This window comes from Mytilus californianus, unplaced genomic scaffold, assembly GCF_021869535.1.
Source record: "Mytilus californianus isolate M0D057914Y unplaced genomic scaffold, xbMytCali1.0.p SCAF_9, whole genome shotgun sequence".
Taxonomy (NCBI): Eukaryota; Metazoa; Mollusca; class Bivalvia; order Mytilida; family Mytilidae; genus Mytilus; species Mytilus californianus.
This window is the reverse complement of record NW_026262745.1, coordinates 15,844,762-15,916,850: the sequence shown is the minus strand read 5'-3', so window position 1 is coordinate 15,916,850 and position 72,089 is coordinate 15,844,762. Positions and strand designations below refer to the sequence as shown.

Sequence of the window (72,089 nt, the reverse complement as noted above, 5' to 3'; positions counted from 1 at the left end):
CTAGGTCGTTAGTTTCCACATTAGTTTTTTTTTACAGTTTTCATTTCGGGGCCTTTTTTTAGCTTGCTATGCCGTATGGACGTTTCTCATTGTTGGATGCCATACGGTGTTCTATATTTGTTAACTTATACGTCATTTGGTCTCTGATGGAAAGTTGTCTCATTGTCATTTTTCACGGGCTAAATTGCCTATTAGGTTGTTCTACGAAGACGAAGACGAAGATATTGGACGTTATAATGTTGCAAACCAACTTTTATTTATAAAAAGAAATAATTCTTTCATGCCATGCTCAATGCTCATTTTAACATAGGAAGGCATTATATTTGTTAAAATTTTTAAACCAAGCGTTAGCCAGGTATGAAATATTGACAAATATAATGCTTACCTATGTTAAAATGAGCGTAGATCATGGCATGATAGAATTCTTTTGTTTCTAATGGGGAAGTTCAGAACTTGTGTATTTCGAAGCGGACATAAAATACACGTTCGAAAGGCAACCATTTTGATTGAGATATCCAAAACGTTCTAATAGATATAAGAAGATGTGGTATGAGTGCCAATGAGACAACTCTCCATCCAAGTCACAATTTGTAAAAGTAAACCATTATAGGTCAAAGTACGGCCTTCAAAACGGAGCTTTTTCTCTCACTGTCCGTCAATGGATGAACGAATGAGTAAATATTTTGTAAACATAGCGTATAGTGTAGTAAAGCATACTATCCTTACTCTTTTGATAAATTGATATGGTAACACAATCATTCCACATCTTCTTATTTTTACATCATTACAGTAGTATAGAAAACAAACAAACATTTTTGAGATGTATTTCTATTTGTATCCATCTGATGACTTAAGCCTTTTTCAACTGATTTTATTAGTTCGTTCTTATGTTGTACTGTTACACCAATTTCCTAGGCTAGGGGGAGGGTTGGGATCCCGCTAAGATGTTTAACCCCGCCCCATTCTGTATATATTTACCTGTTCCAAGCCAGGAGCCTGTATTTCAGTGGTTGTCGTTTGTTGCTGTGTTACATATTTGTTTTTCGTTCATTTTTTTGTACATAAATTAGGCCGTTAGTTTCCTCGTTTGAATTGTTTTACACTTGTCATTTGGGGGCCTTTATTGCTGACTATGTTGTATGAGCTTTGTTCATTGTTGAAGGCCTTACGGCGACCTATAGTTGTTAATTTCTGTGTCATTTGATCTCTTGTGACGAGCTGTCTCATTGGCAATCACACCACATCTTCTTTTTTCTATCATAAGGAATTAATGTAAGTAAATGATATAAAGTATTTATTTCCATTTAAACTTAGTTCGAAGATAAGATCAATAAGGTATACGTATAGCATTCAAAAATGTCTACTCCCTATTTCGAAAAGTTCCCGTTTGAAATATATTTTAACACATGTTTGTATTGCAATAACATCTTTATAACATCTTTTTGACTCAAATATTTAATTTCTTCCGATTGGCAATGTCCAGATCCGTGCTAACGTAGCTTTTCATAAATTTGTGGTTTCAAAACAAAGCAAAACCGGGTCCTATACTGAGACTAAACAGGGTCCTTGTGTAATAAACAACATTGACGAAACAGGGTCCTTCCATTTTAACATGACCCATTTATTTCGTTCCATGCACAGAAATGCAAATGTTGAGGTGCTCATAGTGACTAGCCATGCAATCTCTGTGTTAATATCTTTCTTTCCGTACTTTTGCACAATTTAAAGAGAAATTAAACAAATTCGTAGCAATGTTCACTCAATTCACCATTTTCGAGTGCCTTTTTACTTATTTCTCCATTAATCTAGAACGGTTGTAGAAAATATTACATCACACAATCGAAAATAGTTATATGTGTATGTTTATTCTTCAATGTCATTAAATAACAAATAAATAAACAGAAATTCTACCTTTTCTCTGTCTGTTGATTGTCCGTCACCGTACCAGACATTAGATACTATCGAGTCCAAACATTTTTTGCCGGGGTAGTTTAGACACAGTGGTATCATCCATGCAATTACTTTGTACACAGAAAAGTGTGTACTATGAAACCTTGTGAAGGAAAATTAAAGCAACTTGGTGATAATTTTTTAAACTTTCTTAAAGAAAGTGATCTATTTCGTCATGAATTGATTGATTTATTGATTATTGGTTGCTTAATGTCCAGTGGCAAATATTTCATGCATGTTCAGGACGATGTCATGAATTGAAAAACTGTGATTATGTCTGAAGATAATGTGCCACCTATATATATATATATATATATATATATATATATATATATAAACATATTCTGATAAATCTTTTAGTTTTTACTTTGAACTAATAAAAAAAAAAACACAAAACCTTTAATCTCTGATCTATTTGTAGTTGCTTTTTAATGCCTATCTGCTAGACTATATCTTTGGGGACAAACTATCTATATGTTTCAAATTTATTATAGCTTTACTTTTACTGTGAAATTGAAAAATGTTTTCAAAACATGTAAAGCTTCCACTGCAATTTAATTATTGCCTGCTTTTGGTCAATTTATTTTGTCATCTTACCTTGTAAGAAGAACATGTATAGTAAAACACCGCTTTATATCAGTATACATACTTACACCAGCAGCTACCATCTTTTCATTCTGGAGTGAAGGGCCTTTTGAAATCACATATTTTACAATGATATTAGTGAGTAGATTTACAAAATTCGTTAATGAGCTCCGTTTTACAAACACCTGTAATACAAGTAGTCAGCCAGAATAAACTATCAATAGACCAATTAAAAGATTACTCGAGTTGTAAATATGTGCTAAATTGGATAGTCTATGGAAAGGTATATACTATGAAATTAAGAGCTCGGAGCAAGCCCTTCGCTCTTAATTTCATAGTATATACCTTTCCATAGACTAACCAAGACTTACTTATACACACCCCAGGATACACGCTACTATCATTTGGAAAATTACTGCTTTACCTGTAATCAGCTATGCAACTAATCAGTTGACCGACCATGCCATTACAGTTTAAAAAGTTTTTCGTTAGATCAACATGACTATTTTGATTTAAAATTTTAGAACGATCAACATCGTAAACGTAACTACACACAACGGATTAAAACTAACTGACAGATGTTCATTGAATGAGAAGGAAACAACAAGTTGACATCATGAATGAAAAGTCGTCCTGTTTGTCATTAAATTCAGTAAAAAAGTTACGTAAGGCGTTACCATGTAAAGGTGTAGAAAGGACAACGATCACTAGATTAAGTTCAGGTGAATAAATTGCTTTGTTTTATCTACACAAATTAATAGACAATTAAAAACCAATTGTTCAGAGAACAATTGAAGGTCTTTCCACCCATAAAGATCTATTTTGATATAGAACTATTAATTTTCGGTTTAAAATATCATATCCAGCGTCAAATGATAGCTTATTGTACACTGATTCCAAAAATATATGGTTTCTATACATTTTTTCTAAATAAGGGAGATACATTGTTACTTCCGGTTTAAAAAATGTCACTTCCGGGTTTTTTTATAGTTTACATGATACTGATTCTAAAAATATATGGTTTGATATACTTTTACATTAAATAGGTGCAAAAAATAGCTACTTCCGGTTTACACATGGTCACTTCCGGTTGGCTTTTCCATGGTCAAGTGGCTTCAAACGTAATGCAAAAAGTCCCATGGCTTTATCATGTATACATATGAGGTAAAAGCAAAGGTCAATATCTAGAACGTCAAATTTACCTTTGACCTTCAGCTCAATTTCAAGGTCATAAACCAAGGGCTTCAAATCAAAAGACCATAGGTCTAAATTATATATGGTTAATAAGTTATATCACTATATGCCTAATTTTTAATATAAGAGGGGAGAAAACTCCATTAATGTTAGTGTACCCTTTCAACCAAAATTTATGTGTTAGGACATGTCGCAACTTACAATTTAGTAAAAATATGTTGTCAATATCTTATACGGTTTTTGAAAAGAATTGAAAATAAGCCAAAATCAAAATTTAAATATGACCTTGACCTCTGACCTTGACCTTATTTTCTTTTTTTTGGACCAAGGACCTCAAATCAAAAGATCCTAGGTCTCTATCACTTATGGTTTACAAGATAGAAATGCATATCACTTATATCAAATGCATAAGGGGAAATAACTCTCATATGGAGTGTTCGTATGGCTTCGGTCAAAATTGGACAAATCATGCGAAGGATATAACGAGCAATTTTATAAAATAAATTTGTCGCTTTCTTATACGGTTACAGAGGAGATGCAGTCACAAGGAAAACAGTGTTCGGGGAGATAACTCCTACAAAGAAAAGTATTCGGTTACGCAGGGTGAATTTCAAAGGCGCATAAACTGTTCGATATCATATACCAAACATCTAAGCGACATCTTGCGAAACAAAATTTATACGCAAGAAATAAAAGTGGCGGAAGAAGAAAAAAAAAAAAAAATTAAAAACCAATTGTTCAGAGAACAATTGAAGGTCTTTCCACTCATAAAGATCTATTTTGAAATAGAACTATTAAAATTTGGTTTAAAATATCATATCCAGCGTCTAATGATAGTTTATTGTACACTGATTCCAAAAATACATAGTTTCTATACATTTTTTTCAAAATAAGGAAGATAAATTGTTACTTCCAGTTTAAAAGATGTCACTTCCGGTTGTATTTGATAGTTTACTTGATACTGATTCCAAAAATATATGGTTTAATAAACTTTTACATTAAATAAGTACAAAAAATAGCTACTTCCGGTTTACACAAGGTCACTTCCGGTTGGCTTTTCCATGGTCAAGTGGCTTGCAACGTAATGCAAAAAGTCCTATGGCTTTATCACGTATACTAACGAGGAAAAAGCAAAGGTCAAAATCTAGAACGTCAAATTTACCTATGACCTTGAGCTCAATTTCAAGGTCATAAACCGAGGGCTTCAAATCAAAAGACCATAGGTCTTCATTATATATGGGTAATGAGTTATATCACTTTACGCCTAATTTTTAACATAAGAGGGGAGAAAACTCCAATTTAATGTTAGCGTACCATTTCAACCAAAATTTATGTGTTACGACATGTCGCAACTTACAATTTAGTAAAAAATATCTTGTCGATATCTTTGAAAAGAAGTGAAAATAAGCCAATATCAAAATTTAAAATATGACCTTGACCTTATTTTCTTTTTTTTTGGACCAAGGACCTCAAATCAAAAGATCGTAGGTCTCTGTCACTTATGGTTTACAAGATAGAAATGCATATCACTAATAACAAACGCATAAGGGGAAATAACTCTCATATTTAGTGTTCATATCGCTTCGATCAAAATTGGACAAATCTTGCGAAGGATATAACGAGCAATTTTATAAAATAAATTTGTCGCTTTCTTTTACGGTTACAGAGGAGATGCAGTCACAAGGAAAACAGTGTTCGGGGAGATAACTCCTACAAAGAAAAGTATTCGGTTACGCAGGGTGAATTTCAAAGGCGCATAAACTGTTCGATATCATATACCAAACATCTAAGCGACATCTTGCGAAACAAAATTTATACGCAAGAAAAAAAAGTGGCGGAAGAAGAAAAAAAAAAATATAAATCAATTGTTTTAAAAACAATTGTTAAACGGTCTTTCCCCTCTACAACATGATTAATTAGTTTTTTGGTTGGTTGGTTGGTTGGTTGGTTGGTTGGTTGGTTGGTCGATTATTTGATTGATTGATTGATTGATTGATTGATTGATTGCATGGCACTTTCTCTGTGCGACGCAGCTATATTAAAAAACGCCTATATTCTGACCGAACGTGACTGCGTACCTTTACATCCAGCACAGCCGAACGGACGTCTGAGATGTCCTCATAAAAATTGATCCTAGCATCATTCGTTTATAAATTTTCTCTAGTTTCTATGTTACCTCGGACTTCCATTTTTCATCTATTTGTTGTGTATGCATTTTGATTGAATTTGTAGGAAAACGGAGTAAATTTTATCTTGAAAGTTTTATTTTCCTTATTTGGATATGGAATGTTTTATTCTAAATTTAGGTCCGCGCGCGCGGTGGTGTTTGTGAAGTCACGCGATGCTCAAATATATATGTCTGGAATATTAATATCTTTTCAGGGGAGACCGTTGAACAGAGCACATGTGTATTGATCAGAGAAACACGATAACTATTGTCTTTATTTTGTACAGGTCATTGATGCCGGATCATGCATACATATTACGTACACCTGTTTACGGGAGCACATATTTGTATTTTAATGCATGTTTAGAAATTTGATTGTAGGATTTCAGTAATATTTACGAACTTGGAACATTGATTTTAATTTCGCAATCAAGCGGACCGCACGTGTCTCTTCGATTAATTTCAGAAAATACATGAATGTGAGCAGATTTTTGCAGGGATGGATTTCTATTTCAGAAAGAAATTTGTACATAAGAAGGATTAGCATTTTACAGTATAATGTACGGGACTAAAAGCGATTTTCTTTTCATAGAAATGGGATAACTTTAAAAAAAAAACAGTTGAAAAAAGGGGGGGAGTGTAGTGGTAGACTGTGGTTGATAATTGAGATAAGAACATTTAAAACATGATAGCTGCAAAGTTTGAAGTTTTGATAAGTAATTTGTTGATTCGACCATAACAAGGACATTGACCCTGCAATAAAATGACGCGTACCATTTCGACAAAAAATTTCTAGTAAACACGTGTCGCGACAAACTTTTTGGTTAAATTGTTTTTTGTCGATATCTATAACTCTTTCTAGGAAGAAGCGATATGAACTTAATGTAAAAAATCACAACATGACCTTGACCTTTGACCTTGACCTAGTTTTCTATTCTTTAGGACCAATGACCTCAAATCAACAGACCCTAGGTCTCTATCACTTATGGTTTACCAGTTACAAATGCATATCACTTATTTCAAATGCATTAGGTGAAATAACTCTCATATGGAGTCTTCGTATCAGGGATGGGGTAATCGTAATCTGTAATCGTAATCGATTGTAATTGATTACATTTTCCCCAGTAATCGACAGTAATCTGTAATCGAAGACATTTTCGATTACATGTAATCGTAATTTAATCGATTACAGCAAAATTTATGATGTAATCATCGATTATTTTTCGATTACATTTCGATTACTTTGAGATATAACCTATTTTAAATGAAAATATGTATGTACATGATGTATTCATCACTTTATAGTACAGATAAAATAGAATGTATTACATTGTAATATGACTTAAGAGTTTATCAACTGCCTTATTTCTATCTATTATCTCAAGCTGCATTATAATCAACCAGATCCCCTACCAAATTTTACTTGATATTTAGGTTTTGAAACAAATGAACTTATGTGCTTGTCAATAATTCAAGACCTTTTATATTAAAATATGAAAATAGATTTAAGTTAAGAAATGAGTCTTAAGTTAATTTCTGTTCTACATTAAAGTAGTAAGCTTATTTGTATTAAAATTGTTTTAAGCATAATTTTCAATAAGAGTTGGAATTTTAGCTTTGAATAGATAAACAGTAACTGTTGATCTTACGATGTTATGATAAAAAAGTTGAGAAAGTACACAAAATCCTTTTGACAATGAACCAATGGGTATACATCGAAATTCTCTTTTTAAGATATAGATACATGTATCCCTTTTTGACACAATAAATATATATTGTTTATAATTTGATTAGAGAATAAAAAAATTAACAAACTTCTTGTCTTTACTAATCAGAAGTTCAGACTTCTAATCAATAAGATGCAGACTTTGTTTTCATTTCAATTATGTCTAATTAAGAAGGAGATTTACATCATTTTTCCCCAGGTTATAAATTGTACTCCATTGACAGTTTTATAACCTGTAATTAGGGGGGTTATCCAAACATAAGGATTAATTCATGTATGTCATTATAATTATAATTTCAATCTTTAAAATTTGCTGAACTAATTAATTATTCTATGGTTTTAAATTTTTTTTCAAAGGAAACTTACAACATTTTAATCATCTATGTTAAAATATACCTGTTTTAACGAGTAAAAACAAAAAAAGCTAACTTAAGTAAGAATGAAAGCAAATTTTTGAAAAAACTTACAATAAATAACTGATTGATGCAATGCGATGTCATCTCTTATTTATCTTGAAAGCCAAAATTTCAAGAAATTTTGAATATTTCTGACCTTCAGTATGATATTCCATCTAGAAAACAACTGTGAACTTAAAATTTGGTAACAATGCTTTAAATGCTGATTTGTGTAAAGTTCTAAATTTCGACTATAAAAAACGTTGAGCAACATAATTGTGTATAACTTACTTTATTATTTTTTTTTGTAATTTTGTAGCATGTAATTGACAGTAATCGAAAAGTAATGTAATTACTTTTGATAAAGTAATCGATTGCAATCGATTACAAACAAAAATTAGAGTAATCGATTATTAATCGATTACACAAAAATCCTTCATGTAATCGATTATTAATCGATTACATTTGTCAGTAATCGTGCCCATCCCTGCTTCGTATCGCTTCCGTCAAAAATGGACAAATCATGCAAAGGATATAACGAGCAATTTTATAAAATAAATTTGTCGCTTTCTTTTAAGGTTACGGAGGAGATGCAGTCACAAGGAAAACAGTGTTCGGGGAGATAACTCCTACAAAGAAAATTGTTCGGCTTAGAATGGGTGAAAATAAAAGCGCATAAACTGTATGATACTATATAAGAAATATCTAAGCGACATCTTGCGAAACAAAAATTTTACGCGAGAACAAAATTTGGCGGAAGAAAATAATAATAATAATTAAAAACCAATTGTTCAAAGAACAATTGAAGGTCTTTCCACATCAATTTTCTAAATAATTGATGAGAAGGTAATTCTGGTTTACTCAAAGCTACTATTGGCGTCCAATCATAGGTTTCTTCATACTGATCCAATAAACATATGGTTTCTATAGACTTTTGCCTGAAATAAGGGAGATAATTGTCAACATCCGGTTTAGAAAATGTCACTTCCGGTCTCATATGATAGCTTTAGTTACACTGATTCCAAAAATATATGGTTAATATATACTTTTGCCTGTAAAAAGGGAGATAATTGGCTACTTCCGGTTTAGAAAATGTCAATTCCGGTCTCATATGATAGATTTATTTACACTGATTCCAAAAATATATGGTTTATATATACTTTTGCGTGTAAAAAGGGAGACAATTGGCTACTTCCGGTTTAGAAAATGTCACTTCTGGTCTCATATGATAGATTTATTTACACTGATTTCAAAAATATATGGTTTATATATACTTTTGCCTGTAAAAAGGGAGATAATTGGTTACTTCCGGTTTAGAAAATGTCACTTTCGGTCTCATATGATAGCTTTATTTACACTGATTCCAAAAATATATGGTTTATATATACTTTTGCGAGAAAAAAGGGATATTATATGCTACTTCCGGTTTAAAAAATATCACTTCCGGTCTCAAATGATAGATTAATGTATGGCCATTCAAAAAATATATGGTTTCTGTGTACTTCTACATGAAATAAGTGCAAAAATGACTACTTCCGGTTCACTCAAGGTCACTTCCGGTTGACATTTTTCAAGGTCATATGTCACCTAACATTTTGCAAAAGATCTTATGGCTTTATCATGTACCAATATGAAGTAATAATCAATTTACCTTGAAATAAAACATTTCAGGGGCAATAACTCCAATAAGATATCGCTGGATTGTCTCAGACCAAATGTATCATATCTTCATCACAATATAACAAACATTTTGCACTTGTTCTTTAATATATAAAATTAAAAATATCGGAGAAAATGCAAAAACAAGCATAAGACAAAATTCAGCACATGACCTTGACCTTTGACCTTGACCTCATTTTCGAAGTTAGGATCCAAGGACCTTAAATAAAAAGATTATAGGTTTATACGGCTTAGAGTTTATGAGTAACAAAAACATAACGACAAATTTATTTGATAAAGGTAGATAACTCTTATAAAATTTCATCGAATCGCTTCGATCCAAATTAGCCAAAAATTCCTGGGGATGTAACGAACAATTTGTTAAAAGAATTTTGTCGATATCTTTTTTTGTTACGAAGGAGATGCACACAGATGATAAACAGTGAATAGGGAGATAACTCTTACAAAGAAAATGGTTCGGCTTAGCAGGGTGAAATTTAAAAGCGCATAAACTATACGATAGAATATGAGAAATATCTAAGCGACATATTGCGAAACAAACATTTATCTCAAGAACAAAATTTGGCGGAAGAAAAAAAAAAAAAAAAAAATAATAATAATAATAATCAGAACAAATACAATAGGTCTTTCCACAGAAAAGTGGAAAGACCTAATTAAAAACCAATTGTTCAGAGAACAATTGAAGGTCTTTCCACATAAATTTTCAAAGTTATTGAAAAGAAGCTAGTTCTGGTTTACTCAAAGTTAAAATTGGTATCCAATCATAAGTTTCTTCAAACTGATGCGATAAATGAATTGTTTCTATATACTTTTGAGTGAAATAAGGGAGATAATGTGCTACTTCCGGTGAATTAAACGTCACTTCCGGTCTCATTTGATAGCTTCGTTTACACTGATTCCAAAAATATATAGTTTCTATATACTTTTGCATGTAAAACAGAAGATAATTGGCCACTTCCGGTTTATCGAAAGTCACTTCTGGTCTTTGGTGATAAGTTTATGTATTTATATTACAAAATATATGGATTCTGAGTACTTTTCCATGAAAAAAGTGCAAAAAAGGCTACTTCCAGTTTTCTCAAGGTCACTTCCGGTTGAGTCAACATTTTTCAAGGTCATATGTCATTAAACTTTTTGTAAAAGGTCATATGGCTTTATAATGAACCAAGATGAAGTAATAATCAATTAACCTTATAATTAGACATTCCAGGGGCACTAACTCCTATAAGATGCCATTAGATTGTTTCAAACCAAATGTAACATATCTTCATTACAATAAAGCAAACATTTTGCACTTGTTCTTTTATATATATCTTTAAAAGTGTTTGAGAAAATGCAAAAACAAGGAAAAGTCAAAATTTAGAACTTGACCTTGACCTTTGACCTTGACTTCATTTTCTAAGTTAGGACCTAGGGGCCTCAAATTAAAACATTCCAGGGTTATACGGTTAAAGGTTTATGAGTTAAAAAAACATACCGACAAATTTTTTTGGTAAAGGTAGATAACTCCTATAAAATTTCATCGAATCGCTTCGATTCATATTAGCCAAAAATTCCTGAGGATGTAACGAACAATTTAGAAAAAGAATTTTGTCAATATCTTCTTTTGTTACGAAGGAGATGCACACACTTGATAAACAGTGAATAGGGAGATAACTCTTACAAAGAAAATTGATCTTCTTAGCAGGGTGGAATTTAAAAAGCGCATAAACTATACGATACAATTTGAGAAATATCTAAGCGACATATTGCGAAACAAATATTTATCGCAAGAACAAAATTAGGCGGAAGAAGAAAAAAATAATTAAAAACCAATTGTTCAAAGAACAATTGAAGGTCTTTCCACATCAATTTTCTAAATAATTGATGAGAAGATAATTCTGGTTTACTCAAAGCTACTATTGGCGTCCAATCATAGGTTTCTTCATACTGATTCAATAAACATATGGTTTCTATAGACTTTTGCCTGAAATAAGGGAGATAATTGTCAACTTCCGGTTTAGAAAATGTCACTTCCCGTCTCATATGATAGCTTTATTTACACTGATTCCAAAAATATATGGTTTATATATACTTTTGCCTGTAAAATGGGAGATAATTGGCTACTTCCGGTTTAGAAAATGTCACTTCCGGTCTCATATGATAGATTTATTTACACTGATTCCAAAAATATATAGTTTATATATACTTTTGCCTGTAAAAAGGGAGATAATTGGCTACTTCCGGTTTAGAAAATGTCACTTTTGGTCTCATATGATAGCTTTATTTACACTGATTCCAAAAATATATGGTTTATATATACTTTTGCCTGTAAAAAGGGAGATAATATGCTACTTTCGGTTTATAAAATATCACTTCCGGTCTCAAATGATAGATTAATGTATGACCATTCAAAAAATATATGGTTTCTATGTACTTCTACATGAAATAAGTGCAAAAATGACTAATTCCGGTTCACTCAAGGTCACATCCGGTTGACATTTTTCAAGTTCATATGTTACCCAACATTTTGCAAAAGATCTTATGGCTTTATCATGTACCAATATGAAGTAATAATCAATTTACCTTAAAATAAAACATTTCAGGGGCAATAACTCCAATAAGATGTCGCTGGATTGTCTCAGACCAAATTTATCATATCTTCATCACAATATTACAAACATTTTGCACTTGTTCTTTAATATATAACATTAAAAATATCGGAGAAAATGCAAAAACAAGCAAAAGACAAAATTCAGAACATGACCTTGACCTTTGACCTTGACCTCATTTTCGAAGTTGGGAACCAAGGACCTTAAATAAAAAGACTATAGGTTTATACGGCTTACAGTTTATGAGTAACAAAAACATAACGACAAATTTATTTGATAAAGGTAGATAACTCCTATAAAATTTCATCGAATCGCTTCGATCCAAATTAGCCAAAAATTCCTGAGGATGTAACTAACAATTTGTAAAAAGAATTTTGTCGATACCTATTTTTTGTTACGAAGGAGATGCACACAGATGAAAAACAGTGAATAGGGAGATAACTCTTACAAAGAAAATGGTTCGGCTTAGCAGGTTGAAATTTATAAGCGCATAAACTATAGGATACAATATGAGAAATATCTAAGCGACATATTGCGAAACAAACATTTATCGCAAGAACAAAATTCGGCGGAAGAAAAAAAAAAAATAATAATAATAATAATGATCAGAACAAATACAATAGGTCTTTCCACAAAAAAGTGGAAAGACCTAATAATCAGAACAAATGCAATAGGTCTTTCCACAGAAAAGTGGAAAGACCTAATAATAATAATCAGAACAAATACAATAGGTCTTTCCACCGAAAAGTGGATAGACCTAATAATAATCAGAACAAATACAATAGGTCTTTCCACCGAAAAGTGGAAAGACCTAATAATATTGTACTGACTTGACATATTAACGATATAGGGATGAGGCGTAGAAACGGGGAAATGCGAGGCTGTGCCGAACTAGTTCCCCGTTTCGGGCCGAATCCTAGCGTATATCGTTGATATGTCAAGTCAGTACACTATTATTGTCTTTATACTGCAATCTAGAAAAAAAAACATTTTAAATTTTTGTTTATTGTGTTATTGTTATTTATTTGATTTAGATATTGGGGAAAAAATCCCCATTTAAAAAGGCCTCACAATTGGCGAAGAAATATACAACACAATGAAATGTACATTACCTGTTGAAACCAATCGATGGTGAACGAATTCGTTTGAGTATGGACTAAAATATCAACAATAAGCATAAAACATAATGATTTATAGATTATAAACAAAAAATATTAACAAGTGAAATATGTTTTTCCAACAATTGTTAAAGAAATAAGTTTGAGTCGTTCCACGCTACAAGTTGAAGCGGTCGTCACGAATATTCAAATATAGTTCCGGCTCTACTATTTAAATATTCACGAGGAAAAGTGTTATCGGGTCAGTGACTGTATATGACATAGAAATACAGTATAATATAATTTAAAGGTATTGTGTCTAGTTGTTGATGACTTAAACAGATGCAGGTGATGTTATTATAAAACTATTAAGTGGCTTTTTGTTTGATGTTAATGAAGTAATTGTGTATTTTAATCCTTATATAATGAATGCTTTTTAACAAAAGTTTTTGTTTTGTATTAAATATTCAACAGTATATTTGTGTTAATGCAGTAAAACTAATCAAAGAAAAAGTTTCTGCTTTTATTTTCGTTTGTCGTTCATTTTTTTAACATGAGTGTTATACAGTTTCATCAATAAAAGTTTTTTTTAACCCAATAAGATTTTCTGTATTGTTTTTTTGTTTTTTTGTTTTTTTTTGGTATGTTAAACGTATTCTTTAAATCACATTCTACTAAAACCTGAAAGAAAAAAAATGATATTTGAAAATTGAATGTACTTCCTTGCTTTACATAGGAACATAGGAAATTGGCTGTAACGCAATTTGATTACCTATTTGTTTTACGTTTTAAATGATCGTATTTCCAACGGTAGTTAAAAGTATATATAGCATATATTTACGATGCAATAGTTATACACTGAGGGATAGGTGTATCTGGATAAGAAACCCCGACGGCCGGAGGCTGGAGGTGTTTTTTATCCAGACACGCCGTATCCCGAAGTGTATAACTAACTTACACCCGATGCTAAACCCTATATTTGTTTAGATTGAATATTAAATGAAAAAGAACAGTAAGCATTTTTATTGACAATATCAAACCATGATTAATAAGAAAGAAAATATTTGTTTAGATGAAACCCCACTAGTAACCTTACTTTGACGCTCTTCATTAAAACTTTGACAATTGAGTAGATTTTTACAAATATTAAAGTTGCCGTTTTGCATATTCCCGTTAAATCCATGTGCTAATATGGATCAGCAGGTCAAGGTTGGCCGTATCGTGTATTCTTATTACCAAAAAATATACATCATGCTTTTGTATGCAGTTGTCAATATGGGTATACTGAGACGGACGACATTTTGAGTCAGGTGTTGGATTTGGTAGAAGAGACTAAAGATAAAGGCAATATATATAACCGAAAGATGTATTTTACATGTAACGGTTTTATAAAAAAACCCACCCCCCCCTTTTCTCAACATTAAACAATCATTCATATTCGAACATACTGATGGATATGTGTGTCTGGATTAGAAACCCGACGACGGACACGCTTAACAAAAATACAGATTGCATATGTAGGAACCCCCCTTTTTGGGGCCATCCAGGTTTGGGGGGGGGGGGGGGTCCGGGGGTTGCAACCCCCTTTTTTACGATCAGTGCTTTAGAACGGAGACATAAGACTGGAAACCCCTAATTTATCCTGGGTTGGGACCCCCTTTTAAAAATGGCAAATGGCTGGAACCGCCCCTGGGTGCCATCATTAATCTGCAAGAATCCAAACATTAATATTTATTTTATGATTAAGACTTAGTCCGAATGAAAACTATATGTTTTTAATGTATAATTCAAATAAAAATTCTTTACATAGATATAAGAAGATGTGGTATGAGTGCCAATGAGACAACTCTCCATCCAAGTCAAAATTTATAAAAGTAAACCATTATAGTTTACATGTATGTTCTTTAAGACATTGTCATATGGGATTAAAATTTTAGCTTCAAGCAAAGGAGTATTTAAATGATTTTTTAATTCAAAATAGATGCTAAATATTTTCGCTATTGGAATTTCCTGGAATATGTCTTGAAACAACTTGTAGTGAACACTATAAGTAATCTGTTATGTTCATGCTATTTAAAAAAAAAATTATATTGTTATGAATAACAATGGACTGTGTTTTCGGGATGTAGAAACAGGGGTTTCCAGAAACCCCGCTCGTCACACCCTGTGGTCAAAATCCATTGTTATTCGTAACAATAGATCTATTCAGTTTACACTTGTTTCAGAAATAGAAACTATGAAATATAGCAATAGAACTGGGGTGTAAAGATATTGTAAACATTTAATCATTATAATCAATAGAGTGATATGATGAATACTCAGCATAATAAATATTTCAGTAGACTAAAATGTTTTATTTATACCGATTATTGAACATAGTTGTCACAGATGTTGTCGACGGTTTCGAGGTTTTAAATGGCTTCCCAGTACTTCAGTTGCAGGTACAAAATGTATTAAAATTGCTGCAAGAAAACAAAATAAACAAGTTAATATGTAAGTACATACACTTGTTTTTCATTTGACAGTAACATGGAAAGATTTGTATTCTCTTTTTCACCCAACATAGGTTGCACTTCTGTAAATATAAACAATGAAATTTTCCATAGGAGCTCCATTTACGGCTAAAATTGTGCCTCCTTTAATACGAAGTTTCATAAAAAATCATATCCTGGAATGGAAAGTTCATATGCACTATTATTTTTTTTGCAAAGGTCAAAATATAGGGTTGTACGGCATATTTTTCCCAATTATATGCCTTGAACTTAAAGAGTTTAAACTTATGAAACATGGAGATAATTTCTGGGAACCTGTAGGTAAACAAAACAAAATATCTTTTAATTTCAAATATCTCTTCAAAAGAGACGTTGTTTGTGAATCAGCTATATTTACAAAGTACTACCTTTAGCTAGCTTAACCGTCAAATTGTACAACAGTTGTTTAAAAAAAAACCCAAATAAACAGGTTATTGTGAAGGTACATATTCTTTTGTCTTTAGAAAGTAACAAGGACATACTGTGTTATGAGACTAAAAACTTCCGCAACGTATTGTAATGCATACTTTAACATATTCTTGTTAAAGATAAAGGACACCAATAGAAAATTAAAAAATATTTTCCATAGCAAGGTAAGCAAAAACGAAACATTTTAGATGCATTCCATCAAACTAAGCGTACTATATAACACGAACAAATGTATATATTCAAATGAAAAAAAATATTTAAAACGCTTTTTTGTGTTTGAACGTATAGACTATTTTAACTTTTTCTTTAAATGATGAAAGCCATTTTCATCCCAACCAAATTAAAATATAGCCCATTATCAATATTATACATTACATTGTAAATTGATAAGAGTAATTAATATAATTAATATAATGGTGCTACTGATGGAGTAAGTCGTTTCCTTAAATATTGGCGTATGTCGTGTATTTCATAGCAAGTACAAATTTGGGGATTAGTCGCATTGAATGATGTCATAATCAAAAAAAAGATTGGGATTGTGGCTACAAGTTAAATGAATTCGTGATAATCTGCAACTTAGATATTTTATAATGTTTAACCAAAATGCCATCAATTTTTGAAGGGATGACTCAACTTCACCGTAACAAACTCTTAGTTCAAAAGCTGTCTTATAAGTAGCAACTATATGTCAAAAGACAGGATACAAAATGAATACAAGCCCTGGAATATTACATTAACGTGAAACTTTTCACAAATTATCAATTTTACAGGCGCTGTAGAAATGTTACTTCCCCGAAATGTCAAGTTCAAATAGAATCGAAGATTTTTTTATCGTAAAACTACTTCTCCATCGACCCTCATTGTCAAATTTTATATTTATACCAAGAAGCCGATGTAACTGTATCTGTGAAGTCGTTTTATCATGATACTGTTGAAACATTTAATCAGCATAATCATCATGAGAAAGATGATATTATGGTGTTGTGAACAAAAACTTAAGGTTTCCGAACTATGTAATATTCAAGATCGTCTTTAAGAGAATAAACTTGCTTTTCAAATGATAAAAGGAAATTTCAGTAGAATATACATGTATGATATTCCTCTAAGAAGCAGAATATCCCTCTAGCAAACATTATCAAGTAAGCACGCAATGTCGTGCTAAGATTACCCGAATTCGAAATTCAAAGTATCGTAAAACAGAGCGTATGGTGTCCAACACATTTAAATAGTCATAACAAATCACAAACAAGAAGCAGGTGTCTGACATATCTGAGATGTGCTAACAGATAACATTGAATCACTGCCAAGATGCTGACTAACAATAAAATCATTCTGTTCAATATAGTTCCTGAGAAAAATGTGACTGAAATATTTGTTGGACGAACAAACGAATAGACAGATGCACAATGTGAATACAATATAGTACCCACTCATAGAGTGGGGGATACTAGTTGTCCATATATTCGTGATCAAGAAAATTTAAAATATGAGAACGATAACAATTTGCTAGCAGTAATAGGATGCTATCTCTTAATATAAAAGTAATGAGAAACAACTATCCACCAGGACCAAAATGATGAAGATGTAGGCAACGTTTGGTCACTGTTTGGCCTTCAATAATAAACAAAATGAAAAAATGAAAAACTGTTCAAAGGGAAAAAAACAAACCTAGTTGATATACTTATAAAATAAACACACTACGAATATGACACACAGCAACTAATGACAAAAACATCAACGGGACAAATGAGGAAGTACATGTGATAAGAATCCTTATTTGGCCCCTGAAATTGCAAAACCATTGTAAATTTATTCAAGCCTTTCAACATAAGTTAATTTAATTGATTAATGAACAGTTTAATATACTCTGGACACTTTAATGCATTTAGGCTACGTGTGCTGTCTCTATGATGTGATAAACATGTCGAAATTGACGTAATCTTTTTGAATTGAAATGGATAGTTTTTGGTCAAAATATATACATGATATATGAGCAATAGCTTTACCCAAATGCAATCTTTGTAAAATTCATTTTGTAGCAAAACTTTTTTTTTTGTTAAAGCTGTTGCTCATATCTAAATGATAATGACAAAGTCTCAGACGGAGGTTATCTTTGAATTTTTTTTTTTTTGTATAAGACGATTGAAGCCCTAGTGCCAACATGTAAGACAAAATTAAAATGTAGTAGTACTTATATCCGATACACTTATGGCTTATGAATATCTGAGAGATGTAATTTGGTAGATTTATAATAATTTTTGTTTTTCTGAATTCAAAGGGCCTACAAACTGGCCTGATCATAAGTTGTTTTTTTTTAGCTCCAGATGCTCTCTTCGAGAATAAGTGATCTCGATGCCAGCATATTTACAGATTCAAAACTTTATATAAACATTGAAGAGTTTACCAAACTAAAAAGGAACAAAAGTCAAGTTCAACCTGGAAAAGGATTCACAGCTATGCGCGAGGGAGATGTTTTCCTTAATTTAAAATGATTTTCAAGACTTTTTAAAAGACCATTTCAATAAAAAGTAAAATAAAAAAAATACCGAACTCCAACGAAATTCAAAACGAAACGTCCTTTATCAAATGGCAAAATAGAAAACTCAAACACATCAAACAAATGGAAAAAACAAACTGGCAACAAACAACAATATCAATGTTTGCATGCCAGTACCGAAGCAATGGCTACTGGGCTTAAGCTTGTGGTACCATCAGAGACTATTTGTTCATCGGTTGAATAAACTAATCAAAGATACCAGGATAAAAATGTGTACGCTCGAAGAAACACATTGAATTTAGAATTATGAATTTGAATACAAATCTCGTCTTAACGAAGTAGATTATAGTGTAGACTTGAAAGTAAAGATAACATATCGTTTTTAACTTATTGACAGATGTACATTGTACATATTACTTTTAATAGAGATTAAGAAGAAATGACTACGGAAATTTTAGGTAAGTTAAGGCTTAGTATATTTCCTTTTGATATAATTATTAAGAAGTTAAAAATAAGTAGCAAATAGAGAAAATGACTTACAAACGAAAACATGATCACCTTGCATGACGAAAGTAATACAGACTTCACTGCCCAATAAATGAGTTGTATATAAACTAAAAGCAATATGACCTTAACAAAATGTTTAGTATAGGTTGACGATTTTGCAAAACAACAATACGACACCCATTTTTACATCAGACATTTAAGAATAAATATCGTCTATGAATCAACGATTCTGAAATAGATAATGAAACAATAACCTAATCACAACAAATGAACATCTACAGAGCAGCATACTGAAAACAAAACTCAGCAAAGATATCAGACTTATAATTTGTTACGCTAGATGTGCGATTAGTATACATTAGACTCATCCTAAATATTAAAGGACAAATGTACAAGAAATTCATCACTTAGCGATTATCTTAGATTATACCAATTAGAATAAGCAACTAATAATAAAATCCTGACTTTTGACAGCGACTAGTTTTGATTTATGTATGATCTTCCATTTATCATTTCTAACAAAGGTTTGCATGAAATAAAAAAAAGAAATGCATGAAAATAGACATAAACTAGATAGTAAGTTTATCAAAAATATCAAATATGTAGTAAAGAAATGTTCAACACATCTGCGAAAATAGTGTAAAATAATTTACCAAACGTGTTTGATCTGTTGATAATGAAACTATCTTTATACACTCTAAATTTCGGCCTTTGTCCTTTTGAATTGGTAGAGTTTAACAATTACACCAACGTTACAATTGAAGAAATTTTTATCTATTGCTAAGTATTGCTTGATGTTGTAAGATATAATTATAGAAAAGAAGTAATTTTATCATGCTTTAAACCGATAATCACGATAAATGTATAGCAACTTACATCCGATGCAAAAAAAGAGGGAGAAAATACCAAAAGGGATTATCAAAACCATATGAGGAAGAAACAATAACCCAGTCATTATCATTTCTACACAAAACAGAATATTAAAGATTGCACAATACAACCCAATATCGGGGTGAGCTCACGACGAAGGGTAAGCAGTTCTTATCATGTTGCTCAGTAAACATTCAGGGATAATTCGCATTCGTCGATGTCTCAATCGCAGAACGGGACTGCAACTACGACAAGTTGGTATTGGCATGATAATACGGATATTGTGATATAAAAATTTGTTGTTACATAAATTGGATAATTATTCTAAATTAAGGAATATATTTCCCTAATGAAAAGTTCCTTTTCTTTACTCGGCTTTAACGATACTTTTTGTCCTTTACGGTTTATAAGATTTTCTTTTCTTTTTATAAGTTTTTGATTTTCAAATATGTTGGCCTCGAGCATCATTGAAGAGACATATCGTGTTGAAATGCGAATCTGGTGTAGAACAATTGGTACCTTTAATGTTGTTATTAACTTATTATTAACCATTTAAAACCCATCAATCAAAATGTCAACAGTTTCTTGTTAGCAACCCTCTAGGAAAAGCATCTGGATTGGAAATCGGTTTATACAGACAAAGGAACTCGTTGTCAAGATTGTGCGTTACTTTGTTTTTGTGTTGAGGGTATTTTTAAATATTGTTTATGAATAAAGAACTCTTTTTTTTAGTCTATATATTATAGTTTTAAGACATAAGATGCAGACATTAAAATTTTAAAACAAAATCATCATTTAACGCTTGTAAGTAGTAAACTAACAATTTCGATAAATTGTACTTATTTGTGGATCTTATTTTACTGATCATTAGTTTTTGTTTATCTGCTATAGTTTTAGTAAAAAACAACAATGAGTAATCATTCAAGGACAGTAACCCCTAGATTTAAATGAACTGACGGTTTTGGACATGTTGACTTCTCTGTAGGTCGTATATTGTTGGTCACGTTTTGCATTTTACTGTTTCTCTACTACAGATTTTTCCCAAAAAAAGATATTTAAACTGTACTAATTTCACTGCACCAGATGAGCATTATGACAATTATTATTTTTCCAGTGATGCCCCAGAACGAAATATCTACATTTATATTTAAAAATCCAACACCTAATATAAACGGTATAGTGCCCGTTGGATTGGAAAATAGCAGAATGCAATCGGTCTAAATTTTTAATAATCATAGCAAATGTTAAGAAAAGAAAGTATTTTAATGGTAATACTTTTCATTTGAATAAAGACAATGATGTGATGTTATTTTATGGTAACGGTTTTTAACAATACAGTAGGTATTCCAAAATTGTACCATTTAGTGTTTTTCCTGTTCACGTAATAATTATTTTCCCTGTATAAGCCAGACATACGTCAATTTTTCTAAACCTGTAGATTGAAAACAATATCGGTGATCTAAAAGATTACTAGTATATTATATTTAAAAAACAAAACATGAAATAAACTACTTGTTTCTGTAATTTTCTTTATCTTAATGAAAGTGACTCCGATAACTGAGTAATTCGACACTTTTATCTTTTAAGATTTTCTCTTTCTACGTTATATGTCTTCAAGATAAAAGACAAGACTTGCATTATATCCCTTTGTTTTATTTTTACCATTGGCGAACATTTTATTTACAATGGAAAACTGAAATGCCGAATTTATAAAACTAAACAGAATGAATGTGCCTAATTTTTTGGAAAACGCAGAGCTCAAATTGAAATATATTATTAGTTACATGTTAGTTAGTGACCTAATACGATATATAAAGAGTCAGTAAATTCCATATGGGGTGAGAGCTCGAATCTCCATTTGGAAATTAATGACCCCATATATATCGTATTAGGTCACTAGCACACCGTGTAACGAATTTATCTTACCCTTTATCTTCCCATGTGGTATTTAGACTAGAAGCCTATCAAAGTGATTAAGTCTTCAGTACTTAGTATTAAGAACCTACTTTCATTTGTCTATACAAAAAACAAATGCCAATAATAACAACTTGTTAGCTTTGAATTTGTTTTATGAATTTATTTCAATCGTTCATTAACAATTTCTTCGTCTGTTGAAACCTTTCAGATTTCTTTTTTGTTTTGAAAGGGAAGTAACTCCTTACTAACCCCATATGGTAACTAACTCCATATGGTAACTAACCCCATATTTTTTAGGACACCCTATATAAAATATATGTAGTCACCACGTGTAGTCCTTTAACCAATCATATCACCAGAAATCTATAGGAGTATGATAAATAAATATATATATATAAATACCGTTTCGATTCCTAACATCACTGAAGAGACATTAATTGTCGAAATCCGGATATGGTGTACAAATTTTTGCACCTCGTGTTTGCGGTATACCATCTTTTCCGCAAATTTATTGTTTTCTGTTTGGTAATAAATCAATATTAAGATCCATTTTGTTACATCTGGTGATCCGTTTATTTGGCAATCGCCAATGGCAGTCAGCAGGGTTTAAGAACATCAGTTGTTCGACCTGCTAGTCAAATGCGTTTTGTTAAAATACACTTTTTCACTTTTTTGGTCTTTTGGAAAATGTTGTTTGTGCTGTATTTAGACCCCTCTACCAAGAAATTTGTTTTGCATGCACACCTATAAAAATTGCGGTTTTTATCCAACGCAATCATAGGTTTGAACGTTTTTTTCAATTTAGATTTGTACATTTATATATATATATATATATATATAATTTATCTATCTTATAAACAAGTATATATGTTTATATAATGTCACATCATTAAAGCTATCCTATACATAGTAATGCTGGAAAACGGACGGAGGTTTTATATGCACGCTCTAAATTTACATTGTTGATGAAAACAAAATCAGTATGTTTCATTTAATAAAACGCAACAGTATTGTCCTTCCCTGGTGAAACTATCTTGTAGGGTTTCAACAAAGGATATACAAGTCCGTAAGATTTAAATCAAAATGATAAATAATCCTAGATGCGGAAAATCAAAAAAGGTTAAAATCCACTGTATTTGCGAAATAGGGAAGAATTTCAACAAAAACAAAATGCAGGAAATTGATAGCAGTTGTTATATCTCCGATCATGTACCTATTTTAAAGGACAAAGTTTTATCTCTTTTCGAAATAATATTCGTGGATGTTATCATGAATGAGTTATTTTTAAAATTTTTCGTGTTGACTTGGTCTTAAGTCTTATCCATCCTTTGTCGTAAAAACATTCACATTAAGTATATTAATAAGGGTGGGATAATTAACATGCACTGTATGTATGTGTATATATATATATACATGTATATTATGTAAAAAAATATGTTCAGACAAGAGGAATTAAATAATCCGTGGTATCATACTTGTTACTTTGTACGACTTATCAACCGATTAATACAGTAGTCGCGATATGTTACTGGAATGGCATGTACAGTTGACCCTTTCGCAGCATCTGAGCTAACAATCATGTATTTTGGTGTTATATAACATTGTTCTAATTTCTAGGTAATCTTTTTGGTCCTTTTTTCTTTAAGTCAATATGTTGTGTATTTTTCTGAAATTATAGCATGTTATTGCCCCTGGATACTTTAATTAGGTTTGATTCCACTTTTCTATCTTTCTTTTTCATATTAGGAATAAACCTACATGAATATAATTTGAATCAAACAAGTAAGGACTTGAGCTGCACATAAAAACACTGATTTTTAATCATGGCTCTTCATGACATGCCACTTAGATGGCACAGTCGCTGATAAATGGCATTACATTTTCATTAATCAGCAGATGAATAGATTGTGTACTGTAGTATCACTTGCTCAGTATCCACTGCTTCAGTAAAACCATGAGTTGAAGAACCATATGATCGTTATTAGTAATCAGGCAACAGTACTAAACTTAGAATGATCTTAGTGATCTCCGCTTCGGCTTTTCTGTATATAAATTGATACAGACAAGTCTAAGCAAGCGACAACCATACAATATATATGCCCACTGGATCTCAGTGTGTTTGAGATACAGGATAATACAAATATTTATATAAGTCTGAAAATTAAACCCAACAGTGTTAGAATTAGATTTTTATGCTGACAAATTTTTGTTCCTCAACGGGATTTGAACTCACACCTTTGATACACTACAGGACCAATCGCTTAGCCACATGCCCAGCGCTCTAGACCACTCGATCACATCCGCTATACGTTACGCGTCACGTTAGGCGAATCTAGAGATAGCATAAGACATGTGTTTTAAGCGTGTGTAGCTGTTATATTATTTTTTATACACAATGTATTTTTATTTGTCAGCAATATAACTCAATAATTGCTTTATACCGTATGGGATAATGAATCATTTCATTATACAGTCACTAGAAATAAGTATATTATACAAACAAGTCTATATTATTAGTTACATGGTGTGTTAGTGACCTAATACGATATATATGGGGTCAGTAAATTCCATATGGGGTGAGAGCGAAGCTCGAATCCCCATATGGAATTTACTGACCCCATATATATCGTATAAGGTCACTAGCACACCGTGTAACGAATTTATCTTACCCACTATCTTCACATGTGGTATTTAGAATAGCGGCCTATCAAAGTGAGTAAGTCTTCAATACTTAGTATTAAGAACCTACTTCCATTTGTCTATACAAAAAATAAATTCCAACAATAATAAATTGTTAGCTTTAATTTGTTTTATGAATTTATTTCAATCGTTCATCATCACTTTCTTCGTCTGTTGAAACCTTTCAGATTTCTTTTTTGTTTTGAAAGGGGAGTAACTCCTTACTAACCCCATATGGTAACAAACCCCATATTTTTTAGGACACCCTATATCAAATATATGTAGTCACCACGTGTAGTCCTTTAACCAATCAGACCCTAAGAAATCTATAGGAGGTAAGATAAATAAATATATATAAACGAGGAGATGTGGTATCATTGCTATTGAAGCAACTATCCACCAGAGACCAAACGACGTGGTTAGTATCATATATGAGTCATCATACTGTCTTCAACAATCAGTAAAATCCATACCATAAAGCTATACAATCGAAATGACAATATGTGAACCATTTCAAACGTTTCACCTAAAGGCCTGATTTATGAGAAAGTAACAAGCGAAAACATATATGACAGACAACAAACAATCAACGATAATAACTGAATTACAAATTCCTGCCTTCGGGACAGTCACATACAGAATGTGTCGGGGTTAAATGTGTTTGCGAGCATCATGCCCTCTTCAATTCTGGATCAGTGGTGTAACCGTTCAATGTATGAACAAATTGTGAAATCCAGTTGGATAGGGCTTGACTCAGCAGATTTCAAGAACCACAAAAATCAAATAACAATAAAAAAAAAAAGACATAAAGTACCGACTCAAAATGAAATACCAATCAGAAGATATCTACCAGATTTTGTGTAAAGACATCATTAACAGTCTGAGAAAAGCAGTACATTGTGCAATGCCATCGTCTAAGTGAATATGTAATAAAAGAATTGAATTATTTTTAATGTATTTTGATGATTATATAAATATGTAAGTCGAGGCAGATTTTAGAACAATTATAACCGAATTTCCTGTCAAATTTATAAAGCAACAACCAAATGCATATAAATCAGATATTAGGTAGATCTAAAATAGATCTAAACGTATACATGGTATACACATAATGGGACAAATGGTATGTCTGGATATTGTTCACTCATGATTCGCATAGTTAAATTTGTATTAACTCAAAAATAAATCAATCAAGTAAACCTACACATTCTGACGGTACAAACAGGTATTAATCAAAATGGATACCAAGGTATGATGTGGTTATCGTTAAACCTAAAACAAGGTGCTTTCTTTAAAAAAAAGAAAAGCAATACGTGAACCCGAGACCACTGACTGGTCACCAAATGTTTTTTGCTGAATTTATTTTTGCTTTTGATTTGAAATAATTGACTGTTAATAGAATGAGGTAATAAGGGTATTAAAATACCTTTATTGAAAATATGTCATTATGTGTAGATTCTTGCACAAGTCAATTAAAATCAATTTTAGTTGTAAATAGAAAATTCGAAATTACCTTTTAAGGCTTGACTATTTTATTTATTACTTGGGAGTGTAAATCATTTTTCTCCGTGTTTATGTACAAAGATCTGATCCTATTGCAATTATAAATTTCTGCAAACTGGATGTCTAAAGCAAAGTGCACAGACCAATCAAGATATAAAGTTCAGAACTCGGTTTGCTTTATAATCTGGATACGTTTATTTTATCTTTCATATCTTCATATTTTGTTTCCTGGATGCTTTAAATTATTCTTATACTCATTGAATATGTATGTAATCATGGAAGAGGTGGTATAGAGAAATTGAAATTTCCATGTGAAGTGTAACTCTGTGGCATGCAACTTATAAGAAGATTTCGTATTTTGTTCTTGAGAGTAACACAACAGCTTCATTAGGACCTCTTATATACTGACAATTATATTGGTCAGATAAAACCGAGAGGAAAACTTAGTTTTTGAAAAATATCTTGTTTTCATAAGTCTTATGAATACCGGAACATGCACTCAAAAGAACCAATTTATATAAAAAGTTTATGTTTGGTAAAAATCAATAAACTCATCAAGGACACGTGGTCAGGATTAAAGTTTGTTTTGTACGCCAGACGCGTGTTTCGACTACAAAAGACTCATCAGTGACGCCGTGTCCTAGATTTAGATAAGAAATGCGAAAAATCACCTTCCACGAGTGAAATCAATGTTTACGCATGCACGTAGTTTTCTTGCGCAAGTTATATTAAATGGCAAACATACGCACTGATATTCTGGATAAGAATATGCATTTGCGTCATCACGTATATTTATTTATTTATTACATAGCTTTTATATAGCGCCTATCTAATAAACATATTTATTCTAGGTTCAAATCTTATGTTAGTTGAATTCGGATGTCAAACTGCCTACCTCAAGTGGTTTGGCTCATTCAATCTGGAATTTGTGTCAACGCAAACCGATATTGTTTAAAACTAGATTCTCAATCCGATTTTGTTGTGTCATGTGAGTAGGGTGTAATAATAATAGTAATATTATGTAAATAAACGGCAAGACGTTTGTAGGGTAGCTGGTCAACACAATGCATACAATTTTCAAAATCGCACAATCATAGCAAAAATTAAGATGCTATAAGGTTGAACTATTAAATTAAATAAAAAAGAATTAAAATTTAATTAACATACAGTCCTAGCTGTTAATAAATCTTTTCCAGAAATTTGAAATATACTATCAAAAAGTTAAATCACAAAAATACTGAACTCCGAGGAAAATCCAAAACGGAGAGTCCATAATCAAATGGCAAAATCAAAAGCACAAACACATCAAACGAATGGACAACAACTGTCATATTCCTGACTTGGTACAGACATTTTCTTACGTAGAAAATGGTGGATTGAACCTGGTTTTATGGCGCTAAACCTCTCACTTGTATGACAGTCGCATCAAATTCCATTATATTGACAACGATGCGCGGATAAAACAAACAGACATAACAGGTAAAAATATAAAATAGGGGTACAGCAGTCAACACCGTGTCACAATCTTAATCACAACAAAAACGAACAAATATTTAACAAAGAAGTACAAAAAAGCATATATTACATTTAACAACCTCGTTCATTGCTTACTTATTTTTGTATTTTATTTATGTATGCCAAATCAACCCATAAAGGATCGAGGGATTTTAAGCTCTGGGACCGAATCGTAATTTTAACATTAACTCTGGCGTAAAATAGCGTGTTTGATGTCAGAATGTAAACGTCACACATGTAGAGATATAAAATAATTTTGTCGTTCAAAGTATGCAAAAATTATAATAGAGCAATAACACAATGGTGGGATGTTTAAAGTACAGAAAAACGTCATATGTATCAAAGAAACATAAAAGACACACGGACAAAGCACACAAGTAAAAATGAAAAATAATACAAACAACACAATTACGGGATGCATAAGTATAGAGCCACGTCAAATGTATATCACCAAAAACAGACCAAACAGTAAAAGCAATATTAATAAAGACAAATAAAAGAACACTTTAACACGTTATTAAGATGATAAACAACGTCAGTACGCAGAATCTATACTTCAAGACCATCATGTATTATTTGTGAAGTTGATACGGAATATTTATCAACGAGTACAGGGACCATGTCAATACACACAAGCGTCAAGTATTTATCAATGGCAATTTTTTAATCAAATCAATCTCTTCTTCAAGTCTAACTTTTTATTTTATTGCTATACAAAATATAAGCAGAGACTTAAAAACCCATACCTGAACGGTATAAAATTAGTAACGTATACGTAGTTATTATGATTATTATAAGATATTAATTACGTTTTTTGTGAAAATTAATACAAGGATCCAAAATTCTTGTAAATTATAACCATGGAACTATTTTTTCCATTCCTTACAGTTTAAACATTAGATACTCATTTATTTGTGTTCATTTCTGATAATTGGTACTCATATGTTGCATATGGTTTTCATAAATGTATTCACTGTTAAAACCCGCGGGATGATAATAAAACATTACTAATTATATTCTATCAGGAATATATATATTGACTAGATATACTGTTCCCTGATTCTATTAATGATAAATTTAGTTTCAATTTAAACTTTAATAGTTCTAGTGAATATTCCCTTGTTTTGTAAGTATCTATTAATCAAAATAACTATTTTAGACGGAATATCGTTTTGTTTAATCATCTTTCTGTTTTCCGACCTAAGATAAATATTTTTAACAGTAATATTGTTTTGTTCATTTTCTTCTTGCTTTCCGAAAATTGCTCAGGCTATGATGGAATTACATATATAACAGTTAAACGTTCAGAAATAATCAGTAAATTCTGGGACATAATTTAATGTCAGTATATTATTCCCATATTAAATACTACACAAACAACGAGTATAGGGACCATCTCAAAACATAAATTATATAATTGCAATATCATTATACTTCATATTTAAGAGTTTCAAGTACTGTCAAAAGCAAATCGGTTGGGGTATATAAATGGCTTTCTAACTGCAATCTATTCTTTACTTTTTTACTTTCCGATCTACAAATGAACTTTAATGTTGATTGTCGAAAGAATGATACAATGTCACGTGGTAATATATCAATAGAGTGACCGTATTAAAAACATAGATAACTTCCTGTATAAATGATCGAAACATTTCGAGACGTTCCGAGAATCTTGTTTCCGAGGATATCGAATGGCCCATAGACGCTTCCAAAACTCACCAATAAATAAGCGTAAACCCCAAAAATAACCTCTCTGTGACGCCGCTGTAGCCACGAAGAATGTCGACACATAATACAAATGATAACCTTGCGGTAACCATGATATTGTTGTTGCTTTTTTAGTTGATGTAAACCAAAAGCTGTTCAAAGTTTAGACATATGTTAAAGTTCATAAAACTTAATAGAAAGATAGATATTCGAGATGAGCATTTCGCGGTAACCGTCATACTGCATTCATTATCTGTGTTTTGTAAACTACATCTCTTTCAGGTTGTTCCTTGGGTTTTCCTGTCAATCCCGCAAATTCGTTCCTTTAGTATTACAGAGTGTAGACGGACTTTGATTGATTTCTGTACTCAATCGATTTTATTGCAGCATCTTGATGACAATATGGATAAAAAATAAAGATAAACAATGAGTGGGAAGATAAGATATCAGTTTCTTTTTTTTATAGTACGTAGACAAATATATTTCATATTGATCCAACGTTTTCTCATTTCAAACCACCAGTTAATGAATTGGGAATTATTAAAATTAAATCCTGTTTATTGATATGTAATAATAAGAAAATAAAAATTAATCAAAATCATTGGAAATCTTCGATCATTTGATACGTTGATTGATTGTTGTTTGCATAACGGCCAGTGGAAAATATTTCATGCATATTTAGGACAGGAACAAAGTTAAAATTGATTCAATCGGTTGCTTTTGCACATTGGGTCGTTCAGAATGAAGAGCGAGAAATTGACACTGTAACAAGATTAGAGGGTATGTTCGATAAGGACAGAAATCAATTTTGATTTGACCAGTCCACTTTAGGCAGACAAGACCTGGCTGCAATTGTGTAAAAAAACAACTTCTCAAACAGTCGACGAGAAGCATGGATTTTACTATGGATTGGTGAAGTTTAGGTGACCACGGTGTCTCAAAATAAGTGCAGTAGTTTGAACCGGTTTCTTTATCAATTGTAGTTTTACAATGCAACATTGGATTCAACGTCATTATCATATTAAATGAAAATTTTATGTGAATTAGAATAATATTATCTATTTTATAAGCGAATTACTGATGAACTTAAAAAAGTAATGATATCCTACCATTCTGTCCTTAAACAAGAAAAGCAACATCTGATTTCTCTTGATATAGGGTTTTAAGTACACGAAGTACGACAAAAGATGTGAATTTGATTCATCCAAGAGAAAAAAGAAAGAAAGTGCATATAAATAAACTGATCAATTAATGAACATTAATATTTACAGATAAATACAACTCTTTATGGACTTGACAAAGCTTTTACTTTGCATTGCCCCTTTAATTCGCAGTGGAAATTAAAAGCAAGTGGAAAATGTAATATATCCGACACATATCAGTGTTTATACGATGTAAATAAATTGCAGAACATCGAAGCATGCAGGGACAGACCACAATTTGAAGCGCCTGGTATGTAATTCTCTTTCATTTACAGTTGTAGTGGGTTAAAAAAAATCACCAATATGTGATAGTGTGGTCTTTTTGTTGATCTGGGATTCATTTTGTCAAATTCATGTTAATGCATGTTCACTCAATACTTTCATTGAGCTTTTTGTTTTGGTTTTTGTTAGAAAATTGAGCTGCAAAAACCGGGACCAATTTCCGACACGTGGGAAGTTGAATGCCATAGAAGTAGACGGAAAGTGTCTGCATTAAAAAAATGTTCCAAACATTGACATATGAATACAAAATATAAGACAACTGTCTACCAACACCAATATCATTTGTCCTAGTAAAGTCCTTTTGAGAATATAAGAATACTTAATATGATGCACCATGATTTATGTTCTCTCCGATGTTAAAACTATGAAACCTTTGAACTGTATATGTATAACAGATATGCTTCTGATATTCAAGAAAGTAACACACTAGTTCTATATTCTAGCACATACATGATCTTTTAAATAAAATAACTGCTACTTTCAACGACTCTAAACTTTCTTGGATTATTGACATTATGTAGTTCTTTAAAAAGAAAAAGAGATAGAAAAAAGCTTCCATCATATCAAATTTCTGTAGTGTTTATATTTTACCTTAATCCGACAATAGGATAATTCAAATACCGTACGTAGTATATTGATTTGATTGTTTGCTTAGTTCATACATATTTTAACTTTGTTGAATTATGAATAATTATTGTAAGATAAGGAAATGTAGTATGATTGCCAATACGACAACTATCCATAAAGGCAACAGTAGTATACCGGTGTTCAAATGTCAGAGAAAACAAATCCGGGTTACAAACTAAAACCGAGAGAAACACATCTACTATAAGAGGAAAACAAAGGAACATCAGAGACCAAAGGACGTAGATGTTAGCAACTATAGGTCACCGTACGGACTACCACAATGAGTAAAATGCGCTAGTCATATCATCGCTTTTTTTAAGCATTGCAGTTGTTCTCCATATCTAAACAAAACATAAGATACCAAAGAGTGGGAGTGTTAGAGATTGGGCTACACAAAACTATATAAAAGCAAGGAGATGAAGTCAGACTCATCGGAAGATCAAATTGATTATGTAACTTCAGTAACTTTTGCCAAGTTTGACATTTGTTATACATGTATACTGGTTACTTTGCGAAATCGAAGTCACAAAGGAAGAAAAGAGGACTGCATTACGTCTACATTAAACGCCACACATCAACGACATAAGTAACAGACCGCTCTTGTAAACCACGATGCCATCCATAAAACTTTCTTTCAGATGACTAAAACTTTACAAATTGTTCTAAAACTTTACAAATTGTTCTAAAACATCCAACAACCCTATCCCGGTAAGCAGCAATCCCTTAGAAAAGATAAACTTGGAGACACATTGAACATACGGCTCTCTGTCGAAATTTGTGGTTTAAATTGAAAATTTACAATTTATAATGATAATCTCTGTCAATACCTAGATGTAAATAAAAACCCGAGTCAGACCTCAATGCACAAAATAGCGGCAATGGCCGCTTGTTTTGCTTTAGCCTGATTCTTTTTGAAGTTAGTATTATTAACAATAAATCGGCAAAAAGAAGAGAGCAGTAAGTGCGTGCGTTTCGAACATATATATAAAAAAGCCACCAACAGAACAAAAACAAATATGTCAATAAAAAGCAGAAGGGCCCGATGTTACCCAAAACAAGATTTGGCATTTATTTAGACAACCTGTCCTATTTAACACGGATGACCCATTTGTTTCAATCTGTCATCAAATTCAGAATAAGTAATACTTGTCTAAACGTTGGAAAATATCATGTCGCTATATATTCTATTGCATAACGATATGGACTGTAACAGAACTTTGGAATTTTTAAGCATTAATGTCGAAATGTGCATCTGGTTCGATAAAACTAGCACCATTCATGTTATTACAAAGTCTTTTATTTGGTTGCTATGTAAAATTCTATATTCTACGATACGGTTTTCAAATATAGTTTTATTTGGTTTTACTTTTGTTTTACTGTCGTATTTATAAAAGTTGTCAGTAAGGCATTATTTGAAAAAAAATAAGATTAAAGTTAACGAAGTACCTTCTTTTGAATTGATATTTCATAGGCAAAATGATAAGCATTAGTAATGGCACTCAATTTTGGTTCACATTTTCTGAAAGCTGATGCTCAGTTTAGTTTCTCAATCTCAAATACTGTTAAAAGTTTTATTTATTGTGTTGGTCTTGGTTTAACTTGGCTTTAGTTTGGTTTTTTTTTATCAGCTCTTTAATGTTTAGAATAGGTTATGGACTTTTTTTTTTCAAATATTTTGGCCTACAGTCTCACTGAAAAGATATAATTATTGAAATGAGCATCTGGTGCATTGAAATTGGTACTGTCAGGGTTATCTTAAATAAACTAGGAAGTTAAGTGGCTGTATTACACCAAGTGCCTCATATTATTCAAATGGATGTGTGTTGTTCTCATGTGGTAAACAAAAGTCAGTAGCCATATCCTTATCTAAATATGTATATTAAAATATAAGTCTATTTTAAAAAAATAATTTAAGACGGTTTTGGCCGGTCTGTTAAATCATTTAAGTTTCTGCATTCTAATATTTAGAATATTTTTGTTTTTCGAGTTTTGGTAGTGAAAAGTACCAGATCATGTCACTTATCGTGTGCACGGGAATCAGTATTATAATTTTAAAAAATCAGATAATTTTAAATTGTAATGCTAAAGAATACTATTTTTTAATCAGAGAATGTGGTTGGTTTTTTTTTTTGTCTTTAAAAATTAAATATCATTCCAAACTGTACTTTCACCGAGATACCTTGTTAATTTAAATCTTCACAAGTGGGTTTTAGAAAGATGTAGAAATACCTTGTTCGTTTTATTTTTACATGTGGGTTTAAGATAGCTATGGAGCAATGTTATTCGTTATAAATATGTCTTTTAGTTTAGTTTAAACATATTTTATTTGCAAAAAAAACTCACAAAACGATCGTCTTCTTCTAAGATATAATATTAGACAATAAAATTTCATAGCATGCAAATATCAAATTTATTTTTACACAATATATAATCAAACATCTGTAATTTAAATGACATATTAAGAACCAGCATAGAAAAGGGGAAAGATAGGAAGAAGGAAAAAAATATATATGCATGTTTGTGTGTGTGTGTGTGTGTGTGTGTGTGTGTGTGTGTGGATCACTACATTCAGCTTATACACATGATTAAACAAGGAACCTCTTGGTCTTTTTTTTATAATCAAAAACATTTCTAAATATTTTTTCATTGCTCTTTTGTCAGATTTATATACTACCAGATGTTAAAATCTCTAGATCCAACACAAGGTCATCAGATGATATCGGATATGTTCCTTGTGTCGTAACTAAAGTACCCTTCCCTTTTCGCGAGTGTGACCTGCCGAATTGGACTATTTACCGGATTTGTAATAACATAAGCAACACGACGGGTGCCTTATGTGGAGCAGGATCTGCTTGCCCTTCCGGAGCACCTGAGATCACCCCCAGTTTTTGGTGGGGTTCGTGTTGCTTAGTCTTTAGTTTTCTGTGTTGTGTCATCTGTACTATTATTTGTCTGTTTGTCTTTTTATTTTTGGCCATGGCGTTGTCATTTTGTTTTCGATCTAGGAGTTTGACTGTCCCTCTGGTATCTTTCGTCCCTCTCTTCTGGTAACCAACTAAGACTATTCCTAAGAATGTGACGTTAATTCGTATATAAAGGACATTTAAAGAAGAAAGGATTAGAATCTTTGCGGGGATTCCCACAGCGACAGGATGGCTCGCATACAATATTTATTTGAAAGCGATCATAATTAAGGAATGTAGCTGAACATCTAAATTGCGTTAAAATAATATTAAGGTTTCTTGGACCAAATGCAAAGTAACTAGGCACCGTTTTATTACCTACTGTAGAACTCTTTTTTTATTTATTTTAAAATTTTGATAAAGTTTCTGTTGTGTCCAATCTATTCCTTTGCCTAATAGTTGATTGGATAAACGAGTCACTCTTATCGAAAGTCTACAAAAAGGTATATGTAGTTGTACTTTGTATCGATGGCGGAATCAATTCACAAAGATAATTAGGGGCCTTTCCGTTATACGCGTTATAAAGCATTTGTAGTTTTCTTCTTCGGCGACGGTCTTGAAGAGATTCCCATCCAATTTCTTTATAAATATTATTTTTATTTGTAAAATTTAGTAAGCCAATTCTTGCAGCTTCAAGTTGCAATTTTTCTAGTTTGTTAGTATTACAAAATATATAAAAATATGTATACGTTACCCAAACAAATACTTCTTACGCAATTGTGAAATGTAATAAATAGGAAAACAAACCAAGGCAGCGTGTCATCATCGCAGCACGGAAATGTTTCGAAGAATTAATATACGTGTGCATTTTTGTAGGGTATAAAATACAAATAGTTGGAAATTTAGAAGGCGTACAATGTGCGATTGATCGTTATCAACCCTTTATTTTCTGGACAAATGGTAGTAGCAGTTGCAAATTTGAAAAATCAATTTGCGCTGATGAAGGACAAATACCGTTTTCATTAAGTACAACTAAAGCAGACAGTACTTGTAGATGTGACTACACACTAGGATATGATTTTGTATTTAGACCAAGAAATGCATGCTTCTGTATTCCCTCTGAAGAAGAATGTTCTTGTTTCATCAGGCAATGTCCTAGTGGATTTGTACTTTCTCCAGGTATAGCATATATACATATTAAGTAATGTTTAGTGTGGATTATAATCTAACCGTCATCGATGTGTTTTTGTTAAATGTTGTGAACGTTTGTAATTAAAAATGCACATCATACGCATTTTTTGTATCAATAAATAAACTCTTCTATTGATAATTGCAATGAATGTTTACTCTTTTGTGTAAGCATGTTTTCAACGGATTCTAGTATGTGGAGGAAAAATAATTAACCCTAATAAGGATATTTGTTTTGTTTTTAAAGGTAACAATAGTCATATAAAGAGCATAAGATTTAGACATTGTCCATCCAAATTTCAATAAATTCAATATGCTTATAATAGTTTAGATTACAGTTTCACATTTTGTTATGCCCTATTATTATTTTTAGTTTGTTCCAATATATTTAGAGAAGATTATCAAATATAGAAATTTTCTGATAAAGAGGTAGGCTCTTTGGTCAAAATCTGATAAAATATTCCAATGTCCTAAATAATACACCTGAAAAATTTAGCACCCAGTTTACAAATGTCAATAAATAAACATTTCAATCAACCCTAAATATTGTAGCTTTAGGTAGTGTTGGCACAATATCGGCAAATTTACATGTTTATGTGAAATTGTGCATGAAAGGACATGCTTACCGAACATAAATAATTTGTATCTATTTAAAAAAAACAAAACTTACATCTTTTGGTCTGTTGTGGATCGTTGTTTCATTGGCAATCGTACCACATCTCCTTATTTATATTGCATTCGTACAAAACAAATATTTTCTGAACTAACAAAATAACCAACATACAAGAAAGTGGGTTGTGTATTGTTACAAATATCGCATTATTTTATTATTAAAAAATCACATATATGTATCAATGTAAACGTTTTATTCAATCCCAAACACATAAGAATCAAATGTAAACAGCTACTACTAGAAAGAGGGTGAAGGGATGGTCAAATGAACACAAAAAGAATTGAATAGTGACAACACTTCTTTTTTTAACTTTGTAACACACACCGCATTAATCCAACGGACATATACAAATTTCTTATATACCTCATTGCGATACCACCTGCTCAAAAATATTATCCGGGAAAATACTACAATGTATGTAGGGGAAATGAAATAACGGAATGTAAAGAAATGGATTTATGTTCTACCCCTTTTCATTCGTACGAAAAACAAATATTTTCTGAACTATCCAAGTAAACAACAAACAAGAACGTGGGTTATGGTTTCGTTACTAAGATCGCATTGCAAAGATTTTTTTTTTCTAAAAGAATTACAAACCCAAATTGAAAATATCAAAGTTTCTGTTCAATGCTATCCTGGATATACCCGTCCTTTACTCTGTGTGTTGGTTACTACCCATACACTTAACAGAAACCTTGTTTTATATCAAAAATTTACCCGATTTCTCAATTAGAACCGTTGACGCAATGTGTGTCCTTAAGCAGAAAACAGGACAAAGCTCGTTCCGTGTTTTTTCAATAATAACTGAATTGCCTCTCCTGTATCAATTGGTTTTAATTTTAAGAATTTTAATCTCCAAAAAATTGAACTCAAATTCCAGATCAGACATCAGAATATTAGCTAGTTCACTATATCTTACAAACAAAACGGAAAATAACCCTGAATTAAGACACATGACAAAAGTGCACAAAAAAATAAATTCTGTTTTTTCTAAATTTTATAATGCTTGACTAATTTCTTTAGTAATTGGCTCCTTTTCGTTCAAAAGATTTGCTTAACATTATTTTCCGTCCTCCAGCATAAGTGTAAGAAAATCTTCTAAACAAGATTAATAGGGAAATCTCATGCTGCCAGTTTATATATGGAATACAAATAAGCTTCCAAACCGGAAACAGACTTTTTTGCTATATGAGTCCTCCCAAAAAAAGCAAATATAGACACGGATGACGGCAAAAAAGACAAATTGTTCTGAACATACCATTTTCGGAATTTTTTCAAAATACAAGTTATTTGTTGGTTGCAGACGATCTAGTGTAACATATAACAATGAGACATTACGCGTGTAGAGATCTAGATCTGAGACTTAAATTTGTCCAGTTCTTTGGATGACCAAGTGTGAAGCATCTGTAAAAAAAATATCAAACTAATGAATGAAACGGGTATATGAACGAGAAAAATAACCATACATGATTATAAATAAATATGTCCATGTATTTGTAAAAACATATAAAAGAACATTCAAGCAATTTAACAAAATTGCTCAAAACAAACGCTCTAATTATCATTAAGAAAGTGGAGTCCTACATAAACTTAATTTATACAGAATGCGGAATCTCTTAATTAGGAGTACAATACTTCTCTTCAAATAAACATTCCATATTCCAATTGTACAAAAATAGTATAGAGTCAGCACAGTTCTCTGCAAATAAACATTTCCATATTCCGTATCAGTGTACATACCTCTCTTATTATATATTAAAACTGAAATAGAGGCGCACAAGAAGTTCAAATTACAAGAGAAATACTAAAATAAGATAAGCATCAACACGTAACACATAGACGCTTGTTTGGAAAGTCTGAGTAAAATGCTAGATTATCTGAACCAAAAAGTTAATGGGATATTTCTATATGATTCTAATTAATCTACAATGCAAGGTTTAAATTGTTCACTCAAATCAACGATAGCCGACTAAAAGATGCCGATAACCATTTTGGCACACCTAGTACACGTTTAGATCTACAAAAAAAAAACAAATGTCTAACCGTTTTCAACTGTATATGACTATTCAGCTGTACTCGAATGCCCAATTGTGGGCGAAAGCGTAAACCCCACTAGTACCTGGCGTCTAGAATAAAGAATAACGTTTTTCCCAACTTTATAGTTGTTACTAATAGCAAATGTATCACGTGTAAAAGGGCCAAAATCAAAATATCTGAAAATACGCTAATGTAAACCCAAATCGTCAAAGTCGATTTCTTACTAATGAAATCACTGGTAGAATTTGTCTGGGCAACCAAGCAACTAATCAATCAATATTACATAGAAGACAAGTATGAAATACAGAGAACGCCAATCACTGAAGCGATGACTTCATATTGCCAACTTTAACAATTCTAATGACATTCTGATTAATATCTAAATATAGTTTTACAAATTTGTTCTTAAGGTTTGAACACCAGTGGCTTCAGTAATTAATCTACATCTTTTAGCTCTCTAAAGTATGAGACCTTTATCAATCTCATTCCACATACAGTGGAATTCTAGGTAGCCTCATCTAGTAAAATACCAGCTTACATACGTGTAAATAATACGCTCTGGTAGTCCGCATCAAGGGGAACTATCAATATTTTGACACCAAAAGTGAAGCGTATTATAAGCTTAAGGTTATGCACTAAAGTGCGGAGATTTTCAAATTGATGAACAGGTATATCAATGGCTCCCTCCAAAAGGTTCCAAGTAAAATCCAAACAATCCAAAACTTGAACCGGGTGCCATTGACTTTTTTCTTCATTCCCAAGAAAACCTGCGTGTTTAAGATAATTTTGCAAATGTACACTTGCCTACTCACAACTCTAGAAATCATCACATATCCACAGACCTCCAAAAGGAGACTAAAGAAACTAAGGGTCTCATTTCTTTGTAAATATATAAATAGCGCTGCTAGAACTGAAAATACGAAAAGTCGTATCTTAATACTAAATTTTTCAGAAAAACCTGAATATATGAAAATTAGATTGGATATTTATATGATATTATTCGCTGGTAAAATCAAATCTCAGGTCTCATCCTCTTCGTGCCTGTCAGCACATAAGGTCTCAATCAGTCCCCGCCACATTTGCCTTCTTCTCAATCTCCTTCCAGGTCTTCCAGGTCTTCCCAAGGTCTTTCATCTCAGTTTCTACTTTTCTACGCCAGGCAAAGCAATCTTGGTGATATCCTCATTTCCTTTCCTAAATACATGACCAATCCAAGATCAAATGTAAGCATGACCAATCCTAGAGCAAATGTAAGCATGACCAATCCTAGAGCAAATGTAAGCATATAATTGCCATTTTTGGCATACATAAATTCTTCTAAACCTTCTTCTTGCCTTAGATCTAGAATAAGTCTGATTTTTTTCTGTTGAACAGACACCGATAAAGGATTTACACAGTAGGCAGGTTCGAAAACCTAGCTGACAAGATCTTTTATCAGAATATCTTTAATGGCTGCGTAAGATATAAATAAGAAGATGTGGTATGAGTGCCAATGAGACAACTCTCCATCCAAGTCACAATGTATAAAAAGTAAAACATTATAGGTCAAAGAACGGCCTTCAACACGAAGCCATGGCTCACACCGAACAGCAAACTTTGAAAGGCCCCAAAATGACTAGTGTAATACAATTCAAACAAGAAAACCAATCGTCTAATCTATATAAAAAACGAGAAACGAGAAACGCTTATGAACAACACAAACAAACGACAACCACTAAACAACAGGCTCCTGACTTAAGACAGTTGCATACAAATGCAGCGGGTTAGCCTTTTTCTCTGAATCAATCTAGTCGAAAACTTCTTAAACACTTAAGCCTGACAAAAGTTCTAAATGCGGTCCAGATAACGGAGTCTCTCTGGATTTTAAAAGAAAAGCGGATTTTATCCCTTCTCTTTTGAAATCAGTTTTTGTCTGCAGAAACTATAGAGGCACGTTGTTTGTCTACAACAATGTCTATTTTGGTATTGAAAAACAATACTGCACTGAATTGGTTAGTGTTTTTGAGATTCTGCACATTTGTATGGTTTGAACAGTTATTTTTTCCTCCAGAGTTGGATATTTCATGAAAAGGTGTTAGAAAAGGTAAAATTAAAAAAAAAAATTTCCACTTCCCGAATATCTACGAGCTTAAAAAACTACATTTCAAACATAAATTCAACTGCCACAAATCGAAATTGACCTCTAAATTTAGCATTTTTCATAAACGTGTTTAATAATGCAACTAGATTATGCAACAAATGTAGATAAGGATATCCACAATTATTCCCGACCAATGCCAGAAAATGACATTACTTGAAAAATCCACAGCCTAAACTTTCTTGTAACATGAATTAACCGAAATGTGGTATACAAAATGTAGGACAAACAGGACGTGAATTTTTCATATAACCACAAGAACATCCATATCTATATTTATTGTGCAAGCTGGGTCATATACCAATTAGTAAATTACTCAATATTGTTATTCAACACAAGATTTGAGTGTACACGCATCATTACAGCTTGTTGTCACCATACACAGCTGTTCCCTCGTATTACAAACATGAAGACCATAAAAGGCATATTCTAAATTTGCCTAGTATTTTGAATGACTATACCGTTCAAAACTTTAAACATCTGTATTTTGATAATTTAGAGCCCCTATAATTTCATACACGTATAAAAAGCCAGAAGAAGTTTCATTTGTGATTATACGTCAGTTACAACAGACGTCAGTATAGAATACAATGATTTTTCATGAATCATCGAATTTTGAATATGATCCATATGGTCATTTAATAACAGGGCACCTCAAAATCGACCAAGAGGTTATAACCTTTCCGAAAAAGGACTAAAATATCGTCCTTTGTCGAACACTACTTGCTCCTTCGTCCTATTATAAAAACTGATGTAAACGGGAGAAATCTGACAAAAAATCACTTGATTCCTATTTGAATGAATGTTTGAATATTGGGGAGATATCACATTTCGAAAATAATTTAAAAATACATAAAAGGGTTAGTAATGCGCTCAATTTCAAGATAAAAACAAAATGCAAGTACTAGCAAAGCGGTTTGTGTTCGTACCAGCCTACAAAGCAGCCAACAATGTGGTGGTGGTGGTATGACGTAAATACTAAACGAAAGTTCTTAAGAGTGAAATATAAATGTTTCCTCATTCAAGGCCGTGCGCTCTACAGAGAGTCAAATAATAAATAATCATGTCACTAACACATTTCAGCTTTAGACCTCCTCTGAACATTTGAAGGTTCCTACTATGTATTGGCTGCCCAAACTACAGAAAAATTCTTCAAATTACGTTTCATGTCATTTTATAGTTAGTGTTCTACGACTAATCTGTCTGTCCCATGTGTCCTGTTAACTAGTTCCCTTTCTTCTATTAAATTACGTACTATTCAAGAAAGTCTGCGTCTGTCGTCGCGTAGTCGAGCATTAGATTTCAATGGAGGTAATTTATGTATACAAGGGAAATTATTAAATCAGGGATTTCGTTACCACAAATTAATTAGAAATTTTATCAAATTCTTTCATAGATTCAAATATTTAGTTATAAAGTTTGGCTGCACCTGCAGAATTCATTTTCAAACGGGATATCACATCTTAATTTTTACGGTCATGTTGTTTATAGAGACCGTAAATTTAGCTACAAAATCCAATTTATCTCATTGATTCTATGATTAAATTTATTCTTTAAAGGTTATAATTTTAACACAGTAGTAAAATCTATAGATGTTGATTTTATTTGATCTAAGATTTATTTTTTTGGTTTTTATACGTAAACTTATTATATTGTAATTAAAAGGATTTTCTTCTTCAGATTATAAATGTGCATCAGTGGAGGAGTTGCTTGCAAACTCACAGTGTCCAATACCAGCTATAAGTGTGTAAGATAACATATTTATAAATGAATTATCTTTATTGTCATTCCTTAAAACTAGAAAGGAAGATTGTAAAAAATCTACTTAAACATTAGACAAATGCTGATGGGAAGTCCTTTTGGGATGTGCAGCATGCATATTCACCGGCTTCTGCTCATGATCTATTACCTATGTTATGAGAATACCTCTCTATCTGCATTGAACACGTTAAAAACACTGTTTGCTGCCTGTTGCAAGGTAATTGAAAGATCATGGTTATTCGAACGCCATATTTCCAATATGAGTTAAAATGCTATTTTATTGTTGCTTCCTTCTCGTAATGAATATTCATTAAATTTAGCAATTAATTAATTTAGCAATAATAATCAATCAATCAAATTCATACTAAGAGGGAAAATAATAGAAACCAACATTGTAAGAATGGCCAGTGTCAATAAAATTCAGTACACGAAAGTGAAGGTGGAATACCATATTGTCGAGTAAAACATTGCTCGAACGCACCGGAAACGCTTGACTAGCAACAAATCGCTTCGTTTGTGGGATGTAACATACCTCAATTTATCAAAGACTGAATAGACCTATGTGTTGAAGATTGGAAGCAATTAATATTTGCGTCAAGAAGAAGTCATTTCCAATATCAGCTAGATCTCGTAAAGATCACTTTCCGTATTGGAACTTTGATCCGTATTTTTGTGTGCATCTTTAGTTTTTACACTTATTACTGTTGATGATTCAGTTTGTTATAGTTATCTATTTCTATTATGAATTTGTAAAGTTGAAAAATATTGCTTTGTCAAGTCGTGTATCGTTTTTTTTTTTTTTTTTTTTTTAACTAGTATATATCCCATTTTTTAAAGATATTCGAGAAATTTCGTTTTTTCAATTTGATAAAGTAACTGCTTACATGGAAGCTATTGGAATAAGAGATCTTAAGAGAGAGTAATTCTTGCGAGGTTTGCAGACTTGATTGACCGTTTTGGAATAAGTACTCACTGATATGTTTCATTTGTCGTATCCACCAGTATGTCCTTCTTTCCTTATTCGTGACGTCATCGAATGTTACTAATCACCAGTTTATTGACTGAAATCACAACACGACGGTTTTCATCAACAAAACAGGAAACATGAACCCTTTTCTAGCACGTGCCTTCACTTTAGGTTTTTAGTTTTTCTGTGAAATGTTTGTTGGATTTTTCTTTCTTGTCACGACTATGTTTGCTGATCCTTTGTGACTTTTTAACTTTTTATGCAAATTGCAAAAAAATCGCAGATCTGCCTATACATTCATTTGCCAACAAAGAAAACTCATCTGTGACATTACTTAATCGAATGAAAATCAAACATTGAATGTTTTATGTGCAGCTTGAGAAAACACAACTGAACGACATATTAACGGTTGTTTTTATATATATATATATATATATATATATATAAGAGCGACTCATTGTATGATAGCGTCAGTTTTTTTTAAATATATAATTTGCCAGGAATTCTATGCAAACTAATTTATATTCACAAAAAAGTAATAATTGAAGAATATGCATGATAGATTAATCAACCCTTTTTATTTACATCGTCAATTTACAGTTGTTTTATTACTGAAATAACTTTACGTATTGTTTACAATTCGAACACAGTCCTGATTAAGACTGAAAATTTAGCACGGTGTGTAAGCCTTCAGTTGTCCTAACGACACGCGAAAAAGATTTGGTCAGATCTTATGCAGCCAAAGTAATAATGAAATTACTTGTTCCTATACGTGTAGATGTACATACAAAACTATTGCCAATAACTGTACTAAATAAAGTATTTATTAACATATGTTACCAATTAAAATATGTACGAGCATAATTACTTGTACCAAGTACCTAAAATAAGTATCATTACCAAATAGACTGACAAAGGACATCTCTTCCATCAAATGTTAACGACTGTCACATCTGCAGCAGGATCTGCTTACCGTTCCGAGACACGTGAGATCACCATTGTTTTGGTTTGATTCGTGTTGCTCAGTCTTTAGCTTTTATATAGTTTATTGTAGACTGCTGTTTGTTATTTCGACATTTTATATTTCTGTCATAATGTTGTCGGTCTCTCTTCTTCTACAATTGTTTTGTTGGCGTATTTGCTAGATTAATTTGTATGTTTGTTTGAATTTTTAATTCAGTTGTGTTGTATGTCTGTGATGTATGACTGCTGGATCACAATTATAGCCACATTAACCTCGGTCTGTTTGGGTTGCTTAACCATTTTTTTCAATATAACGGGACAGTAAACAACTTTCATACAATTGGAAAGTAGCTAGGTATTAAACCAGGTTTAACCCACCATTTCCTTCGGAAAATGCCTGTACTAAGTCAGGAATATGACAGTTTTTTTCACTTGATTAATAACGTTTGATTTTGTCAGTTTTTATGGACTTCCCTTTTTTGAATTTGCCTTGGAGTTCAGTAATTTTGTTATACTTTTTGTTTTTAGTTGTGAGTGCTGATTCGGTCTTTGTTATCATGTTTACCGAACATGCACAATCTAAATGGACATATATCATTTATATCAGGCAAAATGATTAAGCCCTTGATTCTTGGACGACAGTATCCTCTTCACTAACAGTTTGTTAGCAGCGGTACCGATTCAATCCTTAAAGGCATACAATACAGAAAACATCCCTAGTTGATTTTCCTTACGATATTGACACAAAGTCAATTTTGATAAGCACTATCGAAATATGCAGAGAAAAATTATCCCATTATGACTTGCCTTCCGAGATATTTGAGATTGAATTTTGCATGTTTCATGTCAAAACACAAATTTACATTTTTCAATACTTTTCCGAAAAATTGACCCCATTTTTAATCGGAAAGGGGTATTATCACCGGTTTTTTTTTTAAAGTGTTCCTTTATTTACTTGCCTTTCGGGCAGTCTTTACAATAAAAGTTTAATGAGTTAGAATTTTAAAGAATCATATTATATCGAAAATAAAAAGCCGAAGACATTTTTCTTTCTAATAAAAATGCATATAGGATAAAATCTATCGTTGATTCTTTCTTGCAATTGTTTATAACATTATAGAAGTAGTACACATTCGATTGCAAAAGGGAAAAAAATTTGGGTCCATGCGTTCATTTTTTGCTAGCTAGAAAAAGAAAAAATATTTTGTTTAAATAATAGAGATCATATCTATCCTTGTGGCGCTAAATTACGTTGCAGTGTATTCTTAATGCAACATTGTCGTGTAGCTTTTCCCACCGTACATCAAAACTCAATACGAACTACTGTCATATACGAATTTATTGATAATAGAAAACCAAGCAGTCTTCATTTTCATCGAATTGTATGCCCGCGGAGTAGATATTGCAGTGTACTTCATGTACATTTTCCATTAAAAATACTTTAAAATTCACGTAACCGACTTGATGACGTTAAAGATATGGAGATGTAGTATGATTGCATTGAGACAACTATCCACCAAAGTTGAAAAAAAGTGGATGTAAGCAATTATAGGTAACCGTACGGCCTTCAACAATGAGAAAAACCCATACCGTATAGTCGGCTATAAAAGGCACCGACATGAAATATATGAAACAATTCAATTGAGAAAACTAACCGCATAATTTAAAACAAATATTTTACGAAAAACAAATATGACAGACATGATCCAACGACAACCACAGAACTACACGCTCCTGACTTTGTACAGACACATAAAGAATGCAGTAGGGTTAAACATGTTTGTGGGCGCTCAACCCTTTCCTTAACCTGGGACAGTGGTGTTACAGCACAACGTAAGAACAAACTATAAAAATCAGTTGAAAAGGGCTTAACTCATCAGATCGATACAAAGAAGAAAAACATATAAAAAACACAGACTGTACGTGACAGGTTATTTATACATCCCAAAAGACACAAAGACCAGATCTAAGAGTACTTGTAGTTACTGACAGCTAGTTTTAAGCCAATAACAACTAATAAAAAAAATGATGTATTAGTATCTTAAATATTAATCAGTACACATCCAACATCCAACGGATTTAGTGTAAAGACGTCATTAACAGTCAGAGAAAAATATGACCTTGTGCAATGCCAAAATATAGGTATCGACAGATTGTAGTACCGTGAAAGTGCATATGTGCATAACAATAATATTTAGTAAGGTTTTAATTTACTGATATTGGTATCAGTATTTATACCAATAAAACAATATTCAAAGATCTAATTACAGTGTTGAATTGGTAACATTTTAGAATAAGTTTATTTAAAAGATTCCTCATTTTACCCGGATCTTATCTAAATTTCCGGGCTCGGTAAACAACATCAGCGTAAAATTTAGGATATGCTATTCCGTTTGAAATAAGTTTTCTACAGGTATGGCCAAACTTGAAAACCAAATCTTTGCTTCTATGGAAGAATTTAGTAAATGTTTTAAGTAATTTGTGGTAACGAAATCCCTGACTTAATTAATTACCAGTAAAACATAGCTTACAGTCATTGAAATCCAAAATGTCACTAAAGACACGAGCATAGCGAACGAGTTAGGATACATAAACACCATAAGACGGTGCCAAAGGAACAACACCGTCTAAAAATGGAAAATTAACATCAGTAAAAGTAAAATCATCCCTTTTGTCGTACATTTTTATGTAAAACTGAAATACATAAATCTAGGAAAGGACAGTTATTGCTGTTAATATTTGATTTATTTAAAGTAAGTTCCTTTGTATGCTTATCATTCGCAACGTTGCGAAAACAACGCGTTTAATTTTGATGAACTATAATTTGCCTAAGCTTTTGTATCGTATAATTGGTGAGCGTGACATTTTCGTTTTGATAAATGTTTTTTATATTTATTTGTTTTGCATTTGATGATTTCATATCACTTTTAAAATTTTCTAATTATTATCAGAGAAGATACTGAAACACAGATCCTGTCCAAAAATGTGCCAAGTGATTCTCATGATTATAATGATCGTAGGTATTACTTTCAGTATACAATTCCTTAACACAATGCTGTCTCTTTATACAAGCGTTATTTTTCGAAAAAAGACTTTGCTTGACAGTATATATATTGTTTGTTGTTCCATGTCTTTGTCTGTACGTTTATTTTTAGGGGTCTAGTCTGATGGTTTGTTGTTCTGTCTAATATATTTGATGACTCTTGCTGTCATATTTAGGCTTTATTATTCGATAAAAAATACATTTTTCATCGTTAACCATTTACCTTTTAGGTTAAATATTAGCAGCATTATTCTACATGTGCATAAAGCCCTAAAAATGTATCGTTAATTTACACAGAGCCTTTTACCTATCGGTCAGATTTAGGTGTTATTCATGTTGCAAGGTGTATACGTATTATTTCTAAAGACTGAGGACCAGATAAAAAACCTTTGTATTCAAAATGATTCTATTGAATATTCATGTTATAAACGTATGTTATTTTACTTTTTAACTTATTGGATAACGCTGAGCACGTTAAATAAATGGTAACAGAATTTGAAATTTTGAATCATATACAAGCAATATTTAAGAAAATACAAATACCCTTTATGAATATATATAAAACTTGTTTGTGGACTATGAAGGCAAGTCATGTTCTAGAGTGACATACATTATTTATAAAATTAATCATATTAGGGAAATGTCAATAGTTACTGGGAATTTTTTGAGTTTATAATTTTTTCAAAATTTTTCTTTGAAAATCATTTTACTCAACAACAAAAAATGCATTGTTATTTTTTACAGTTCCTGTCCTAAAGATTGTCGTCTCGGTGCTGATTTTGCTGGTTATAGGTAACTGTTTTTAATCCTATTTGCTGACATATCTTAGATTTAATAAGTAATGTTTTTATTTGATTTGTAAGGTCATAAAAAATTAAAGCCAGAAGATGTCAGAATATATAGTCCGATAATGGCCATTAATTTCGTTAGGTCTGCCAAAACGGAAATGAGGTTTAGCCAGCTATAAAACCAGGTTTATTCCACCATTTTCTACATAAGTAAATTCCTGTACCAAGTCAGGAATATGACAGTTATTTTCCATTCGTTTGATTTGTTTGAGCTTTTGATTTTGCTATTTGATCAGGGACTTTCCGTTTTGAATTTTCCTTGGAGTCCGGTATTTTTATTATTTTACTTTTTTCTGTACTTCCGCTCATAAAAACGAAAATTACCGTAATTGAGTGTATTTATGGATTAAAAACCTCATCAAAAATACCAGGTGTATAAGTTGTTACGCCTGATGTATGTTTCGTCTACACTAGACTTTGCACCACCCTCTATGCGATTTCACTCTGTCAACATGTCACAATCGGGAATAGGACACCATCGGTAAAACAACATAATTTGAAGATTTGTTTTCAAAATTTTTGATAAATTTAGACGACAGTACTAGTATTTTACTGATATTTAAATCTCATAAATCGATTAAGAAGACCAATCAAGATAACAAACAAAAACTGAGGTATAATCCGTCAAATTAATTCGTGATGGTGACTGTAAAACTCATTTAGTGTCGATTTCAGTCTTTTATTTTCATATCTCTGTTGGAGCATTTTTTATGTAAGGAGCACTAATGGAGTCCATATAGTGTGAACATGTTAGAGCGAAAAGTATAAATTAAAATATGTTAACTTCATACGATGGGGCTGATTGTATGCTTATGCAGAGAAATGGAAAGTTTACAATTTGATAGCTGAAATCATCAAGTTTGTCATTGATTCTAGTTTGAAGTCGTCCATCTGTGTCAATATCGAGGAAAATATCAAGATATTAAACAAACCTTCTAGTTTTGGTAGTATCCTCAATCTCAAATTCACTTGGTTATATGAGATGCAAGATTCAAACAATCACTGAAATGTTGGTTATTGAGTGAGAAAACATCATCAATATATCTAAAGGTGGCATAAAGAACTTTGCAAAATGATTTTTTATTCTTTTTCTTAAAGGAATTTTTTTTTATAATTTCTACTTTAAATGAGCTCAAAACGAAGTCGGTTAGTAGGAATGCACAATAAGTACCCATTGGAATACCAACTTTCTTTTGTTTCTACGATTCCATTTGTGTTTAGAAAAAGCCCTGTTCAACGAGACGATGTATGTGATATTTCGAATGAGCGTGGGTAATATTATAGTGTTACTAACTTGCTAATTCTGTTTTGGCCTATGTATTGATTCAAGGTCTGTTGTATTAGCCCTCGGCCCGTCCCGAGGGCCGTAGGGCCAAGGGCCAATACAGCTGACCCAGAATCAATACAGGGCCAACACAGAATCAGCAAGTTGGTAACACTTTTATCAAATAATCAAAACAGTCCATGTGGCTGGTATGACAGGAAGTAGCTACAGCTGGTCTGTATGGCCAGTTCGTATGACAGGAAATAGATACAGTTGGTCCGTATGAAAAAAACTTGTTAACCGAGCCAAACAGCCGTATTCAACGTATATAAGTTGATCTTTTAAATTCCATATTAGTCATACTGATTATAGCATATTATTTAATAGTAATGTACATCGTAGCAGAATCAAAAGTTTTGAAATTACTACTACATTGTAAATTGTAAAGATTTTGATCCTAGATTTAGCAGTACGTAGATCTGTAGATTTTTTTAGAATATACATCTGACACCGCTGGTTAAGTATACCTTGTTACAATATTTGTGAGAGCTATACAACCTGTTTGCAAAATGATTTTTTGTTCTTTTTCTTAAAGGAATATTTTTTTATAATTTCTACTTTAAATGAGCTCAAAATGAAGTCGGTTAGTAGGAATGCACAATAAGTACCCATTGGAATACCAACTTTCTTTTGTTTCTACGATTCCATTTGTGTTTAGAAAAAGCCCTGTTCAACGAGACGATGTATGTGATATTTCGAATGAGCGTGGGTAATATTATAGTGTTACTAACTTGCTAATTCTGTTTTGGCCTATGTATTGATTCAAGGTCTGTTGTATTAGCCCTCGGCCCGTCCCGAGGGCCGTAGGACCAAGGGCCAATACAGCTGACCCAGAATCAATACAGGGCCAACACAGAATCAGCAAGTTGGTAACACTTTTATCAAATAATCAAAACAGTCCATGTGGCTGGTATGACAGGAAGTAGCTACAGCTGGTCTGTATGGCCAGTTCGTATGACAGGAAATAGATACAGTTGGTCCGTATGAAAAAAACTTGTTAACCGAGCCAAACAGCCGTATTCAACGTATATAAGTTGATCTTTTAAATTCCATATTAGTCATACTGATTATAGCATATTATTTAATAGTAATGTACATCGTAGCAGAATCAAAAGTTTTGAAATTACTACTACATTGTAAATTGTAAAGATTTTGATCCTAGATTTAGCAGTACGTAGATCTGTAGATTTTTTTAGAATATACATCTGACACCGCTGGTTAAGTATACCTTGTTACAATATTTGTGAGAGCTATACAACCTGTTTGTTTTCTTTTTAACTTACAGCACCTGAAAAATAAAGAAGAAAAATAGCTAAATGGTTATCTCAAGTCAAATCAATAAAAACATTTGTTTTGATAGAACTATAGACAATTAAGAAAAAAATACTTCATGCAAGAGCATGATTTTAATTTTCTAAAAAAAATGTTTTTGTTTTTCAGGTATTTGTTTCGTGCAAATCATTGGTGTTCTTATCTTATTCTTATGGTAAGAAACACTATATTATGTCTAAACTTACAGAAACGTACGTTGCCAGAACAAAACATTTGATTCCAGTATCATTTTCCGTAATGGAACAAAAAGATGGTAAAAGTATATCATTGAACTCTTTTATCACACTAAGGAAATATATCATATGTGGCTTTGAACAACTGTCGTATTGACCTAAGATGAATTTGGGTATTTTTGTCAGGTCCCTTTTGGTCATATAGCACTTTGCGTGTTTAGGTCTGATACATTTTTTGCTTTCAAATGTTTTTATTGGACAAATATGACATCTTTTGCTATTCGCGTGACTTGGACTTTATCGCAGGGTAAAAATAAAATGCTGAAATATAAAAAAAAATCAACAGACAAACCAAAAAAGAGGAATCAATACGTTATAAGATAATATGTGAATGTGTCGGTCGTCTTTGTCATCTCAATCTGTGTTCAAATCAATAAACCAATCTCCGATAGAACTCAACAGAAAATAGAAACAAATCTACACGAACCATTATTATAAACCTACGCATAACAAATAATGTAGGGGAAATGTCTTTGAAAGTTGTCTTGTTTGCTTAAGTACAACACTTAATTTCGAATCTACTCTTGGTATTTTGCTCCTGTGTTTTAAAAAACCTGGTAAAGAAACAAACTCACTTACTGAATGTGGAAGTGACAAAAATTCTTGTTAACAAAAATTACGAACTCCAAGGTATATTCAAAAAGAGGGAAGTCCATGAAACCTGATACAAACAAACGCTCGACTTATCAACCAACGAAACGACCGGAAAACAGTTGTCATATTCCTGACTTGGCACATGTATTTTCCGAAAATGGTGGAATAAACCAAGTTTTATAGGTACCAACAAATTGATGTTGTCCTTATAATTCAACAATAAGTGCATATTATTTCCTTTAAAGAAAAGATTGATCAAGTTTAAGTCTGTTTACCTGAATGCAGTACCATTAAGCGTTTTCTTGTAAATGCAAGAGCCAAACAAACCAAACATGAAGTATTTCAGTTCTGCGAAAATATAAAAAAGCAAAGTCAAACTTAAGAACAGTAACCTGTGTCAAATCGAAAATAGTTAGAAAGCCTTTTTTTTAAAAGGAACATTTTAGTTTCAAACTGCATCTCTCGAAACATTTAAACAATATATTTCTGTAATTTTTCTATTTATTTTAAACTTTTAAGAAAACATTTGTGTATTTAATTGAAATTAGAAGAAGATCAATTTTACTGTTGCAATTTTGAATATGTATTGGATTTACCCTCATCAGGAACGCTCAAAGCCGAATATTTGAGAGCTAAGGATGTACAAGAACCTAAACAGTTGAAGAGATATATGACAAAAAAGTACCTAAACAATAGCAAAATCCGTCTAAGGTCAACTTTGCCTGAGGGAGTTGAAACCTTAGTTTCTTGTTTAATTTCAAAATTTATAAACGGACAATTCTAGAAAAGTTTTGTTATAAATCATGTCAGTACCGTAGTACTGACCACTGATCTGATGATACCCTCGGGAACTGATAGTCCACCAGCAGAGGTATCGACTCAGTGCTGCTAAATATGAAAACAACACGTTATAAATGTCATGCGTCCGAAGCCCTTTTCTGGATTTACCTTCATCAGGAACGATCAAAGCCGAATATTTAAAAGACAAGGATATATGAGGACCGAAAACGTTGAAGAGCTATAAACCAAAAAGGACCTAAAAAAATAGCCAAATCCATCTAAGGCCAACTTTGCCTGACAGAGTTGAAACCTCAGTTTTTTATAATTTCAAATTTTATACACGGGTAATTTTAGAAAGTTTGTTATAAATCATGTCAGTACCGAAGTACTAGCTAAGTTTTACTATAAAACAAGTGTACGTGAACTTTCTTGTAGTATATGTAGCTAATAACAGCTGTGCAATGAGCGCATGATACGCCCGTCACGTTTTTAAAGTTATAAAAATAAATAACTTATTAACGTCATATCAGAAATTTATGAAAATCAAAAGGACGATAACTGTGTCCTTGGACCTAATAGGATAGAAAGACTTGACCAATTTTAATAAAACTTTGCATGACCTAAGCTTAGGAAATTATAAGATAGTTGGCCAAGTTTCATGGCCATAGGATATATATTATAGAAACTAGGGCCATTTTAATATTGAAATTTGGATGTTTGTTTTTGACGTTTAAATCAAATATTTTCAAATGTCAAGATTTTGGCCTAAAATTTAAATATTGCAAAAATTTGCTTTTTAAATAAACATGAATATAATATAATAAGTATTAAAAGCAACGGAACACTCATTTGATTTGTTCGTTCCGTCTGCGTTCAGATCTTTAATGCAATCAATTAAGTCATATTCCAGTTTTAGACAACATGTGTTTTTTAAAACGAAAGTTAGAATATTTAGTTATTCCGATAATAAAGAGTCAAGCGCACACGTGAATCTGCTGGTGTTTTACACATCAAACGGTGCACCGTCTGTTGACAGAAATATCAATGTACAAACTAATGTCTGTTGACGGATTCCATTTCGGTCATTGTCGGAATGTTCCCAATTATTGCCTTTATTGCCTTAATACGTTTCAAAGTTTTAGAAGTGATAAAAAACGGGATCTAACAACTGAATAATCCAGCTCTTTACCGTTATTCGTTATTAAGGTACATACATTATCGAGGTTCGAGTACAGAACCAGTAATTCGTTGTTGTCAATAGTTTTATTTTCACGAAAAATTTCAGAAAAGGGCTGTGTGACTCCTGACGGAAAATGCCATTCCTACCCTCATACTTTTGTGTAAAAATATTAGACGAAAAACAAATATGATATATATGGGTCAAGCACTTTAAATGAACGGGTTTGAAATGCTTAAAGAGTCAAGCGCACACGTGATTCTGTCAACTGACGGTGCATCGTTTGATGTGTAAAACACCAGCAGATTCACGTGTGCGCTTGACTCTAAATTATCGCTATAACATAGCAAGGTCATCACCTGACATGACCAGTCAATCCTTGGCCTGGCACATATCTGCATTGGATATATTTAGAATTTTTCAATATATGTTTATAATGAAAATCCCTAGTTTAAGCAAAGTTGACTAAAATCTTGGTGGCCAGTTTTTTTAAAGTTGACTATCTGCTTTTGACAGAAAACTTTCAAGTGAAACCAAATCAATTACTGTTATAATTGCTTGGCGAAATTGCATTGCATCAAGTTGACCATGCTGAGACGAATGTATGGAATTTAGTTATAGAAAATTTAATTTGAATCAACAGTATTTGCAGATTTTTATGTTAAGTATAGTGAGTTTTGGTTAAGTTATGAGTATTATTATTTTTGGAAGAAAAAAATACGTCGAAAGCAATAATGGGACAAAGCAGGCTGGGTTGGTGGGGGCTGCTTTTATTGTAATTCAAGTTACCTTTTATGCATCTTCTTCCACCTCAGAGCAATCAGCTCTTTGATTATGAAATTTTTATCAAATTCAAAGGTTAGTTTGGCAAGCCAAAGTCATGGATGAGTTCAATAAATGTTGCTGATTAGCTTTTTTTTGCAGGAGTTAAGCTGATCTTGAAAATTGCATTTGTTACTAATTTCAAGTATAATGACTTGTTGATTTTGCATTTTTTTCATAAGAATGTTTATTATATATTTGCCTTTCATGAACTTTAACTCCTTTAAAGTACATGTACATTCAGTTCTGGTGAAATACGACATCTTAATATAAACATCACCAATGTTTAAAATTGCTATTAGTCATTTTACTTAATCACCCTTTTTTATGTTTACAGAAGAAATTGTCACAGGGAAATGTCTTTGGCAAATTAAAAAGGAAAAGTAAATGTGCCATGAAGCAGTTCCAGTCATGTGTAGCAACAGGACTGTACTGTGATGAATAGAACTTAAAAGATACATTGAATCAAAATATAGAATTAACCAAACTTGTTACAGATGATACTCTCATGATTCTTTTGAAGGACATTAATAATGAGAAGTAAAGGAAAAGACCATATTAAAATGACAGCATATCGAATATCTAAATATATATTTAGTCAGTTAACACAATAATTGACCTACATACTTTACAGCATTTCATTTTAACAATGTGTGAATTTTGTCTATCCAAGCTGAGTTTAACAAAATGCTTTAAAATTAAAACATTAATATTATAGGCAGACATATTTTTATAATTTTCATATATTTTTCAAACTTTCAAGTTCTTATTTAGGGGCGGATCCAGCCATTTTTAAAATGGGTTTCCCAACCAAGGATAAAAGAGGGGTTCCAACCATATGTCTTCATTCAAATGCTTTGATCGTCAAAAAATGGGGGTTCCAACATCACGGACCCCCCCCCCCCCCCCCCCCCCCCCCCTTTCTGTATCTGCCAGTGTTATTGAAGCGGTCAACACTTTAGACGGTGGGATAAAGGATGTGACTGTTTGCTACAATTATATGATATTGTATAGAAAACTAGTTAAACCGCTGTTCACCTTTTAAGAAAAATTATTGTCACTATCAAGTAAATCTACAACTTCTGATATATTTGTCATGTTGCATTGCCTTGACCTAATTTGTTGTCTGCTTTAATGATAATATTTGAAAAGTGGTTAATTTAGGAGCCATGATTTAATTAAGATAAATAGTTAGAACTGTTAGTAAACTTTCAGCAGTTCTGTCTATTGTGTATGATTCTGATGGAAATTGGGTTAAAATTCACAAAATGTAGAGGGGGAAAAAAGATTTAAATAGAATATTTTATCCAAGCATGCATCTTTATGAATACAGTATGTGGACAGAACTATAAAATTCATTTTCTTTTTCCCTTTGTATTTTATATTATTAAATCAACATATTTTCAAAAAAAGATTTTGAACTCATGTTTTTTCTCTGAATTTTATGAAATTTTAACTAATAAATTCAGAAACATAAAAAATATTTGTTGTTTTACTTTTTTATTTACTTTAACAAATGTGTATAGAATAAAAGGTAATATATTAAAATGTGACTTTAGTCTTTCATTTTTAAATTGTTTTAAATTTCCACTTAAAAAATAAAAAACTATGCCAAAGATCAAAAATCAGTTATCAAAAAACAGCATTGTGAAATTCATGTAAAACGTACGTAAAACATGTATTTTACATGTGTTTGTAAAAACACATGTTTTACACATGTGATATATTTCATGCGTTTTGTAACGCATATTTAATATATGTTTTTGCACGCCTGTTATACGCATGTTGAAAAAAACATGCATTGAACGCACAAAAACATACGTTTTACACACCAGACTCAAGCAAGCGAACAATAAGCCAGCGAACAATAAGATGCATCAAGCTAGCGAACAATAAGAAAACGCGCCAACATGATCATGCCTAAAAACCGAAGACTTGCATTAACACGAAACGTACTAATAAATCTGATGACAATAATTTTAATTGAGGTCCAAAGTTGAGTTAGGGTGACCCTACCACCTCCCAACTTTAATTCATAAAAAATTCCCTACGGCAAAGCTTTTGTCCAATCTAAGTACAAATGATAGGCAATTGCATAATGTTGCCTGGACGACTAAAGGACCCAGGTGGGTAAAGTTATGGAACTCCTATAAATGAGGTCCAAAATTTAGGTATGGAGATCTTACTCCAACAAATTTCAATTCGTGTAAAAATTTTCATCGGCCAAAGTTTTTCGCCCACATTAAGTACAACTGATTGATCATAGACTAAGGTTGCCCACACCCAAAGACCAAGATGGGTAAAGTTACGGTACCTTTACAACTTAGGTCCAAAGTTTGTAGACCATATCTCCTAACTTTAATTCGTAAAAAAAATCACAGCAAAGCTTTATCACTCTGGTAACAAATGATAGGCAATTGCCGACGGATACCTGGACCTACAGAACCTGCAGGTGAGCGAAGTTCCAGAACTTCTACAACTGTTTTTTTTATTTGGGGTTTACACACGTACCCTATCACATCCCTATTTTAATTTTTGTCAAAAAATCATAACAGCTAAGCTTTTTTTCTACATTAGGAACAAATGATAGGCAATTCCCTATTTGTTGCCTGGAATAGATGGTCCGGTTGGATAAATTCTCTGAACGTTTGCAACTGAGGTCCAAAGTTGGGATATAGAGACCTTTTTTCCCTCAAAACGTTAATTCGTAAAAAATATTCTCTACGCGGCAAAGAATGACCACACCAGGTACAGATGAAATTGCCTGGATAAGATGACCAAGGTGAGTTTAATTCACGGAACTACTGCAACTGAGGTTCAAAGTCGGGGTAAGGAGATCCTTCCGTCCAAAATTTAAAAATTTCCTACGACGAAGATCATGATAGGTAAGGCCTTTAAGTTGCCCGGACCAGACAGCAGAGGACGGTAAATTCACCGAATTTCTTCAACTGACTTGCAAAATTGAGGTATGGATACCCCTACCCTCCTAATTTTAATCCTTTAAACTGGGCATCGATGCCCCTACTACTTTGTTTTTGTTGTTCATATTTTTCCACGATATAAAAAAATATATCACATAAATCTACAGTACCATACTAGAAAAAAGACCAAATTATTATTATCAGCTTCTTTAGCAACATGTTTTTCAGTAACTAGATTACTTAGTCATACCAAGACGCTCTGTTATAAGTCCAGCTTAATAGACAGTTCTAGTTTTAACTTGAAATATTGTGTAATATTAAACACGCATTAACTATTATATCTAACCTGGCCTAAAGGATCAGTGTCGGCTTTTTTTAATATTTAACGTCTGTAGTACGTAGTCTTCCGCCGTCATCATCCGTTTACTTTTACAAAAAAATTTCCACATTATAAAGATCTTCTTATTTGATATTGTCGTCAGTTGACTATTTATATTTTGTTGGTTTGTGGAGATAAATTTCTATGTTTTGTTAAATCTTGAGTGTAAACAGCATTCCCTGCTATTTTATCAACAGTTACTTTTCAAGTAGGAATTATGTGTTGTGTGAAATGGCTTTCCGTACTTTCGGAAATAGTTCCTAACATAACATTTTTTGTAAAATAACGTAATAGACAATGTAAACACTATTCAAATGATTGCAATTCAAGACAAATGTGTTTGTGTGAATAAATGTCTTTTTGAGAAAGCAGATTTCATTCTTCTTTTTGTTAAAGGCTAGCGAACTATATTATGTATCAATGTACGGTGCGCAACTTTTTTATGAATTAAAGAAGGAAGGGGTTCGGTCACCATATCCCAACTTTGGACCTCAATAAAAAAAGTTCCGTAACTTTACCCACCTGGGTCTTTGGGTCCAGGCAAGCTTAGGCAATTGCCTATCAAATGTACCTAGTGTGGACAAAAGCTTTGCCGTATGGACTTTTTTATGATTAAAAGAAGGAAGGGGCAAGGGTCACCATATCCCAACTTTGGACCTCAATAAAAAAAGTTCTGTTACTTTACCCACCTGGGTCTTTGGGTCCAGGCAAGCTTAGGCAATTGCCTATCAAATGTACCTAGTGTGGACAGAAGCTTTGCCGTAGGGACTTTTTTATGAATTAAAGAAGGAAGGGGGTTGGGTCACCATATCCCAACTTTGGACCTCAATAAAAAAAGTTCCGTAACTTTACCCACCTTGGTCTTTGGGTCCAGGCAAGCTCAGGCAATTGCCTATCAAATGTTCCTAGTGTGGACAAAAGCTTTGCCGTAGGGAATTTTTTATGAATTAAAGAAGGAAGGGGTTGGGTCACCATATCCCAAATTTGGACCTCAATAAAAAAAGTTCCGTAACTTTACCAACCTGGGTCTTTGGGTCCAGGCAAGCTTAGGCAATTGCCTATCAAATGTACCTAGTGTGGATAAAAGCTTTGCCGTAGGGACCTTTTTATGAATTAAAGAAGGAAGGGGGTTTGGTCACCATATCCCAACTTTGGACTTCAATAAAAAAAGTTCCGTAACTTTACCCACCTGGGTCTTTGGGTCCAGGCAAGCTTAGGCAATTGCCTATCAAATGTACCTAGTGTGGACAAAAGCTTTGCCGTAGGGAAGTTTTTACAGATTATAGTTTTGAGGGGGTTGGGTCCAGATTTCACATCGTCTTGGATTCAAAAAAATTTGTCGTGTATATTAACAAGAATCTTTTTGTCATTTCGTTTTTTGTTCTATTTGTGTGTCACTCTTACACTCATCACTCTAGATCTTCCTATCGAAATATAATAAATAAATTACCAGTGTAACGACAAACTTATGAATAAAGAGAAAAATGTACTAGTTCTTTGACAAAAGAAGAAAATTGCGTATAATGGTTATCAGCTTTTATTTTTACAGAAAACTAACAAAAAATACTTGACGTTCCATAATCAGTCGGTTTTTTTCTTTTCTTTTCAAACGCATATATAAGGCAGAAGATTTAATTCTTTCGTTACACTAGTTTAGTATGAACTATTGCTGTTAATTGTTTCATTATTATAAAGACAACAAACCCATCTTTTATCAGAGAACATTAAAAAGAGAAAGGATCAGCTAAAAGGAATATAAGATGCCCGGCTTAAACAAAAATTGTATTAAATACACGAATAACTAATTATTTTTCTCTGTGTTAAAATGGAATTTCATTTCGTCTTCCTACTGGAAATTATTGTCATCAGATTTAAAAGGACGTTTCATGTTATTGCAAGTCTTCGGTTTTTAGGCATGATCATGTTGGCGCGTTTTCTTATTGTTCGCTGGCTTATTGTTCGCTAGCTTGATGCTTCCTTATTGTTCGCTGGCTTATTGTTCGCTAGCTTGAGTCTGGTGTTTTACACACTTTTTTTGTCCATGCGTAAAACATGCGTGGCACTTTTTGCTGTGTATAACTCCTCTTTCAGATTTGTTATACACGACTCTACAGACAACTCGAATTGACCGATGACGAAGGTTCTTGAATTAGAGCATACAGAAAAACATGGTTAAAAATTCATATTAGAAATGAGTAGGTACATGAATAATAGAAGTCGTTATCAAGACGAGGAGAGCAAAGTATACTAGCATCGCCTTTACAATTTATTAAAATGCATTACATTCATTTAAAAGGTGTACAATTTTTGTCTGCAACACGATATTCAATTTCAAAAATAGTTATAAATTCAGTATGAAAAAGTGTATCAGGTTTTATGGGGGAAAATGTTGAGGGAACGCAAATAACATAGAGTCCTTTTGGGTCCTAAATGCTCTTTAACTTCGTTCTTTATTTTGCCTTTTTAACTTTCAACTTTTTCGCTTCTGTTTGTTATTAGCTTATTAAATTATTTTTGTTCTTCTGTATGCCATTGACTTAATTACTATTCCTAAATTATATACCAAATTTGTACTCACCATAACCAAAACGATGGGTGTCACATTGGATGCAGAATCATCTTACCCATTCGGATCACGTAAGATCCCCACCCCAAATTTAGAAGAGCTCTTGTTTTTTATTCTTTAGCTTTCTATGAAGTAATTTTTATAATGTTTTGTCGGTTTTTTAAGGGGAGGTTGCCATGATGTTGTCGGTTTCTCTTCGACTTAACAGTTTTGATTGTCCCTTTGGTATATTTCGACTCTTTTTTAATTTTATTTTCATTCAAGAACGTTGTGATCCATTTTTGTTTGAAATTTTTGGATTTTGTGTTTCGTTCATATAGTAACAAGTTGAGTTGTTGTTTGCATATTTTGTTGGATTAGAGTCTTATCTTTTATGACTGTTTGTTCAAATGAGAATTCCAACTGTTTTCATCAATTCTATTTTTTGATGACGAGAAATTCATTTGTAAGAACCCATTTCCTTGTATAAACTATTCTAAAGATAATCTCAACTAATTAAAAAAGAAAGGTAGATATATCCAGCTAAACTTGGAATGCTAGCTTACTGGTTATAGAGTCATGAGCGATACTAGTTTACCGATGTTCAAATCTCGTAAATTGATTAGGAAGAGGCAAATCAAGGTAACCCACAGAAACCAACAGAAAATAAGGGATTCGGATGAACTTCAAACGGAATGACAACGAGCGTGTTGAAAGGGTAAGCGTTTCCTGCTTTGAGTGCATCATCCGCCATGCAAATTCATACTTAGTCAAAAGATCACAATCATGAATAGGTCACAATCCGTAAAATTACAGTACAGACTACTTTACTGGTATCTAAATATCTAAGAATGCGAAAACAAGGTTCGAAAACTCGCTTGTGGCACACCTCTCACATCGTACCGATCAACCAATTCGTGATGGTGACCGTTAAACGCATATAGTGTTGATTTAAGTTGATTTCATTTATAACACAGATCTCTCTCTTCCTTTGGTATATTAATTTCAATAAATCTTTTCAACTTTACGAAAAATAACAATTTCTGTTTTTAAGGTGGCTGGGGTGTCTTCCTCCATCTTGGATTTTGAAGTAGCAGATAGATAACAATTGGTCTAGATCTTTAAAGAAATGTGCAAATTTTGAGAGTAGTATGTAATTCATGTGTCAGACTTTTCATTTTTATATAGAAAATTATGTGTTATGTCATATTTACGGCTGAATTTTCTAAAAAAAACACAATATTTTTGTTTGATTCATTTTTTTCCAACAATGCCACATAAGGGGAGATAACTCAGATAAAGGAATTTTTACAATAGAGAGTGTTGTGAATTTGCCTATTTTAATATGTAGCAAGAAAACAAGTCTGGTGACCCCATTTTTTCTTTTTGCTATCTAAAAGCATGTTATAAGAGCTATCTTCTTACATTTAATCCTAAAATTCTATGGTGTAGTTTCCTTTTTATCACACAAAAATGTTTTTTCCATGCATAATCTATACAAAGTCTGACAATTTTGCACAACCTGTAGCTTGAAAAAAAGTCCGGTGACCCATACTTTTTATTATATTTTGGAAAAAAGCATGATAAAAACTTCATTTTGACAAATTATTAAATAATTCTTTGGATTTTAATTAAGACCCCCCATCCACCTTGATAAGAATTCTGCTGAGAATGCGGAGACGATTTTTCTATAAGCATGCATGGATATTTTCCACTTTTCGTAGCGACAATGATATCATTGTTTACTGGTTTATGACCTCACCAAAGTTGACTTGACACGAGATGCACGACGGTTGACACTAGGGAAACAGGAACTGTGTTCAGTCAAATATGTTTTGTGGGTTTGAAATCGCTTTTGCGTTAGTTTTATGTTTTGTTTCGTGTTAGTTTTTCATAGTATGTGATGTTTAATCGTCTTATTTTACCATGGTGTTTTCTTACCTTTTGTATTATAGTCCGTATTTTCTCGGGGAAAAGGCCATACGAGGTTTTTTCATCACATCGTGCGTTGTCCATCGCCCGTTGAGATGTGTTTTTTTTTAAATCTCCATACTAAAAAATCGATTTGATTTCAATTTGACACAATAGAGATTCCTGTTTTTCATGGAGGAAATGTTCACCAATTGACCTTTGAAAGTCATCAATAACATAACGAACAGCCAATGGAAAATATATCGAAAAACATGAAACAATTCAATTGAGAAAACTAACGGCCTCATTTATAACAAAACAATTTACGAAAAACAAATATGACAGACATGAACCAACGACAACTACTGCACTACAGGCTCGATCCAGACTTGAGACAGGCACATCAAGAATGTGGCGGCGTTACATTTTAAAAATGTTTGTGAGCGCTCAACCCTCCCCTAACCTGGGACAGTGGCGTAACAGCACAACATAAGAACAAACTATAACAATCAGTTGAAAAAGGTTTAACTCATCAGATCGGTACAAAGCAGAAAAACATCAAACAAAAGCACAGACCGGACGTGGCAGGGTATTTATCCACCCCATCCCTAAAAACAAAACCTCAACCTCTCATACCATTACACTAGATCGTTACAATTTTACAGACTCCATCAACCTCTCATACCATTACACTAGATCGTTACAATTTTACAGACTCCATCAACCTCTCATACCATTACACTAGATCGTTACAATTTTACCGACTCCATCAACCTATCATACCATTACACTAGATAGTTAATAACTCAATAACTAAAAAAAAGAAAATCTGTTGATCAGTATTTAGCATTCGTCATCAATACGCAATTGTCTTTACAGTCAATATGGCATGTTAATTTTAAAAGGCCTTTAGTTATGTAAGCTGTGAATAAAGTAGAAGATACTATACCATATTTTTGTTATCAATCCCAAATGCTTGATTTTGTAAAAATATAGTTTTCAGGAGTTACCTTTTTTGCATTAAGCCACTTTTCAAAAGAAAATTCGAAAATGGAGACTGGAAGTATTTCTAAGAAACTGTTTTTCTCTGCTTTCGTACCTTTCTTTCTTGCAAAAAATTAGAATATTGACAGAATTTATAAATGCTGTCAGGCACCGACCATTGAAAAACAATCGATTTGTTCAAGGACGTACGTATGTTAGTTATACGTCGTTGATTTGTTTAAAAAGAGAAATGAAAGAACTGTTTGTTTCTTTTGCAAATTAGTTTTAAAACAATATAAACAACACTAATGTCTACAAATCCTTACTCTAAACTGTTTGAGGAAAAATAGTTTTTCTTAAAAAAATAAATATGCTCCGCCTACACAAAATGAATGGTTGGTGAATTAGAACTATTTCTTCCTGTACTGTGCATGACGCTGCTACATGAAATCCAGTACCCTTTAGTATAGCTATCAATAGAACGAATAAAGGGGGTTATACATCAATTCGATAGTATCAATTTCAAATTCTAGATTTTTTTTAATTTCACCTAACTACATCATTAAGAGGTATTGGGTCTTACTCGCGCTTTTATTTACTTTTTGAGTTCTTAAGTAAAAGCTATATGTATACTTCTTTTTACTTGATTTCAATAATTGCGAAAACTTATTTATACAGTATTTCGGATAATGGGTTGTATTGTACTATAGTTATAACGATATGTTCCGAGGGTATAGCCCGAGGAAAATATGCTTGATTTTTAGGGTAAAAAAGGTAGATCAATTATTTGGAGGAGAACATTCAATATGATATATGTGCAGAATTTTAACTTTCTTTTTAAACGACAGCGTCCCCGGGCGTAAAAACCGAATTTAGACTTGTGTAAATTTCGGAAACATATACATTACATTATTTAACCAATGTGAAGCGTTCCGAATTCACTCCACATTTCTGGATTTATCCTCATTAGGAAATCAAGAAGAACGAATTTTCAAATGTTCAGGCAAAACAAATACTAGTAATACCTTTTTGAACTATAAAGCCAAAACGATCCTTAGGGCAGAATACACACAAGAGCTAACAGTTCACCTTTTATTATGTTCAATCATTTTGAAAGTCAAACGTAACTTACTATATTTGATGGATTTAATTAGCAGCTAGACATTTAAAACAAAATATTTCCTTTTGAAGCCGAGGACAACAGAGTTTACTTCGTCGTAGCAAACAATTGATTAGGTGATACATAGCAGTGGATTATCAGTAAAACACAAATGACATACACTGACTGGACACGAGATCAACCAGAAGAAAAAGGCGAGCAATGTGTTACCATTGCATAAATGAAAAGAATACAATGACTAAAGAAAAGACATGACGACCCGTGTAGCGATATGCTTTATTTCAGCTGCAAAAGCTCGATCCCAATAGGGAACATGCCAATAATGTGATATACAATGGTTCTCTTAAAAGTTAGAGTAACATTCAAAAAGTGAAACATCGAAAATAGAATAAAGTATATTACTAGATTTTTTTTTTTTTTTTACTTTTATCTAACGATATTAAATACATTGAATATCACATGAATGCCGGGATTGGTGAGATGTGTTGCATTTTGCATAAAATTATATATATTCTTGTTGATTAACTACCCAATCTGAACTAAGGACCGAAACGTTAAATATGTTTTTAGATGTATTAAGAATAAAATTTTGATAATGTGATGGTGACAAATAAAAAATGAATCATTAACTCATTATTCATTTATCAACGTGAAATTTTTGAGTTTTATAAAAATTGATAATTACCACGTGGATCACTGTTTACATATTACTCGGAAGAAATCATTCCGAGTATTCTTTATTTTGATTGGTTAACATGTTACCTGGATATAGGACGCTCACATATATTTCTTTGTTTCGGGATTCGCGGCACATTTGAAATTTATTGTTGAAATTTTTTAAGAAATGTTTATCCAGGAGTTTGATGATTTCAAAAACAGCCACTTGAACAAGGAAAGGCAACATGACCACGAAAACAAATTAGAAAGAAAATCTTTTCTGTTTTTCTTCCTTTTCAAGTAATGCATTCGGTTTATTTACAAAGATGGCGCCTAGTCATAAAGTATGCAAGAATTTCTGCAACATTTTCAACATAAAATCAGATCTTTCATTGTGGCCGCCGATTATCAAGTGCATCTGGACATTTTTTATTTTTTGTTTCAAAGATTGCTTTATCAGAAAGTTCACCGACAATGACTTACATATGTACATGTACTTTATTAAGTCAATAATTAATCTAATTCCAAGTCGGAAAAGATAATTGTCGTATTTATTAAGTCGTTGTATATGTGTTTCACACACTTCTGAATTTGTATGTTTCCATACAGGAAACGCGAAGTTGTATCCTTACTACTTAGTAATTGTCGGCTGTAATAAATGGGCAATTGAATTTAAATTTAAACTGGCAACTATAAAATTGTCCTTTAAAGTTTTGTTGATAAAAATATGTTCCATTGACAATAAATTGGGTACAGCCAAAATGTATTCTTCAGATCATGGCATGAAACAAATCCATGACACATTTGAAAGCGAATGTCTATCAGAATCATTTAAAATGTATAGGGGATACAAAATCACAACATGCAGTTAACACAGTATTTCTTTCTGATGTAATGATACAAGCATAGTTTTGAAAGTTTGAGGAATTGGATAAGAGTTATATGTTGTAATATTCAATGATAGGAAATTTTTATCTTTGCTTGCCATGGGTAACATCTGGTCCTCTCCTTTTAACCATTGACAGACTAAGTCAAAAAATGTTTGGATCTACGATTTCCATTGCTCGCATTTGTAATAAGCTGCATCCCGGCAATCAAAAATCGCCTTTAAGATGGTCACGTGCAAATATAGAAAAGTGCCACTTGCAGATCATGCCACGAGTCTTTACCCTTAAAACATGCATATAGACTATATTTAGTGACACTTTTTAACCCTTCTGGAGAACCTGAGATCAATCCCGGTTGTTGGTGGGGTTCGTGTTGCATAGTCTTTAGTTGTTGTGTTGTGTTTTATTAAGTGTTGTTTTCACTGTTGGTCGTTTTTCGTTTTTTATCGTTGCTTTTCAGTTTGTTTTTAACTTATTAGTTTGAATATCCCTTTGGTATATTTCGCCTCTCTTTTAAAATTCTGCTGCAAATGTTGGAATGTAAACGTATATATGCGATTTCACGAACATTGTAAATACTGGACACAGCCATTTTAACACATCCAAACAAAAGCAAGTACAATCATTATAAAATTTTACGAAAAAAAGCATGCTTAATATAGCTAACAAAAAAAAAAAACAAAAAAAAACAAGTAAGTGAAGTTTATTTGAAGCATTATTTGTACCTTGAAAAGCAATTGATTAAAATCCATATAATAAACATCAAACACAAATTATTAAAAGTGCCATGATTGTCTAAACACTAAAGATCTACCACTGAATATAAATGTATAAGTAACAATTTTGATTGATAAAAATCATATCACCAAATTTCCATCAAGGAAATGATAATGTGTAAAAATGCGACAATTTAGTGTTCTCGTTTTTAATGTCAACGAACATCCGTCTAGTTTCCATTTTAAACTAATTTCAACTTGACTTGTTTTTAGTAGTTACAAAATCATTTCGATTGAAGCTAAATATGATTTGATCTATTAGACTATCAATGAGATAAATTAAGATCTTGTTAAGATGTATGATATTGTCGAGGTTTACTAGTAGAGAAAATCACTAATCTAAATGTTTGCGTCATGTCCCTCAATCTCTATTTATTGTATTGTTTTGTTGGCTGTTGTGTGTTATTTCAGCCTTTTCATTTGGCCATGCGGTTGTCCGTTTTCTTCTTTTTAGGATTCCTGTATCCTGTAAGAAATGAGTTTAAATGAGGTTCAAAAATGCATATTTTATTTAGCGGTTTCATTTTTTCAATGATCAGCGTAAAAGACTTCAGATTTTTTACATGAATGATTGTTGTCTGTAGAGGGTCGGATGATAAACATCAAAACTATGGTGTTTGGACATATATAAAAAAAAATCCACCCACAACATTTTATACTTAACAAATTACGTTTATAACCTGAATTTGCAATTATACATGTATGCTAACATATCTTAAGCAATGTTTAATTTCTATGAATGATTTTAAAGTATACAAAATTTATTTAGACAGCAACCCAATTAAAAAACAAACACAAACGTGACAATTTACTTCTAAGGTTCAATCTACGGTCTTTAATGCACATGTCATTACAACATTTTAAGTTTTTTATCCAACCAAGTCTAACTGCAATATATATAATAGTTGTGCATACATGTAAGAAATAATCTTAATAGCAATAAAATAATTTAGATATTACTTTAAACTATGAGCAGGGTCAGGAACAAACTTCAAATATTTGTTTTGAGGTTTATTGGCTGTTTATACTAGACATGCTACATGCGAGAAAGATAAATAAAAGAAAATTATAAATTTAGAAGACGAAAATACAATATATACTATGATCATAAAACACAAAGACATATAGGGAGTCGGGGGGGGGGGGGGGGGGGGGGGGAGGGGGGGGGGGGTTGGGTTGGGGTGGGGGGCTCATTTATATGTCAACATACGAACGGTCTCCCACAAAAGATTATGGCAATCCAGTATGTCAAGCTTTGAAAGGTGAGTACGAAAAGGGTGTTATTCGTCAGCCAACATTAAATGGTATAGTAAATAAATATGAAGATATGTACAAGTAAAACAATAACAAACAATACAGTATCAAGCTGTATGCTTAATAAAGTTTTTGGTAAAATTTGTTGACTCTCTTATGTTGATGGCCTCATAGTGAATTTTAATTAGCACTGCAGAACGACGTCCATTATAATTCGAAAAAGAATCATTTATATGTCAACATACGAACTGTCTCCCACAAAAGATTATGTCAATCCAGTATGTCAAGCTTTGAAAGGTGAGTACGATAATGGTCTTATTCGTCAGCCAACATTAAATGGTATAGTAAATAAATATGAAGATATGTACAAGTAAAACAATAACAAACAATACAGTATCAAGCTGTATGCTTAATACAGTTTTTGGTAAAATTTGTTGACTCTCTTATGTTGATGGCCTCATAGTGAATTTTAAATAGCACTGCAGAACGACGTCCATTATAATTCGAAAAAGAATGGCGGCGAAACTAATATGTTTTGAATTTTCAGCCGCTTACAATAGGTCTTATTTAACAAATTACCCTTTTGAGTATTTTTTCCTAAAGAGAATACATTCAAGAAGTCCTATAAACCAAATAATATGAAAAAGAAACATTTAATTGTAAGGATACTCGTTATTCAAATATAGATAAAGAGGCGTGTGCCATTCTACATTGCTATCCAACTACAATAAATAGACAAGATCTTTATCGACAACAAAAATAAACATGCGTACTGTTGTACGTTTGTTTTTTCTACATTGCCTAGAGGTATAGGGGGAGGGTTGAGATCTCAAAAAACATGATTAACCCCTGTCCCAAGTCAGGAGCCTCTGGCTGTTTTTAGTCTTGTATCATTTTTAATTTTAGTTTCTTGTGTATAATTTGGAGTTTAGTATGACGTCCATTATCATTGAACTAGTATACATATTTGTTTAGGGGCCAGCTGAAGGACGCCTCCGGGTGCGGGAGTTTCTCGCTGCATTGAGGGTCATTTTGAAAAGATGTGAGATACCGTTTGAAATATATCAATTGTGTTATTATATATTAAAATTTTACTTCGTTTCACTCTCTACACTTTTCGATGCCTATTATGAACGAAAAACTTTCATTTGGAAGGGCCATACTTTTCTAAAACAAACAAATAAGCAAACAACCAAAGAACAAGTAAACGAACAACTCCGATATCTGTTTGAAAGGAAATAATCGATAAAGAGGTACAAACGCAGATGATTAAATGAGATGCGAAAGATACCAGAGGGGCATTCAAACTCATAAGTCGAAAATTAACTGACAACGCCATGGCTAAAGAAAAACAAAAACAGACAGACAATAGTACACAAAACTCAATATAGAAAACTAAATACTAAGTAACACGAACCCAACAAAACACTGGGGGGGGGGGGGGGGGGGAAAGGGGGGGGTTTCATGTGCTCTGGAAAGGTAAGCAGATCCTGCTCCACATGTGGTACAAGTCGTTTTGTTCATGTTAATACAAACTCGGTATCAAATCTAACTCGGTAGGTCACATTCGTGAAAAGGGGACGGGATTGTAGTTACGACATTAGGAACATATCCGCTATCATCTGTGAAACGGATATTCAATAACGGTCAACCAACACGTGATGGTGTCAGTAAAATTTACGAAGGAATGATTTCAACTTTACCATTTAGAACACTTGTGTTAGACATTAACCCTCCCTTTCGAGTGTTAATACATTCTCTAAAAAAATGAATTGGTAAATCTAAAAAATTGTATAAGCCTTTTATAATATTTGTAATCCATTAAAATTTATATATATATATATATATATATATATATATATATATATATATATATATAAGGCTATTCCGAACGAATCAAACAACAAAGAGAAAACATTTTCCACTTTCATCAGCTATGAGACGGCTAGCTTTTTAGAAAAGCTATTACTTGTTCCTATTACAATCGTTTTCTTTATTTTCATTGTCTATCAAACTATGAATTCGATAAATTTAAACTTTTAGACAGACATTTTTAAGTGGTTCTTGTTTTGACATGACATTTTCCTGCATACATTTTAAAACCTCAAAAACTCCCAATATGTTTTCATCTGGGCATGAATTGTTACTGTTTTCTCCAGCAGTAAATGCATTTTATCCCTTATCTTTGTGCCGCAAATATTTACATTAGGTGTTGAATTCATACAGATACTTCATTCTTTTGAAAGTATTGCAGAAAAAAACCTTCCTTTGTTCTTAACACTCCACTGATATGTAAGTTTTAGTATAAAAATTCCGAAAAGAATACAGGTCGGAAAAGTAAATGGTAATATTATCTATCAAATATATGTCCCCCAAATCAAAAGACCCTTTACAGATTTGAATATTTCTCCATAACATATTTCTTTAGATAAATGTTGACTTAATGCAATTTAAGAAATGTGTCCTTTGATAGACCCAAAAGTGAAACTTTCTGTCAATTTCATAGAATACATTTTGACATTTATCATTTCATAGTTATATAAATACCTACCAAAGTTGTATGATAACTTTGATTTTACATTTATACCCCTATTTAGTAAGAAAAAACAATGATTGCGATGTTGTGTTCATCCATAAATATGTCCCTCTGTTTTCGAGTTTGTTTAATTGATACTTTTGCAAGTCATCCTTAAATAGTAAATTATGCATTTCTATGCTAATTTAGCATAATTTGTCTTAATTCAACTCTTTGTATACATTCTTTTTACTTTTCATTCTAACATTTCCTTAAATTTCCCATATCAAGACATTTCACTGCCATATTATATAATAAGTTTGGATTGACAGAACACACTTATATTGTATCAAAAAGAATTTGAACTACCATTTATGGTAATATGACGTTGGTTGATATCTGCGTAATGTAGCATGGTCTGCTTACTGTTCTTTTCCCTCAGACTCTCAACAGACGAACTACATCTGTGAGAGCTGATACTGGGTCTTTACATGTTGGGGGAAACTAGCTTAGAACAATGCCTTTGATGGTGTATGGCATTGCTGCCGATGTAAAGGCAGGCCGGGCGTTGTTGCCGATGTAGAGGCAGGCCGGAACAACAACAGGAAAGAAAACCAAACTAGAATATCAAGAAACTCGCTATTAATTTAATAAATAAAACATTGAAATAATTACAATATAATTTCAAAGTACACATTTTGAAGTCAAAATAAGTTGAAAACAATGATAAAATACTACAAACAATTCAAGTTAAATACCAAATAATAACAATGATAATTACTGTTAAAATAAACCTCTGAATTAAAATATTAGTTACTTATAAACTTTATTTATTTTTCAAAATTAAATTAAAAGAAAATAATTTTAAATCTAAATTATTTTCAAAACCAAGAGACTCACCTAGAATATCAAGAAACTCGCTATTAATTGTATAGCGGCTTGATCAGTTTATATACTAAGTTTTGAATGTTTTAGTAACCCTTAACTGACTATAACAAACAAAAGAATTGAAGATTTATGAGGTATCAATAAAATTTAGAATGCTCAAATATAATTATGGTCTAAGATTAGGTCGAAATTACACGTCACATAAAACTGGTTTTTCTTTCATCTCTTCAATTTCTTATTCTAAAATTGCCAACCTATGTTTCGAATATATTTATTACCATTTCCCTAACTATAATATAAAACAATTACAACGTAAATCCGTATAACATAGTATAAAATAACATTATAAATATTAATCCGGATCTTAATCAAAAGTAATTATGGAACTAGTTTGTGCTTTATAGCTTAACACAAACAAAGCTGCTGATGTGAGTTGACCGTTGTCTGAACTTTTAAGATGTTTTATTAACTTTGCTGGACATATAAATGAAGGTCCATTTGGCCACAGCTGAAGTTTTATTGCACAGATACGTTCAGTAGTTTGTTAAAGTATTTATTTGACATATTTGAAATATCCTACGCTTTGAAAATGTATAGAACAGTTAAACAATAATGTCATATAAAATAGTTTACAGAGTAGAACTTACATACATTAACTAATAAACTATATGAAATAAAATAAATTGCATTTTTCTATTACAATTATAATATAAAACGTGATAAACATAAAATCGAAGGAATAATTGTAACGTCATCTGTATCCAAAATTTATGTCAAATATCTGTCACAATACTTATCCTTATGCCGTTGTAATGATAA

General features: G+C 32.1%; 1 protein-coding gene across 2 annotated transcripts; it reads left to right on the top strand.

Moving 5' to 3' along the window:
• The first annotated feature begins 27,162 nt into the window (after nucleotides 1–27,162).
• Nucleotides 27,163–55,148, top strand: LOC127715395 (uncharacterized). Of its 2 annotated transcripts, XM_052221434.1 has the most exons (9): nucleotides 27,163–27,306; nucleotides 29,823–30,005; nucleotides 30,812–30,992; nucleotides 35,431–35,733; nucleotides 42,270–42,336; nucleotides 47,232–47,296; nucleotides 48,068–48,115; nucleotides 50,936–50,981; nucleotides 54,771–55,148. In XM_052221434.1, coding segments are annotated over exons 2-9 (750 nt in total). In that variant the 5' UTR covers nucleotides 27,163–27,306; nucleotides 29,823–29,966; the 3' UTR covers nucleotides 54,772–55,148. The 2 variants fall into 2 exon arrangements, with proteins under 2 accessions (XP_052077394.1, XP_052077395.1); XM_052221435.1 differs by lacking the exon at nucleotides 27,163–27,306 and having other exon boundaries at nucleotides 29,456–30,005.
• Nucleotides 55,149–72,089: the final 16,941 nt, after the last annotated feature.

Excerpts from the sequence above, each read along its gene's own strand:
- LOC127715395 (XM_052221434.1), top strand. The coding sequence starts at position 29,967 with ATGAGTGGGAAGATAAGATATCAGTTTCTTTTTTTTATA. Across the intron at positions 35,734-42,269 it reads TGGATTTGTACTTTCTCCAG|ATTATAAATGTGCATCAGTG; the intron begins GTATAGCATATA and ends TTTCTTCTTCAG. Across the intron at positions 47,297-48,067 it reads TTCTCATGATTATAATGATC|TTCCTGTCCTAAAGATTGTC; the intron begins GTAGGTATTACT and ends TATTTTTTACAG.